Source organism: Mobula birostris, chromosome 7, assembly GCF_030028105.1.
Source record: "Mobula birostris isolate sMobBir1 chromosome 7, sMobBir1.hap1, whole genome shotgun sequence".
Classification (NCBI taxonomy): domain Eukaryota; kingdom Metazoa; phylum Chordata; class Chondrichthyes; order Myliobatiformes; family Myliobatidae; genus Mobula; species Mobula birostris.
In genome coordinates, this window is record NC_092376.1 from 123,210,398 (window position 1) to 123,272,997 (window position 62,600).

At 41.9% G+C, this 62,600-nt stretch overlaps 1 protein-coding gene across 4 annotated transcripts; it reads right to left on the reverse strand.

The window, feature by feature from the left end:
- Positions 1-30,670: 30,670 nt before the first annotated feature.
- LOC140200804 (vesicle transport protein SEC20-like) lies at positions 30,671-60,323 on the reverse strand. 4 transcript variants are annotated; one of them, XM_072264421.1, is made up of 8 exons: positions 60,235-60,320; positions 58,910-59,035; positions 56,637-56,730; positions 53,659-53,751; positions 49,849-49,940; positions 38,055-38,159; positions 33,490-33,608; positions 30,671-31,630 (listed from the first exon to the last, which is right to left on the reverse strand). In XM_072264421.1, the coding sequence occupies exons 3-8, from the start codon at positions 56,661-56,663 to the stop codon at positions 31,434-31,436; spliced, it is 633 nt and encodes a 210-aa protein (XP_072120522.1). In that variant the 5' UTR covers positions 56,664-56,730; positions 58,910-59,035; positions 60,235-60,320; the 3' UTR covers positions 30,671-31,433. The 4 variants fall into 4 exon arrangements, with proteins under 4 accessions (XP_072120522.1, XP_072120523.1, XP_072120521.1 ...); XM_072264422.1 differs by lacking the exon at positions 58,910-59,035 and having other exon boundaries at positions 60,235-60,322; XM_072264420.1 differs by lacking the exon at positions 56,637-56,730.
- Positions 60,324-62,600: the final 2,277 nt, after the last annotated feature.

Below are 62,600 nucleotides of genomic sequence, written 5' to 3' on the forward strand. Positions count from 1 at the left end.
TGCAGCAATATATCGTAACATAGAATTATTCAGCCAAGGGAATGCTTCAGGCTCTTATGGAGCATTGAGAAGGACATCTGAGGATGTAGAATTGCACAGGGCATCAGGAAGATAAACATGCTGTAAAGAGAGATTTTAAGCTGTAATGGAACTTATCTAACCTTTATCATTTTATTCTTTTCTTGACCACCAAATTCAGCCATCTCTATGGATTGGTTTAAAAGCATTAACAGATCTGTGGAAGTGAATTAATGAACTGACCTGAAGAACTAGAAAAGATACAATAGGTGAAGTAACTGAAGTAAACTATAGTATAGACTAATTCATTCCCTCACATTGTCAGTCAACAACTCCAGCAAGGCGTATCTCTCAAGCATCTGCAAACAGTGAAAACCTGACAAGATGACAAAGCCAAAAAGGTAGGAAACTCACATGTAGTTTGCCTGTTGCTCCAGGACTGGGAGAGACAAACTGAAACAAGGGCATAAACCCACAAAGCATTGTTGCAATACAACTATTCTTTCAAAATCAGACATTGATGTGTTATCAAAAACCATATTAACCTGCAAAAGATAATTAATCTACATTGACTTTTTACAATGAATACAATTGCCCCCCCGGCTATGCACTACTTCTGCGTGACAGAGAAGCAGACTGAAGATTCAATATTCAAGAATGACATAGGACGCAGCAACTTTGAATTCCCTTTAAGAAGAGTACTGGCACTGCCCAATATGGATTCATTAAATGTGTGTTAATTGAGACAGGTGGGTTTTATTTCACAAGTGCATAATAGTATCTACACCTAAAGTTACACCCAGAAGTGTTTCTATAACTGAACTTCATCATTGACAGTTATATATTTTCAAATGTTGGTGTAAATATAATTTAACTTACTGTTACTTTATTCTGGGTATGAAGAGGCAATACGTTGGTGTTGGAAACATAGAACATAGAGCAGGGCAGATCCTTTGGCTCACGATGTTGTGCCAACTCCAAGATCAATCTAAACCTCCCACATAGGCCTCAATTTTTTCTTTCATCCATGTGCCCATCTAAGAGTTTCTTAAATCTCCATAACATATCAGCCTCTACCACCACCTTGGCAATGTTTTCCACAAACTTACTGCACACTGTGTAATGAACCTACCTCAGCCACCCCTCTATACTTTCCTCCAATCACTTTAAAAATATGGTGCTTTTAAATAAGCTTCCCAATTTTTGTAGTGCCCTCTCTAATATTATCTCTAATTAGTCAACACAAAACAAACACTTGGTTGTTTATTCAATTGCTGTTTATGTGATTTTGCTTTTCAGCGCTTGCTTAGCTGTGTGGCAAGTATATTTCAAATGCACTTCTGTGGATGATAAATGTTATGTTTTCTAACACCAAAATATTAAACCAATTTAAAAAATGGAAACCCGGGAGAGCACGTATGTTTCACTTTTACTTTAGCAAGGCACATACATAGGGTATGGTGGTGTGATAATGTATGCTATTCATATACATTTACATATAACCCATAACGAAAGATGTAAACAACAAGGACTGCTTAATCAAACAATATATTTACAATACTACTCAAGTATTTTTGAAATACTAACCACACAATACTCCTTCCTGCTTAGCTATAAACTCCAACTCAATATAGAATGCATCTCAACTTTATATATATAGTGCGACGTTCTGGGTGGGTGGGGGGCGTGGCCGACAGCCTGAACCTGCATTGCTAATGACCAGTACTGTTTATTGTTCTTGTGTTAAAATGCTTTTGTGGAATTGTGGTGGGAGTTCCATTTCATTTATTGTTACATTTTAGCTTGAGTTATAGAGTTATTTGCTTGTGTATTTGTGGGTCACCCTGACTGTAACCGGGCTGTGTGATGATCACCTCCCCCGTCGGTGTGAGACTGGTTGGGTTCACTCTCCGGGCCATGGTGCCTGGTCTGTTTGTGTCTATCATAATAAAACTGTTCTTCGTCTGTCGTTATGGACCAAATGCTCACCGCAATATATACAATATACGTACTATATAATTCAGCTACTATATTGACATCCTCAGATGGTAAATTTTAAGTTCTCACATTCAGGCCTAAAGAGTTAGTTGCTGTGGAGGATTTCTTCATCTTGTGGGATAATATCTTTCCTGACATGGTGGGGAAGGTCTCTCCGCTTCTCACTCAAGCTCTGGACCCTCCTCCATGGCAGTTGTAGGAGTTGACTCTGGGACTACAGGAAGTAACTCCAACAGCTCTGGATAGCTTGTTCTGGACATGTTGGTATCCCGAACCGTGCATGGCAAACTGCTCGATCTGCTGATCTATCCCTGGCCAGCAGCCAAAGCTTTGAACCACTGCTTTCATTTTGACCACGCCTAGATGACAGATATGTAGCTCCTCCAACATTTCAGCACTCATCTTGGATGGTACAACAACTCTCAAATCGCCTGTATCAAGGGCAAGTTCACACTGTATCAAAGGCAAGTTCATCCAGCGCTGGTAAAAATGGGGGAACTGGGATTTCTGCTGCATATTCCAGCCATTTTGGGTTGCCATGTAGACCTGAGACAGTGTTTGGTTCTTTTCTGATTTCCTTTTGGATCATCTCTCCTATAATAGGGAGACTTTAGATTTGCATTAGGGAGAGTATGTTAAGAGCAGTGTCCTCTTTTGTAAATTTTGCAAGTGTTTCATTTTCCAAGAGCAAACAGGACAATCCACCAGCATTTTTATGATTAATTGTCGTCTTGAATTTGATGTTATAATTGTGTCCTCCAAGAAGCAGAGACCATCTCTGTATTCAGCCAGCTGCTGTTCGTGGAACATCCTTCTGTAGATTGAAAATGGACACTGTGGTTGATGATCAGTAACTCGGATAGACTCTCTCACATGCAGGTTCTGGTTGAAATGTTTTACACCCCAAATCAGACTCAAGGCCTCTCTGTCAATCTGTGTGTAATTTTTATCTACAGTGGGTTTAAGGGTTCGCACAACATTGTGGGCCGAATGGCCTGTACTGTGCTGTACTATTCTTTGTTCTATGTTCTATGTTTTATAAGGGAACGTGATGCCAAGGCTATAGGGTGTTCACATGTGACATAACTGCACCATTACCATAAGGCAAGGTGACATAGGCAAGCTTCGCTGGATAACGTGAATCATAATGTGTGAGTACACTGTCTGATGTCACCATTTCCTTTGCCTTTTGGTAAGCTACCTCACACTGTTTTGTCCATTGCTATTTCTTCCCGATCTATAGAAATTAGTTCAACTGGCACAGTAGCTAGGTTTGACAGGAAACTGTTATATTAATTGACAAATCCTAAAAGGACCGCAACTGTGACACAAAATTAGCCTTGGGGCATCTACCATTGGTTGAATTTTTTTTCAGCGCACTTGTGTAGTTCTTGTGTGTCAATGGTGTGACCACAGTAAGTGATGCTTGGTTTAAAGAATTCACACTTGTTGCTTCATGCTGGGAGCCCATGATCTTCTAAGCTTTTTAACACTGCCTTGAGATTTTGGATATGTTCCTTGTCATCCTTAGCAGTAACAATGATATAATCCAGGTAACACTGAGTGCCTGATATAACTTGCAGCCCCTGGTTAATAGTTTTCTGCAAGACTGCAGGTGCAGATCTACTCCAAAAGTAAGCCTAGTGATAAATTCCTTTGTGAGTGTTTATGGTGAGAAACACGTTGGACTCTTCTTCCATTTCCACTCTGTAGTTAGGCCTCAGCTAAGTCCACCTTGCTGAAGTATTTCCCTCCAGAAAGGTCTGCAAAGGTATCCTCTATCCTGGGCAGAGAGTACAGATCTACTCTCAGTACTGCATTGATGGTTGTTATGTTCTATAACTCCAAAACATTCAACTAAATGGAAGGAAATGACGGAAGTCTGAAATGTAAGTCTAACTTCATTTTTACTTTAAGTAAGGTGCATACGTATAACGTGGTAGCATCATGTGATGTATGCAATTCATGTATTTTTACATATAATCCATAATTTGAAGAAATAAAGAATGCTTAATCAACATATATATTTATAATATTATTCAAATATTATATATCAATATACACAACACTCCTCCCTGCTTAGCTATAAACTGCAACTCAATAGAGAATGCAGCTCAACTATATAAACGGTATACTACATAATACTTCTGTAATGCCCTGGCTCATATTTTTCACTGTTCTGCTGTATGTATTTCATTTTGTGCTGTTCTGTGCGAGCTGTTTCTTTTCAGCTTATGTTTGGGTTATTGTTGAAGGGATGAGGAGACGTGTCTGCCATCCAATTCAAATGGTTGAATTGAAGGGAGGTTTCTCTGGTGAGGGACACTAAGGTTGGGCTTGGGGGGTTTTTTTTGTTTGGTTCGAGAGAGATGAAGAGATGAAATACCGGAGAGAAGAGGTCGTAGGATTCAGCCCGGAGTGGGACCATGATTTGACGAAGCGCAGGGTGAGATCAATTGACCTGGGAAACCTTGAGCTCCAACTTGTGCACATTAGACTGTTTCATTAAACTGGCCCTTTTCTTTTTTGCTCTTTTCATTACTAACCTTGTCGTCAAATTAAGAATTATAAAGCTAAATCTATTAATTGTTTGCACTGTACTGTGCGTTATTTCATGGCACTCATTTGTAACAGGGTAATGAATCACTCAGCATCCACACACATAGGGGGTTTTTGGGGGGGCTCGCACGTCTCTCACGTTTGGCGGGGCCGGAGATTGTCTACCGTAGACTTACGCAGCTGAGGAAACCAGAGTGTTTCATTGTGGGGCGGGGGGGTGGAGCTCGTCTGGGATCGATTTCGTTGGATGCTGTGTGATGCATTGACCCAGTATTTAAATCTGTGCTAAACTATTGTCCGGTAAAGTGATTATGATACTTGGTTATGGATCTGCGGGGTTGAGCGGTGGTGCGAATCCACGGGGTTACTGGTAACCAATGTGTGTGCGTTGGGTGGGGTAGACTTTCGTATCCCTGATGAACTGTTAATTTGAATTTTAAGTACTGTTAAATCTATAGGAACATTTGCAATTGTGGAGCAGAAGTTTGATAAAATGGCAAGCAAAATCTTTGTTTTAGTTCAGACTAGCACTGACATAATGATGGTACTATTGGGGCCCCGGGAGAGGGGGTGCCATGGGCTGTCCATACTTTCTGGGAGGGGAGTGTAGGAGAATGGACTAAACCGCAAGCCGAGTCGCCCGGAGTGGGGGCGGAGACTTCAAAGACAGGTTGCTCTCATTTCTGCGGAGCGAGGGGAAGGAGTGGTCTGCTTTGGAATGTCTAATGAGTCCCTCAGTGAAGAGTGGGACCTCTGAGCTGGTATCAGCCCTTACCTCCCTGGCGAGAAATGGTAGAGGGTCCTAGCTATCGACAGCTGAGAATGTTCTCTGGGGGGAACCCCGCTCGCAAGGAGTATGAGACTTGGACGGAGCAGACCTCTCCGTTGTTAGATGAGTGGGAGTGCCAGATGACGTAAAACGACAGTGATTGGGCTGCTGACGTAGTGAGAGCCATAAAGGGGCAGAACCCCCTTTGCTACCTCTGCGGCCTACATGCAAGCACTAGAACAGGTGTTTGGTGTGACGGGAAGCCCGGTGGATCTCATGACAGGGTTTCAGAACATGTGTCAGGAGGAGGGAGAGAAGCTTCTGCCTACATTTTTCTGCTGGAGAGGCAGCTAAATTGCTTGCGGCATCGAGGGGCCATTCGGACGGCTGAGGCAGACCAGTTAAGAATGGACCAAATAGCGAAAGGCGCCTAGCCCCAACACCTGATCGCTGGGGTCTCCGACTGTCTTGTAAGACGCGGCCCCCTTCCCTCGTTTGTTGAGCTGATCAGAGAGGTACAAGAAGAGGAGAATGTGTCAGAGGTGCAGGGTACAGTCCTCAGTACCTGCGTTGAAATGACTATGGATAGACCACCCAGGGGAGTGGTGAAGGATATCATGGCAGAGTTGAGAACTGAGATGTCTCGGTTGTTATCAGCGGGTGTGCTCCCCCATACAATGGAGATGATAGGGAGGTGGACTACGCAGAGGGCTGCTAGTAACTGGGGCCCCGTGAGAAGGGGAGCAGCCGGTATTGTCTGTTATAACTGTGGTGAAGAGGGACACTGCAGGCGGGAGTGTGAACGACAGGAGAGTGAACCCCCGGGTACCTAAGCAGAGAGAGACTTCAGGAAACTTAGAAGAGACCCAGTGAGGGAATGGCCTGGTGTCTCAGGAGGGACACATTCCCAGTAATATATCAAGAAACGCCCTAAAGCAAAAAAACCCTATCCCTGAAGGCTTAGTGGGGCCAAGCTCCAGTGTATCATTACCTATAGGGGGTACTTATGCTAGAGCCATACTTGACACAGGGTCGCAGGTCACTTTGCTGTACTGTTCATCTTACCACCAGTATTTGACGCATTTACCTTTGACACCACTCAGTGTGCTAGAGATCTGGAGTCTTAGTGTGGGTGATTATCAGCATGATGGTTATTTGTCAGTGAAGCTGGAGTTTTCGGAGGCCGATGTGGGAGTGGCTGAGGTCCTTGATACATTAGCGCTAGTTTGTCCAGACCCCGTTGAGAAGGGCGGCATTTCAATTCTTGTGGGAACCAACACTCTTATTGTGAGGGGGCTAATGGGACCCTGCAAGGAGAAAGCTGGAGAGAGCTTTCTGAGAACATTGTCTGTTCACCTGGTGTTTTGAGCTGCTTTTGAGGAAGTGCGTGGCTGCATTGGGCCGGATGATGAATTTAGACGAGGGACTGTGTGGTTCACCCAGTCAAAACCAATCATGTTACACCCTGGGGAAGTAGCGAGAGTGACGGGAAACCCCAAATTTCCCAGAATGCCTGAGACTGAGGCCCTCTTGGTAGATGCTCCGGAAGACCACGAAGAGGAGCCGGGCGTGCCTGCTGGGGTACTGGTGAGGCCTGAACTGCAGAAGCACTCAGTTGTACAGGTGAACAGGATGGCAGTGATTGTCAGGACCGCTACAAAGAGGGAGGTCACCTTCAAGCAGGGGTTGCCCTGCACATCTCTTCCCATTGACCGTTATGTCTCGTGTCCCTGTGAGACAAGCCGGGGAGAAACTCTTCGAAAATGGGGAAGTTGACTGCTGAGTCATTCAACTTTGGGGACTCCCCAGTACCTCCAAGTTGGAAGAGGAGGTTGATAGAGAAGGTGATGAAGCTGGAAGGTGTCTTTTCCACTGACGAGTTTAATGTGGGTTGTCCAAGAGCACTCGCCACACTATCCGGGTGACTGACGATACCCCGTTCAGAGAAAGGTCGCGACGTCTGGCCCCTGCAGAGGTGGAAGGCATTTGGCAGCATTTGTGTAAGTTGAAGGAAGCTGGAATCATCACTAAGTCCAGAAGCCCCTATGAGGCCCCAATAGTAGTGGCCAGGAAGAAGAATGGGAAGGAACTGATGTGTGTGGACTATAGGACTCTGAACAGGCACACCATCCCCAACCAGTATATGGTCTCAAGGATCGAAGAAGCGCTGGCCTGTCTGAGTGGTGCAAAGTGGTTCAATGTGCTGGACTTGAGGAGTAGATATTACCAGATCCCCATGAGTGAGGCTGACAGAGAGAAGACGTATTTATATGTCCACTGGGATTCTTCCAGTTCAAAAGGCTGCCCCAGGGCATATTGGGAGCCCCTGCAACTTTCCAGCATGTCATGGAGAAAATGATGGGGATATGAACTTGCTTGAGGTATTGGTATATCTGGATGACCTCATAGTATTTGGATCCACCTTGGAAGAACATGAAGCAAGGCTACTGAAGGTGCTGGGCCACCTGAAAGCTGAAGGGTTAAAACTTTCCCTAGACAAGTGCCAGTTCTGCACGACGTCTGTCAACTACATTGGGTACATAGTCTCAGGAGTAGCTATGGCTCTGTCTAAGATAGAGGCAGTGACCACATGGCCAAGGCTCCAGACTGTAAGCACTTTGCACTCATTCCTTGGGTTCTGTGGGTAATATCGGAGGTTCGTGAAGGACTTCGTGAAAGTGCATCACCCTTTAAATCAGCTTCTGTGTGGTTACCCTCCCTTGGGGAAGAAAGGAAGGAGGACAAAAGGAGAGGAGGGTAAAGAGTATCTTAGCCCTTCTGAGCCTTTTGGACCGAGGTGGGATGTGAAATGTGAAGAGGCTTTTCAGTCACTGAAGGAGCTGCTGACACAGGTGCCTGTGCTGGCTTTTGCAGACCCTCGATTGCCATATGTACTGCAGATAGATGCCAGCAGAAAGGGTTTAGGGGGTGTCCTGTATGAGGATCAGGGCACAGGGTTAAGACCTGTTGTGTTTTTCAGCCAAAATTTGTCCCCCTCTGATAAAAACTATCCCACACACAAGTTGGAGTTCTTGGCATTGAAATGGGCTGTGGTGGATAAGTTGAGTGGCTACCTCTATGGTGCAAGTTTGAAGTGAGGACCCCTAAATTATTTCCTGACTTCAGCAAAATTGGATGCCACAGGTCATCGGTGGTTGGCAGCGTTGCCTTGCCTATAATTTCAGCCTGAAGTACTGGTCGGGAAGTAGGAACGTTGATGCTATGCTTTGTCCCAATGGGCGCATGAGGGGCTGGACAGGGACGGAGAGTGGGAGAGCGTTTCTGCCCTGGGAGTGAAAGCCATGTACTAGTTTTCCATCACGGTGAAGGCAGAGGGATGGCAAGGGCAGGATCAAGTGGTAGATCAATTGGGAGCTATTGATGGCGCCATTCCACAAGGTTATTGTAACTGACTGCTCTGAAGAGAAACCAGTTACCGGAATTGAGTCCTGGAGAGGTGGCAGCTGCTCAGTGAGATGACTCGGGCATCGGTACCATATGGTCAGCGGTCGAAAAGGGAAACATGGCCCAAGCGGACAGGATGAAACACGCTGTGGTGTCTCAATTACTGAGAGAATGGCCCAGACTAGAGTTGAGGAACCGGATTCTATACTGGGTCACATCACCTCCAGACCAGCCTCGACGTTCCCAGCTGGTTCTGCCTGAGAAGTATCGGCGGTTTGTGTTGAAGTCACTTCATGGTGTTTCTAGCCATTTGGGTGTTGAAAAGACCTATGGATTGCTCAGAGGTCGGTTCTACTGGCCCAGAATGAAACCAGAGGTTGAAAAGTACTGCAAGTCATGCATTCGATGTTATGGAGGAAGATGCTGCCTACGAGGGCCACTCTGTTGTCCCACTTGCAGAGTGCGGAGCCCCTTGACTTGGTGTGTATGGATTTCCTGTCAATAGAGGCATATGCCAGCAACATGGCAAATGTCTTAATCACTACAGATCATTACACCAGATACGCTCAAGCTTTCCCTACCAAGGACCAGAGGGCATCCATGGTGGCCAAAGTGTTACGGGAGAAGTATTTCATTTATTACGGCCTCCCCGGGGGGATACATAGTGATCAGGGACGGGATTTCAAGAGTAGGGTCATACATGGGTTACTGAGCATGCTTGGAATCGAGAAGTCGAAGACTACGCCTTATCACCCATAGGGTGATCCCCAGCCCGAGAAGTTCAATCGGACCTTGCTAAACATATTTGGAACCTTGAAGATCAGCAAGAAGAACAAGTGGAGTCAACATATTGGACATCTGGTCCACTGTTACAACTGTACACGAAATGAGACTACTGGGTACTCGCCATATTATCTGATGTTTGGGCACCAGGCGACCTTTGTTTTGGGACTGGCGAGGAAGACCTACCACCGAAGTCTTAACTGAAGTATGTGTCTGATATGAGAAGGGAGCTGAAAAAGGCTTATGAATTGGCTGAGGTTGCAGCTGCCAAGCAGAATCAAGGAAATAAGAGGAGGTATGATCAAAAGGTAAGGTTCTCCTAACTCATGCTGGGAGACCGAGTCCTCATAAAGAATTTGGGACTAACCTAGAAGCGTAAGTTGGCTGACCGCTGGGCAGCTACGCCCTATATAGTGGACAGTCAGGTGCCTAACATACTAGTTTTCTGGGTGAAACCATAGGATGGGAATGGTCCTGTCAAGATTTTCCATCAGAACCACCTTCTGCCTCTGGGACAACAGGTACATGTTGACCCAGAGCCTGACCTGCTCCCTACACCTAGTAAGAGGACTCAAAGGTGATGTGGGGAGACTGAGGGAGCACGAAAGATTAGACCAGCCCCCGCCCCTGAAGGGGATACGGATTCGGAGGATGAGGAAATGGAGGTGTGGCAAATGCTGCCTTTTGCTAGCTCCCCACTGATTGAGGAAGAGATTCCCAAACCTTCTCACGCCGAGGCGGGTGAAATTGGGGGGACTATCTGTGGACAGACTGGGTTTTAGCGGGACCATGAAGGGGATGAAGTGGATCTCAGTCAAGTGGCAGGGGGATCCGAGCTGCAGGAGGGCACTGGTGATAGACCAAGCGAGGCCTCACCATGTAGACCAGAAGTATCCCGAAGATTGTCTGAAACTCAAGAAGTAGCTGATGGGGTAGGGAGGTCTCAAAGAATCAGGAAACCCTCCAGATAGGCTGGCCTATGTAGCACCAGGGGAACAGAGTGCTATGCTGTCTCCTAGTGAGATATGTCACTACCCTTTACAAATGGATTGGAGGTGCTGGCATCACAAAATTCCTTTGAAAGTGGTGGTATTTGAGCTGATAAATTATTTCACTTCTTTTGCCCATTACACCACTGGCATTTAGGGCAGAAATGAAGGGCCTCCATCTCAGGCAGTGTTCAGGGCTTCCTTCATTATGTCAGTAGTTTCCTCTTGGTTTACTGTCAGTCATGCAAGTCCCAGGTGGAGACTCAGGAATACCAATGCACTCAGATGGAGAAGGAGTCTTCATTGCTGTTTCTGTAACAGTTTTGTTTGACCGGTCAGGGTTGTTATCCCTGAGCTGAACCCTCAAACCTGGAGGGTTGGTGGGCCATTCGTAGTCTGGCCTCTACCCTTTGAGCGGATTGGGATCGGTAACTCTACCAAGAATCAAAGTATAAAGCCCTGACTTCAGCCAGCGTTGCTGTCTGGGTCAGTGAGGCATGCAAACCTCCAAACCATGACAAGATTGTGGCCCTTTTGAAGGATACTATATAATACAACTACTATATAGACACCTGCAGCATAGTAAATTTTAAATTGTTCCATTCAAGCCTAAATATTTAATTGCTGTGGAGGATTTCTTACTCCTGTGGGATAACGTCTTTCCTGACAAGGGGAATCACTCTGCTTGAATTGGGTGGGTACCTCAGACTACTGAAATGAGAGGTTAAAGATGTCAGTAATCACTCCACTCAGGTGATGGGTGAAGAGGCAAAGTTTTTGAGCTGACATCAGGCTTATGTAGAAAGGTAGCAAGGAATAAAATGCTTAAAATACTCAACAGATCAGGCAGCATCTGTAGAAAGAGAAACAGGGTTAATGTTTCAGGTCTGACACCTCTGACAGAATGAGTAGTCAGCAGTGCACTACAATAGATAAGTCTGGAGGTAATAAAGGCAAGGCTGATGACTGAGCAGCAGAAGAGCCAAGGGATGCTGAAGTTGGTTGATATTATGGAGATAGATATGGAGGCTGACATTATGGAGATCGATATGGAGGTTGATATTATGGAGATAGATATGGAGGCTGACATTATGGAGATAGATATGGAGGTTGATATTATGGAGATAGATATGGAGGTTGATATTATGGAGATTGATATAGAGGTTTATATAAGGGAGAACGATATGGAGGTTGATATTATGGAGATTGATATGGAGGTTGATATTATGGAGATAGATATGGAGGTTGATATTATGGAGATCGATATGGAGGTTGATATTATGGAGATCGATATGAAGGTTGACATTATGGAGATAGATATGGAGGTTGATATTATGGAGATAGATATGGAGGTTGACATTATGGAGATGGATACGGAGGTTGATATGGAGATATGGAGGTTGATATTATGGAGATAGATATAGAGGTTGATATTATGGAGATCGATATGGAGGTTGATATTATGGAGATCGATATGGAGGTTGATATTATGGAGATCGATATAGAGGTTTATATAATGGAGATCGATATGGAGGTTGATATTATGGAGACTGATATGGAGGTTGATATTATGGAGATAGATATGGAGGTTGATATTATGGAGATCGATATGAAGGTTGACATTGTGGAGATCGATATGGAGGTTGATATTATGGAGATAGATATGGAGGTTGACATTATGGAGATCGATATGAAGGTTGACATTGTGGAGATCGATATGGAGGTTGATATTATGGAGATAGATATGGACACTGACATTATGGAGATCGATATGGAGGTTGATATTATGGAGATCGATATAGAGGTTTACATAATGGAGATCGATATGGAGGTTGATATTATGGAGATAGATATGGAGGTTGATATTATGGAGATCGATATGGAGGTTGATATTATGGAGATAGATATGGAGGTTGATATTATGGAGATAGATATGGAGGTTGACATTATGGAGATAGATATGGAGGTTGATATTATGGAGATAGATATGGAGGTTGACATTATGGAGATAGATATGGAGGTTGATATTATGGAGATCTCAGCGACACAGCGAGGTCAGGTACAATTTAAGCTTATGGACAGTCTGCTTCAGCTTCAGCCAGTTGCAATCTGTGGCTTGGGATTGTGATGGGCAATTCATTATTTTTTGCTTTTCTTAATATTTGATTGGGGGAAACTATTGATTATCCTGTACTGGATGTCAACCAGTCTGATAATTTATATAGAATGGAGATTTCTTCTCCATTCTTTAGCTGACAGAACATGGAGGCACCTTCACAAACCCCCACAGCCCCGAATGACCTTGTGGTTTCAGTCACTGAGGCCAATGTGAGAACACCCTTCAGGAGTGTGTACCAATGGAAAGCATCTGGCCCAGACACTGTACCTGGCTGGAGTGATTACTGACATCTTCAACCTCTCACTTCAGTAGTCTGAGGAACCTACCCGATTCAAGCTGGCTTCAATCATACCGGTGGCCAAGGAGAACGTGGTAACCTGCCTCAATGACTGTTGTCCAGTAGCACTTACATACACTGTGATGAATTGCTTTAAGAGGTTGGTCTTGGAACATATCAATCCTGCCTGAGGAATGACTTCAATTTTCCTATTGTCACAACAGGTCAACAGCAGCTGCCATTTCATTGTCTTTTCGCTCAGCTCTGGAACATCTGGTCTGCATCCCAGGGTGCTTAAGGAAGTAGCCCAAGAAATAGTGGATGCATTAGTGATAATTTTTCAAAACTCGTTAGATTCTGGACTAGTTCCTGAGGATTGGAGGGTGGCTAATGTAACTCCACTTTTTAAAAAAGGAGGGAGAGAGAAACCGGGGAATTATAGACCGGTTAGCCTAACGTCGGTGGTGGGGAAACTGCTGGAGTCAGTTATCAAGGATGTGATAAACAGCACATTTGGAAAGCGGTGAAATGATCGGACAAAGTCAGCATGGATTTGTGAAAGGAAAATCATGTCTGACGAATCTCATAGAATTTTTTGAGGATGTAACTAGTAGAGTGGATAGGGGAGAACCAGTGGATGTGGTATATTTGGATTTTTAGAAGGCTTTTGACAAGGTCCCACACAGGAGATTAGTGTGCAAACTTAAAGCACACGGTATTGGGGGTAAGGTATTGGTGTGGGTGGAGAGTTGGTTAGCAGACAGGAAGCAAAGAGTGGGAATAAACGGGACCTTTTCAGAATGGCAGGCGGTGACTAGTGGGGTACCGCAAGACTCAGTGCTGGGACCCCAGTTGTTTACAATATATATTAATGACTTGGATGAGGGAATTAAATGCAGCATCTCCAAGTTTGCGGATGACACGAAGCTGGGTGGCAGTGTTAGCTGTGAGGAGGATGCTAAGAGGATGCAGGGTGACTTGGATAGGTTGGGTGAGTGGGCAAATTCATGGCAGATGCAATTTAATGTGGATAAATGTGAAGTTATCCACTTTGGTGGCAAAAATAGGAAAACAGATTATTATCTGAATGGTGGCCGATTAGGAAAAGGGGAGGTGCAACGAGACCTGGGTGTCATTATACACCAGTCGTTGAAAGTGGGCATGCAGGTACAGCAGGCGGTGAAAAAGGCAAATGGTATGCTGGCATTTATAGCGAGAGGATTCGAGTACAGGAGCAGGGAGGTACTACTGCAGTTGTACAAGGCCTTGGTGAGACCACACCTGGAGGATTGTGTGCAGTTTTGGTCCCCTAATCTGAGGAAAGACATCCTTGCCATAGAGGGAGTACAAAGAAGGTTCACCAGATTGATTCCTGGGATGGCAGGACTTTCATATGAAGAAAGACTGGATGAACTGGGCTTGTACTCGTTGGAATTTAGAAGATTGAGGGGGGATCTGATTGAAACGTATAAGATCCTAAGGGGATTGGACAGGCTAGATGCAGGAAGATTGTTCCCGATGTTGGGGAAGTTCAGAACGAGGGGTCACAGTTTGAGGATAGAGGGGAAGCCTTTTAGGACCGAGATTAGGAAAAACTTCTTCACTCAGAGAGTGGTGAATCTGTGGAATTCTCTGCCACAGGAAACAGTTGAGGCCAGTTCATTGGCTATATTTAAGAGGGAGTTAGATATGGCCCTTGTGGCTACGGGGGTCAGGGGGTATGGAGGGAAGGCTGGGGCGGTGTTCTGAGTTGGATGATCAGCCATGATCATAATAAATGGCGGTGCAGGCTCCAAGGGCCGAATGTCCTACTCCTGCACCTATTTTCTATGTTTCTATGTTTCTATCTGGACAGTGAAGCTGCTTACATTTGGACACCCCTCTTCATTGAATACAGCTCTGAATTCAACACTATCATCGCCTCAAAACTAATCAATGAGCTCCAAGACTTAGGCCTCGATTCCTCCTCATGCAACTGGATCCTCAAATTCTTCACTTGCAAATCCCAGTCAGTTCAAATTGGCAACAACATCCCCTCCACAAGCACAGTTGCACCACAGGACTGTGTGCTTAGACTCCTGCTTCACTAGCTTCATACTTATGACTGTGAGGCTTAATACAGGACAAGTGCCATATTCAAGTTTGCTAATGACACTAGCGTTGTTGGCCAAATCAAAGGTGGTGATAAATCAGCATACAGGAGGGAGATTGAAAATATGCTTGACTGATGCCACAACAACATCCTCTCACTCAACATCAGCAAAACTAGGGAGCTGATTATTGACTATCGGTGAAGGTCCATGAGCCAGTCCTCATCAGAGAATCACAGGTGGAGATGGTCAGAAACATACAATTCCTCAGTGTTATCATTTCAGAGGATCTGCCCTGGGACCAGCTTGTAAGTGCCATTGCAAGGAAGTTTGTCCAGGTTTGGCATGTCATATACAATTTTGATAAACTTCTCAAGATGTCCAGTGGAGAGTATCCTGACTGGTTGCTTCGGAGCCTGGTATGGAAACACCAATGCCCATGAACAGAAAAGCCTACAAATGGTAGTGGGTGGAGCCCAGTCCATCACAGGAAAAGCCCCCCCCCCACCACCATTGAGAACATCTACGAGAAGCGCTGCCACAGAAAGCAACACCCATCAACAAGGACCCCCACCACCCAGACCATACTTTCTTGCTGCTGCCATCAGGTAGGGGGTCTAAGAGCCTAAGGTCCCACATCACCAGGTTCTGGAACAGTTATTACAATTCAACCATCAGGATCCTGAACCAACAAGGATAATTTCACTTATCTCAACACTGAACTAAGTCCATAACCTATGGACTCACTTTCAAGGACTCTACGGCTCTTTACAATATTATTTATTTATTTATTTGTCTTTTTACCTATTTATTTATGATTTTTGCACATAAACCAAAATATTATACTATAACTAAGTTAACAAAAAATAATTCAAAATGCATGTCGTAAAGTGCAGTGCAGGTGAACAGTAAAGAGTATACAGTACAGTAAATAGCTCACTGTCCTAACTACAAGGCCTCAGTGGTGGAAAGGTATTCATTTATCTCACAGCCTGAGGGAAGAAGCTGTTGGCCAGACTGGCAGTAGTAATCCTGATGCTTCTGTACCTCCTTCCTGACAGTAGTGGGTCAAAGAGATAGTGAATAACTTTAAAGACATAAAAATTTCCCCAATAACCTTTAAATATTTTTGTATACTTTAAAAAGTTAAAATTAAATATCTGTTCGAGCTTAGAAAATTTTTTGGAAAGATTAAAGAGAGGACTGAAAGAGAACTGGCATTTACATTGAAAAACCTTTTGAGTTTCTCCACTCCATTCAAACCAATGGAGAAACCGGGACACTGTCTCATCATCAGGAGTCCTGTTGAAGGGTCTTGGCCTGAAACTTCAACTGTTTATTCCTCTCCACAGATGCAACCTGACTTGCTGAGTTCCTCTAGCATTTTTCATGTGTTGCTCAAGATTTGCAGCATCTGCAGAAGCACTTGGGGTTAACATTTGGATGGAAACGTACCGTGGCCACCTGCTGTAGCTAATATTGTGAGTAAAAGGGGTGGAATATTAGCTCCCTCTCAGCCACAGCAGCTTTGTCAACTCTAGACAAGGTAAGTAAATGGAAAATGCAAATGGAATGAAAGTTCAGGCAATCTACTCTACTCCAGAGCAATTCTCTCAACCAATATCTCAATCAAAGTAACTATGCCAGTTAAAGCCATACAGAAGCATTATGGTAAACAAAGGAGATTCTGCAGATGCTGGAAATCCAGAGCAACACACACAAAATGCTGCAGGAATTCAGCAAGTCAAGCAGCATCTAAGGAAAGGAATAAAGAGTGGACGTTTCTGGCTGAGAACATTCATCGGGACTGTAGGCAGACTGACCTAGAAGAAGGCATGTAAAGGGAATAAAAAATTCATAAAACAGTCCATGGGTACAAACATTTTGGATGAGACTTTCTGAAGCTATGGTTTTTAACTGATTTTTTTCTGATAAACCTCTCTCTCATTCCTACCAACTAAAAATGTTCAAATCATGTACAAGTGAGAGCTTGATCCCGAGATTTATTCCAAATAATTTATAGTGCTCTTTAAAACCAATAAGGACAGCTAAGATTGTGTGTCTACAGACCCCAGCAGCTTTCATTTCTGAAATAAAATGGAACATTTTGCACATTTCCAGCTGTTTAGTACACAACTCACTCAAACTCTGCAGATTTTAGCTGTTTAAATTGCAATATCGCCTCCCGGTACGCTGAAATACCCCACATGATTTCTAGCACAAAACATGGCACTTCCTCGTATTTCCTGTTACAGTATTAGCTTGCAGAGCTGAATCTTTATAACAGAGCCACCTACTGGCTGAATTTGATCACTGCTCCATATGTTACAGCCTTGATTCTGCGGAGAAGTGTTAGCAGGATAGGGTAGCTAAAAGGTTTCCACATTCACACAAAAAGACAGCACACACTAGTTCCCTGCTCAACAGTCGACTGTGCATCCAATACGGCAAAAGCAGCTGGTTATCTTGCCTTTGCAATTCCACTCTGAACTCACAATGAAAATCTACATCGTGGAGAACAAGGAAAACTGGGTATTTCTCCTTTGGTTTGAATGGACCACAGAAACTCAAGAGTTTTTCAATGTAAAATGCCAGTTAGATTAGTTCTCTCTTTCAGTCCTCTCCTTAATCTTTCCAAAAACTCTTTTCTAAGCTCAAATAGGTTTTTAATTTTAACTTTTTAAAGTATGCAACATATTTTAAGTTTATTTGGGATATTATTTGATGTCCTTAAAGTTGTACACTGTTTTATTTTTTGTTAATTTTTAAAGATATGTGAACATTTCATGCTCTCTACTTAAAGCAGCTTCGATACTTGAGCACTTTTGACATTTTTGAGCCTGATCAAGAATGTAGATCAGCTGTAATAGAAGTTTTATTCTTCATTTTGTAGGAGAGGCTTCTGCACAAATATCCTTTCTTGCCCTTTCCTCTAACATTAGTGTCATTGATAGTGATTTGGCTGAGGTTATTCATTATTACTCTCTAGAGTCAAGACCATAAGACCATAAGATATAGGAGCAGAATTAGGCCATTTGGCCCATCAAGTCTGCTCTGCCATTTCATCATGGCTGATCCATTTTTCCTCTCAGCCTCAATCTCCTGCCTTCTCCCTGTATCCCTTCATGCCCTGACCAATTAATAATCTATCAGCCTCTGTCTTAAATATGCATAAAGACTTGGCCTCCACACCTACCTGTGACAAAGAATTACACAGACTCGCCACTCTCTGGCTAAAGAAATTCCTTCTCAACTCCATTCTAAAAGAACATCCCTCTATTCTGAAACTATGTCCTCTGGTCTTAGCCTCTCCCACCATAGGAAACATCTTCTCAACCACTCTATCAAGGCCTTTCACCATTTGATAGGTTTCAGTAAGATCACCCATCATTCTTCTAAATTCTAGTGAATACAAGCCCAGAGTCATCAAACGCTCTTCATATGACAAGCCATTCAATCCTGGAATCATTTCCGTGAACCTCCTTTGAACCCTTTCTAGATTCAGTACATCTTTTCTAAGATAACCGCTCACAATACTTCAAGTGAGGCCTCACCAGTGCTTTATAAAGTCTCAACATTACATCTTTAATTTTATATTCTAGTCCTCTTGAAATGAACGCTAACATCGGGGATGTATATATCCTGAGCCTTCTGAATTGCTTCCAGAAATTTCAACCATTGCTGCTCTGCTGAAATCCCTGCCAGTGTTCTTTTCCAATCATCTAGCCAACTCCTTTTTCATGCCTCTGGAATTCCCCTTACTCCACTGTAGTACTGATACATCTGGCTTTAGCTTCTCACACTCTTCTATAATTTCCCTGGAAATTTTCTTCCTCTTAGTTTTGATAACAGAGTTTCCCCTATACCCCTCTCCTACTTCTTAACTCTAATTATATGGATTTTATCCACAATTGCCATTCACTATTTCTTTCTTTCTTCCCCATCTCTTCTGAAAACCTTTAATAGTAGAGTAGAATAGAACTTTATTGTCATTGCTCATGATTGCAGTGCCACTCCAGTCTGTACAAGATATATTTATAATGCGTGTGTTATGGCTTAACTTAAAAAATAATTCCCATATTTACATGCAACAAGTGACTTTGATAGTCTATAACACTCAAAGGCCATTGGCAAGCCAGGGTGTAGCATTATTCATCCGCACAACAGCCCTCAGGAAGAAGTTGTTTTTCAGTCTTACTGTCTTGGCTAAGATGTTTCTGTATCTCTGACCAGATGGCAGAAGGTTGAACAGACAGTGTCCAGGATGTGATGGGTCTTTAATGAAGTTGCAAGTGTGCTTTAGAATGTCCCCAGGGCCCACAGTTGTGTCCCAGTGATGTACTGAGCAATCCCAATCATATTCAAGAAAATTAAAATGCCAGGAGTTGGTCTTTTTGAGCCATGTTTCATGCATCACCGCAACTTCATAATCCTACTTGGCTATTTGCACAAGCAAGTCACCCATCACATTCACCACACCCTCTGCATCGTACAGCACTGAGTACATTGGTATGGGGATTGTAGCAGTGGGGAGTTACTGAGATTGAGATCAGGCAGAAGGAAAGCTTGGAAAGAATTATGATTGATAGAGGCTATAATTAGATAATTGATGGGGTTGTGATGCTTTTTGCAGTACCCGAGGTTGGTCTATTTATTAAAAAGATCAAGGATCAAGAGTAAGGTTATTTTCCATATACATTCACATGTATTAGGAATTTGCTGTGGTGTCTTGGTGTGACAAGCAACAAAAAACAACAACATTCACTCTTTAAGATGGTGCCAGCAACCAACGCCACCAACAGCAACTTTCTGTAGACAGTTCAGAAAACTTCTTTTAAATATGCTTCTACTACTAACTGTATGCAATAGGAGCCTGTAATTTACATTTTGTTGAGGTGTTTTTGGGCCGCCTGAGCAATCCGGTGTTTTTGGTGTCTCAGGTGGAGGGGGAGCTCGGTGAGCTTGAGAGCAGAGAGCGTGGCCTAAAGTGTAACCCATGGTCGGCGCCATTACTCCTCGCCCATTAACTTGTTGAGCAAGAGTGAAATCGATGAGGACGACAGCAGAAGGTGAGCGGGTGTTCAGCACTGACTGCCTGGCGTTCACCAGTCTCCCGCTCCCTCTCGCAAACTGCTGCTGGAGGAAGTTGCAGGGGTCTTAGGTCCCACGCTGCAAGGTTTGACTGCCGGGGCTCGTGACTGTGGACTCATTTCTGGGCAACATTGCGGTCCAAGTTACATGTGTTTCTGGATTCTGCTTACTCTTTATTTTGCGATTTTGTGCCGTCTGATTTGGGCATGTCAGCGTGGAATGGGGTGTTCCGGCGCAGACCGTTTCTGCAGCCGGCTCTTAATGATCAACACAGCGCTAGACTGCACTGAACTGCAATAAACTGAACACTCTTGGACGGTTTTGAGGACTCTGTGATTTGACACTTAATATTCTCGGTGTTACTCGCTTGTTTTTTTGCCGTTTTTTGCACTTTGTTCTTTTCCTCTCTCGTTGGGGGGGGGGGGTTGAAGTTTTCTTTGACAAGGTTCACTGGTGTTTCTTTGTTTCATGGCTACTTGCAGGAGAACGAATCTCAGGGTTGTATACAGTACACGTAGGTCCTTTGATAATACATGTACTTTGAATCCTGAATCTTTGAACATTCAACAATTATAAAGAATTATATATAAATAAAAAAGCTAAGAAAATTAGGGATTAAAGAACAGAAATGGAATAAAATATGCATAAATAAATAAATACTAGCATGTGTTTACAGTGTAAACAACATTATAAAAGGTGGCTTAAAGTGCAGTGACGGGGGTAATAGATAGCGAGGGGCGGAGGGTCTAATCAGAATAGCAAAGAATTTGGCAAATAAAGCCGCCATCTTTGATCTTCAGCCTGTGGTTGAATTCAGTGAACTCTCCGAGGCATTCCATGTGAGGCTGATGGAATTGGCCTGCATAACCACCCGTTCCCATGGTTTTTATACAGTTGCTCTGCTCCCATCGACCCTTTGCACATCTGCCACCAATGCCTTAGAGGGTCACAAGGGTTCAGCACCTCCCATATTGTCCTGTGGGTGCCTTGGGATGTCACAATCCATTCTGTTGTCATTCCCTCCACTTGCTGCTGCCTCGGAGCTCCTCCCCATTAAACAATGTGGGCATTAGGTGGAGTGAACTACTTATGATATTGTGTCCCCTGCTGAACTCTGCAGCTAGTCAATACTGCAGTTAGCCGAAGTCATTTTCGATTCACAGGCAGCATAAAGTCTACATTTTGGCAACTGGTGTTGTGGATTATGTGCACTTTGGGATCTCTACACCTGCTTTTGGAGTAGTGGGTACTATTTTAGATTCCTAAATGCCACCGGGAAAACAGATAATTCCTTTAAGAATTTAAACAAAGAATCCAAAGAATTCTTCTCAAATGTAGAATTGGCAATACTCAAGACTTCTACACAAAGAATATATTGTTTTCAATTTAATACACTTTCTAGGATATGACTGCGCGCTATTGTTGCCAACTACAACAACAACTAATTATCCTACTAAATTTTCCCAAGGCCACTTGAAACATTTCACCGTCTGAGTGAAAGATTCTCACCACAATGGTGGAGAACATTGCGAATGGTTGCATCAACACCTGGCATGATGTGTAGGACCGAAAGAGGCTGCAGAAGATTGTAAACTCAGCCTGCTCCATTTACAGGCACAACCCCTTCCCACCAGGAGCTTGTGTCAAAGAAGGCAGCATCTATCGTTAAAGACTCTTACCATCCAGGACATGCCCTCTTCTCATCACCATTATCAGGGAGGAGGTACAGGAGCCTGAAGACCTACACTGGACATCTCAAGAATAGCTTCTTCCCTTCTGCCATTAGATTTCTAAATGGTCCATGTACTTTAGAACACTGCCTCAGTATTCCTTTTTTGCACTGTAACTTGTAGTGATTTTTATGTCTTGTGCTGTACTGCTTTGGCAAGACAGCACATTTCACACTATATGCCGCTGATAATAAACCTAGTTCTGATTCTTTGCTGTTTTTGCATCACTAATAAAACAGAAACGTGGGAAAGCGAACAAAATACTCTACACTAGGGGGCAGACTTGAGGTTACAAATCAGGACAGAACAGAACAAACATTGCTTCTCCAGAAGTGATCAATGCCATCTTTGGAATTCAAATTGAAATAAGTGTTCTACTCTTTCTTGGGCACCATCTGCCGCATTGTATTAAACAGTAATTTACTGTATAATAGTTTGATTAAGATAATTTTAAGATATGGTAAATTTGGCTGTGGTATCATAAGAGTAATTTGAATCATCTGCAGTTTAAGACACATTGACACTAGAAATTTCTTACAAAGATAAACATAATTTACAAGTAGCAGAGCAGTTGTGCTATAAATTATTACAGTTCTCTGGATTATTTCATTTCAGGTCAGTTAATTCAATAGGTACCCAACTCTAGATTAATATATATAGGAAAACTATACATTGCAGGAATGCTATTCTTAAATGATGATGTTACTGTTAAGTAATCTAAAGTATGCAATGTTGTTGAAAACTACAGTAGATAGTGTTATATATTTGCCACCTTCTGTATCAAAAAAAGGATTTCTGATAACCAGCAGTACTTTCTTATCTTAGAAGACATAGGGCCTCATGCCACCTTATCATCAGTGACGTCATTTGCATGAGATGTATTTCAACTCAGTTCTGAACAAACCTTGCATCAAGATAGTTTTTGAGAATTCTTAGAAAGTATGAATTCTACAGATAATGCTTGCAAATCTGCAGAGGTCCAGCATCAGTTCCAGTGAAGTAGTGGTGGGCTGAAAGCCGTAGAGCTGTAGTGCAATGGCAAGAAGTAGGAAGAAGTACTGCCAAGGAACTGTAGAGAACAGGCACCAGCAACAGCTACTGCTACATGAAATAGCTGCCAGCACAACTCTTGCATAGTCAGGATGTGAGGCAGCCACGGCTCATATCATGTGGTTTGTTCCTGTACAGTACGGCTCCTGTACTGCAGAGAGCAGCTGCAGTATAAATGAACAAAGTAATTCATTGGATTATTTGAGATATGGGTTCATTGAACAGCCATTGAAACAGTGGAAAAATACTACACGATGCTTTCACTTTTGGTGCTGCTGAGTTCTTAAGATAAGCTAACAGCTACTTGTCTCTATTTCGGAAAGCTAGTAACTTTCACCAGGACTCTATTGAGTATAATAAATATAATATTTATTGTAATTTATAGTTTTTATTAATATGTATTACAATGTACTGCTGCCAGATAACAACATATGCCAGTGAAGTTAAACCTGATTTTGATTCTATTGTAATTAAGCTACAAAACTTTGGCCTCTGTACCTCCCTCTGCAATTGGATCCTCGACTTCCAAACCATTAGACCACAATCTGTGCTGATTGGTAATATCTCCTCCTCACTGACGATCAACACTGGCGCACCTCAGGGGTGTGTGCTTAACCCACTGCTCTACTCCCTTATACCCATGACTGTGTGGCTAGTTATAGCTCAAATACCATCTATAAATTTGCTGATGACACAACCATTGTTGGTAGAATCTCAGATGGAGATAAGAGGGTGTACAGGAGCAAGATATACCAGTTGGTTGAGTGGTGTTGCAGCAACAATCTTGTACTCAAAGTCAGTAAGACCAAAGAGCTTATTGTGGACTTCAGGAAGGGTAAGATGAGGGAATATGAACCAATCCCCATAGAGGGATCAGAAGTTTCCTGATTCAGAAATAGCAAAAAACTATGCCTGCTCATCAATCAAGACAGCAGCTTTTGTGAACACGGCACATCAAGACAGAATTCAGAAGTCAGCTTCTCACAAAACACTTGTGAATCTGATGTCTTGCAAAATTAACAAATTCATTGACACAGACTGCTATGAGGTTGAGACTTCCCTGAAATGAGTTTTTGCAGGGTGGGATGTCTGTTTTTGATAGAAGCTTTTGGACTTGATTCTGTATTTTTCACACCATTGGAGGCATTTTTGCACTTTTAGCTGTTTTTTTGATAGAAACTTTTGGACTTGATACCGCATATTTTGCGCCACTGGAGGTCATCTTGGATACTATGCCTCGTGTGTATTACCGTGGATTCATGGACTCAGCGTGCGCAGTGGAAAATTTGGATAGTGCAATGGGAAACTGTGGTCGTGGAGGATTTCTACTTTCTTTGCTTAGCGAGATTGGAATTTTGTTTCTAAATAGAACTTTAAACTCCACATCACTGTCAGTGCTAGACTTGCATTTTGCCGAACACTGGACCACACCACTATTGGGTACAATCGCCAACCCAGTGGATCGGGTGAGTTCGTTCCATTCTACTATTAATGCTAATTGCATTAATAAGATGAACGTCATGCTTCTGACATCTAGACCAAAGACTTATGCGCTTTCTATACTCATTCTCGCAAATGACATTAATTTAAATCCAGGGCCACATTAGCCAAAATTCCCTCGTATGGTTTGTAACAAAGCTGCTAAGGATGGGCCACAAGCAACTGAGTGTGAAACTTGTAATTTTTGGTTTCATTGTGCATGCATTGAAATGAATGTACAGATCTATAAGATTTTGGTAGACCATCCATCCATCTTACTCCTGGACGTGAAACTGTGGTCTCGCCAACTTCGATTCTTCCCTCTTCACTATTGATAATACTGAAACTTATAATAGATTCGATTTACTTGCATCTCAGTCCTCAGATCATTCAGAGTCAGAGTCGGACTTAAATGTCCCCCCAGATATTGGATCCCCTACCAAGGCATCCACACCATACTTTAAAATTAAGGGGAAGAGTCGTAGATCTATAAAGATGTGCAACCAGCAGAAGTTTAAGACATTAAAAATTATAAACATGAATCGTCAGAGCTTGAGAGCAAAGAAAGCTAATTTTCAAGCCTTGATTGACGATGAAAACCCCGACATAATAGTTGGTACTGAGTCATGGCTCAACGACGACATTGCTTCGGGAGAAATTTTTCGCCCCTACTTCCAGGTTTTTAGGAAAGATGGGAAATCTAGCTCCCATGGTGGAGTGTTTATTGCAGTGAAAAATACTCAATACTTACTGAAGAAAATATCCTAGATTCAAATTGTGAAATAAAGTGGGTTAGTATTCATGTTAAAGGTCTAAAAGCGGTGTATGTTGGAGCATTCTATCGTCCTCCATCATCTGATGTTGATTATTTAAAGGAACTAGATTTGTCTCTTTCAAAAATCCCTCAACCAGCATCTATTTGGCTTCTTGGAGATTTTAATTTGCCTACTGTGGATTGGGACAGCAGTACTGTCTGCCAAGGGGGCAGCTATGTAGCAGTCAGTAAACTAATGCTCGATATTGTAGCTGATTTTAATTTGACACAAATTGTTAGACATCCAACTAGAGAAAGTAACATACTGGACTTATGTTTTGCGTCAAATCCAGCTTTAGTTGTGAAGTTGTGAATCACCACATCACTGCAGGGATTAGCGATCGTGATGTTGTTATAGTGAATGCAAAGCTTACTGCGAAATTAATTAAACCCCCCCCCCCAAAAGGAAACTATTTCTGTATAGGAAAGCAGATTTTCGTGGAATTGCAAAACTTGTTAGTGATTTCGACCAGTCACTACTAAGGAATGTTTAGCATCGGTCAGTATCAATACTCTTTGGTCTAACTTACAAGAGGTCCTTCAAGCAGCAATTGACATGTATGCCCCCTCTAAAATGGAGCTCTTCCAGGTTCAACTTACCATGGGTAAACCAGTCCACCCGGCGTGCGATACGTAGAAAGCAAAGACTATAATAAAGCTATGAAATCCGGTCATAGAGAAGACTGGCAAAAGTTTAAATTCTTGCGCCAACTTATTGATAGAAACATCAGGAAAGCTCACCATCAGTATGTTAATGAGGTAATAGGTGAGAGCTTAAGAGTGACACCACCAAACCCTTCTGGAGCTTTATTAAATTTACAAGGCAAGAAGTTTTTGGAATCCCTTCTCTCTCATCCGGGGGCCGTGTTGTATCTCTTGCTGCAGACAGAGCACAAGCACTTAACCAGCAGTTTTGCTCTGTGTTTACAAGGGAAAATTTGAATGAACTCCCCACTTTAGACTCCCATAATACCCCAGACTTGCCAGATCTCATTATAACTGTAACAGACGTTAAGAAGCTTCTCGAGGAATTACAGCCTAAGAAAGCACCGGGACCTGATCAAATACCAGCTATGATTCTAAAGAGCTGTGCTTCCAGCCTAGTTCCCGTTTTGCAAAAGATATTCCAGAAGTCTATTGATACTGGGACATTACCAGGCGATTGGTTGACAGCAAATGTCATTCTAATTTATAAGAACGGCGAGCATACAAACCCGGGAAATTACATCCGGAGTGCCCCAGGGGACTGTGTCGGGACCCTGACTTTTTCTCACTTACATCAACGACTTGCCAAATATAGTCAAGTCCAAAGTCAGACTTTTTGCAGATGACTGCATAATCTACCGTGAGATAAAAAACGACTAAGATGTTCAGCTGCTGCAAAACGATATTGATTCATTATGTCAATGGGAGTCTCAATGGCAAATGCCCTTCAACTCATCTAAATGTTATGCATATCAGTCACAAAGTTAAACCAATCAACACGACATATGACATGAAAGGACAAATTCTTGAAACAGTCACCCACCGCCCATATCTTGGAGTTGAAATTAGCAAAGATCTTAACTGGGCATGCCACATCAATCAGATTACAGCCAAAGCAGATAAAATGCTGGGTATCCTGAGAAGAAACCTCCACTCCTGTAGTAAATCCGTCAAGGACATGGCATATAAGACACTCGTCCGTCCAAGCTTGAGTATTGTATGGCCATATGGGATCCCCATCGAGCTAACAATAAGAAGTCCATCGAAAAAATCCAACGCTGTGCTGCTCGCTTTGCGCTAAATGATTACAGCAGGAAATCCAGTGTCACCAACATGCTCTCTAACCTTCAATGGGAACCACTTGAAAACCGACATATTAAACTACGGTTAATTTTCATTTTCAAAGAAGTTCACAACAACACTCCATCAAACATCCAAATTCGTCACAGGGTCAGTTCAACTCGACAGCAAACTGGACCTCACATAGTGGCAACTCCTTCATTCAATACCAGTACTCCCTCTGCCCAAGATCAACAAGAGAGTGGAATCTTCTGTCGCTAGCCCGGCGCAGTATTTCTGACATTAATATTTTAAAAGATAGACTCAATCAAATCGATGTAGGGGATCTAGTCAAAAAAGCTTACTTTACAATTTAACTCTCACGCCGTTCACACCGACTGCGCATTATAACAGCCGTGCGGCAGTGCTTGCGCAGTACCAAGCAGAAGCAGAAAAAAACAATGCTTTAGTTTACACAGCTCTCCACTTCCAAAAACAAATACATAAGCTGATTTATGTGCACTGCCACAAATAATAAATACTTCTCTACAATTTTTTCTTTTGTCTGAAACTTGGATGCCCTTTTTCAAAGTTCATCCAGCAATTTAAATAAGTAATGGTGATCTTTCAATTAGTAAGGAAATACTAATGAGGTTGTTCTTCAAGCTGGAATGTTAATAGGTTAATTTATTTACACTATGAAAGGTTTTGTCACAAAAGAGCCAGAAAACAACAGGTGATTGATAAGTTCATGGCCTAAGGCAGAAGGAGATGAGTTATTAACTTCAAACTTTCTGCATAATCACTCAAAGAGTTGAACTGCACGTGCATGTAACGAGAGCTGTATAACCCATCACCTTCCTTATCAATCACCCCTGCTGTGGACCACTTTCTGGAGGTCCAAGACGCCAACTTCTATAAAGAAGGGATCTGTATGCTCCATGACTGCTGGACTAAATGTGTAAATGTAGGAGGAGATTACGTTGAAAAATAAATGCGCTAGGTTTTCTAAAATTGACTCCTTCTACCTTAGGCCACAGACTTATCAATCACCTCTCGTACAGTGAAAATAAAAACTGCAGGACTATACAAAAAGAATGGGGGTGGTGAGAGGAGACTGATCGGATTTTTTTCTTCAAAGGTTTGACAGACATATTGAGCTGAATTATCTCCCCTGTGTTGCATTATATTTCCCAATTACACACTATCCTCGTTATTTGCATCTTCACAGTTACGCGAGGAATCTACGTCTACCAACTTCCTGCTATATGCGTCCAAGTCTCACGGCTATGCGAGGAGCACTGCTTTCCCGCCATTACAAGTCACATGCGCACACCTCACAGCCTCACCCGCCAGTCTCACGTTGGTTTTGGCAATGTGCGGATGTGAGACCTTGCGGTCTTAAACTGTTGTTCTTTTTACCCACGGTTCCTAAGCGTCCGATGTCAAGTTCTGGGCCATCACTTGAAAAAAGTTGGAAATTATAAACAAGGCGGCGTCAGCTGAAGGTAACACAGCTCTGGGACACTACTTCGGCCTGGGTGAATCCACGATCAGAAACATGAAGAAAAACGCTGAGAAAATAAAAAGTGCAGTGATTGATTCATCACAAGCGTCTTCAAAGATTGTTATCAAAGCGCGTAACCCGATTATCACCAAAGTGGAGAAAATGTTGAGTTTGTACATTGAGCATGACACAAAGAGGAAAACAACACTTAGTTCCGATCACCGTGTGAAAGCTTTACAAATTTATGGTCGCCTTTGTTCAGAGACTAGTGAGGAAGTGTCAAGTGATATTGTTAGCTTTAATGCAAGTAGGGGATGGTTTTCTAAGTTTGTTAATCGTCACAGGCTTTACAACTTAGCTGTGCGTGGTGAACAAGCCAGTGCTGACCACGAAGCTGCTGAACGCTACGTGCAGTTGCGGGTTATGATTGCTGAGTTAGGCATCAGAACGAAGCAGGTGTTTAATGCAGACGAGACTGGGCTTTTTTGGAAGCATATGCCGAAACGCACTTACACAAGTAAGAATGAAAAAACTGCGTCAGGTTTCAAGGCAGTAAAGGATAGACTGACTTTGCTTATATGCCGAAGGAGACTAAGATGAAGCCTCTCGTAGTTTACCATTCACTAAACCCCCATGCTCTTAAGGGTTTGAATAAGAATATGCTTCCTATCCACTGGGCAGCTAACAAGGAAGCATGGGTCACTGGTCAAATCTTTGAAGATTGGTGTTGCTAATCATTTTGCGGTTGAGGCTGAACACTACTACCGGGAACAGAATCTTGCCTTTAAAGTGCTTTTGTTGCTTGACAATGCACAACCAACATCTGGACAGCATTCATCCTAACACAACAGCGTGTTTCCTGCCACCAAACACATCACTGATTCAACCACTTGACCAAGGTGTGATATCCACATTCAAGGCGTATTTTTTACTGCGAACTGTCTCTCAGATGCTGCAAGCAACAGCCGATTTTGCAAATCCCAGGAGTTTACCAACAGTGAGGGAATGGTGGAAGTCCTTCAACATTAGACATGGCATCAGCAACATTGATGAATCCTGGAAAATTACCACGCTCTCAATGGAGCGTGGAAATCAATTTGGGCAGAGAGTGTGCACACCCTCAAGGGATTTCCTGCTTTCACTGCAGCTGTCCAGGACTGTGTGGCCCTGAGCCATAACATTGATGGGAAAGGATTCTCAGATCTCGAGACTGCGGACGTGGTAGAACTCCTGGGTTCTCATGATGAAGAATTAAGTGTGGATGACCTTCTGCGTTTAACGCAGACTGAAGGTGATAACGATGAAAAAGAAAGTGTCGAGTTGCAGATAAAGGATTTTACTGTGAAGCAACTGGCAGAATTTTTTAAGGTTGCCGAACACTTGGCACAAATGGTGATGGACATGGACCCAAGTTTAGACCGGAGTCAGCATTTCAGTCGTTCCCTGCAGTCAAGCCTTCTTCCCTACAAGCAAATTTATGCTGAAAAACAAAATGCTGTGAAGCAAACAACCCTCATGGTATGAAAATGTGAATAAATTACAGATAAAACATATTTAGGAAGCCTCCAGAACGCATCCCTATTTTGTCCATTTAAATAATTATTCACATTATGCGTCAACTTCGAGGAACATATCCCCGCATATAACCAGGGTAGGGTGTACATGAATGATTAATAGAGGGGACATATTAAAGTTCATAATTTCCAGACTAACAAGACGAAGCTCAGACAGCTTAAGTGCCAAAATTCTGAACCATGCGGTTCACCCACTCAAACCCATTGTCACTTGATGAGCACAGTACCATTACAATAAGTAGAAGTAGGTGAGTGGCTATTGCTGGAGGCAGTGTTATTGTTTCATTTTGACTTGTATTGAAAAATGAGGATTTTGAGCCTGGATAATCCGATTATATGTAGATCCAAGGATATGAGAGAAGCAAAAATGTAAATGAAAAAGGCAAAATTGCCCAGCTGCGGGGGGTCAAATTATAAATTGTTTTCACTCACCAAGATATTAAATGCAGAACAGATCATTTTCCAAAGCTTTAAGAAGGATTTGCAATTTTAACAAGTTGCAATATGATTTTTGAATTAGATACTCTAAAGTTTTTATGAACTAGCCAACAGGTCCCATATGTACAGGCAAAATAAAATTAATCACCTGTACAAATTTAATTATATTCAAAGAAATCTTTTTCAAATGATTAAATGTGCAAACATTCTCAATGACAGTAACTACATTTTTTATTGAATGATAGCCCCAAGGTCTGTAGTAAGTATTAACTTTTGACAATATTTATAGGGTATATTAATATATGAACCATAATGAAGGCAAATAATTGTTCCCATCAGGAACCATTAGTGTTTCTTTGCATGGATGATACATTGTTGAATGATACATTCTGTTTATAAAGTAGCTTTAATGAGTAGTCCTGGGGTAATATTTCAATGAATAAGTGCAGAGTACGTTTTTTTTAATTCAAGCAGATGTAGCTGCCCTGATTATATACATACACTTTGGATTGGATATGAACAAAACAATTGTTTTTACAAATGTTAATCTTTACATTGTTGCCACAGTATAAATAGTACCATATGTTCTGTTAGACAGCATTTCCCAGGTAAAGACATGAAAAGCACAGGGCTCCAGATAGCCAGGCTTGGCAGAAGTACAATATAGCCTATGTAGCATTCCAAAACTCAGTTCAACCAGAGTCAAAGAAATTAAACTTAAGACGCAGTGCTAAATGCACAGAAGCAAATAACAATCAAACTTGGAAACAATGCTTAACTTTGCAATGTCTATTTAACCTCCAATTTTGAATTTGATCAACATTTTAAAACATTATTTAGAAAGGTCTTTTAATCTGCTTCCATTTCAATTCAAATGCAAATACAGAACTTGTACTTTTTTATCTTCCTTAATACCTAGATAAATTTACAAAATTCTCAGTTTCAATGCCCATTTGATTTCTGCCTTTTTGTTCCAGTTTTATAAAAAAGGAAAAAGGCGTTTCTTTAAAATGTATACAACAGTAGCCAAAAACAAAGCCAGTGCAAGGAAAATCAGCAGTTTGTCAGTCATCTCTCTGCGATTATATTTTGTGATCAGCTTGCGACCCAGTTGAATTGTGCCTGTCATGTTTTTAAATTCTTCATTTGTATCTTGCACAGTTCTTGAGGATGTTGCTTCAATAAAAGAGAACATGCTAATTAAAGAGTAATATTAAATCAACAAAATGTAGCTCCAAAGTAAATGAAGCATCAATGTACAAGAAGCATCAAATACTGAGGTAACTATAAATCTTTTTTTAAAAATCAAGATGCACATTGCAACCAAAAGTGATAATCGGTTGTTCTCAGTTGAGAATGAAGAATAATTAACAAAACGATGTTAGGATATTAATCTGGTGCTTTATGACATGCTCAGGTTATTCAAAGCTCCTCACAATACATTAAATTCCTTTTGGCAGTACGTCCACTATGTATAAAATCGATCACCATCCACATTTCACATGCCCAAAGCCTTCAACTGTCAAATTATACCAGATTCTCAAAAAGCAGTAATAAGTAAACATTTAACTGTTTGTGAAATTTTAGGAAAATTAAGACAATCTATTGACCTGGGTAGGAAATGAGTTAGGAAGGAGACAAATAATAGTGACCTGTACCGGGTCCTAACCTTTTCATGGCTTCTTAGTCAAAAACCTTCGATAAAGGAACAGACAGCATGATGTCCAGGTCTGAGGCTGACGCACTAATTTAGACACAAAGTGATATAACTGAGTACAGAAAAAGTCTGATTGAACAAAAGTGTGGCAGATTGTCCTCAAAGTGGGAAGCACCAGTCCATCTGCCATTGGATACAAAAAAGATGGATCGGGGTATGAGAATTCAGGAAAATACACAATTCTTAGAAGAGTTGGCAGAGAGTGTCAATCTCCCTTGACCACAGAATCTAGATTTGGGCCATATCTACCCAAAACAAAAGATCTTCCAGGATTGAGACAAAGAGGAATTCTCCATGCAGAGAGTTACAAATCTCTGGAATTTTCTACTTTTGCTGTCTGCTGACCAATGACTGAATGGTGGAGTGGATGTAAGGGAGATGCAAGACCTACTCCTGTCACTTATTCCTCAGGTTTAATGTATATTGGCATCAAGGCATCACTTGCTGTTATAGGAGAAAATCAGCAGCATGTCCTTATGCTTTTAGGTAAGTTTAGAAATAATCACGATGATGAGGTAAAACTAGATGTGGAAACTGTTACCGTTTTTCTGCTGTTGTGAAGTACCAACAAATACGAAAAGGTAAAAGATTGATGCAGGGGCAGGGAGTAAGGAATCCCTACATCAATCTGCACATCTGCACTTAAGCAGACAGGTTACTCTAGAAATTGCTCATTCTATAATGACAGAAAATACTGACATATTTACCAAAAATACAGTAAAATAAGACCAATGTTACACGCCCAATTTAATCAATTGAAACCAAGTTCTGGCAATTTCACCTTCTTCTTGGAACTATTTTAATTGCTAGGTGTTCAGAATCCCTTTTCAATATTCAGTAACAGAGAGATAATAAATAAGTATATTCCTCCAAGAGGACCACAACCTTGTTGTAGGGTTTGGAGGCTTTCATGCCTCAGTGACTGGAGAGCTGTGTTGGCTGGACTCAGGGCATTATGCTTTAGCTCTTGATAGGGTCACCCATACCAAACAGGTCAAAGGGCAAAGGCCAGACCAAGAGTGGCCCACCTGTCCTCCAGGTTCAGAGGTTCATCTCAGGGCTAACAACCCTGACTGGTAAAACAAAATTGTCACAGAAACAGCAATGAAGAATCCTTCTACATCTGAGTGTGGTGACATTCCCGAGTCTGCAGCCGGGACTTGCATGGCTGACAGAAGTGAAAACTGAGAAGAAACCACTGACATGTTGAAGGAAGCCTTGAGCACCACCAAAGATTGAGGACCTGCATTGCTGCTCTAAACTCCAGCGGTGTAATGGGTAATAACTAAGTAATACGCATGTAAGTATTTCAACTTACCGAGTGTCTGCACTGATTCTTCGCTCTGCTGTACTTGTTGTGACATCATCCTGCTGATTGTCATCAAGCTCTCGGTAATGCTGCTGGCCGTCTGTACTAAGCCCTCCTTTGTCATCTTTCTGAAATCGAATAAAATTTAATTCATTTCAGCAGCAACAATTCTTCTGTTGCTTCTCCATTACTTGGTCATAGTAAAATAAATTACGTTAAAGTACTTTGAATAATTTGATTAGTTTCTAACTGGAATATATATATTTATATATATATATATATAAAATGTTGTAAAAAAAATGGAAATCTGACAAAAAGACTTTATTTTCCAGAAAATAGAGAACACTAAGATGAATAAATCTCAAGTGCACTCAAAATCTACAAGTCACTGGCAAATTTCCTTTTCACCTCCCAAAATATACTAAGATTTTTTCCTCAGCCATCACTTTTCAATACTCCTTAAATTTCAGCACAATATAATATGTGACGATGCTGCCATTGCACCTGTTTTCAAATATAATGGAAGTAGATGCTACCAACCTATAATATTTAGTTAAAACTGTTAAAGGATTACTGGTTTAAATATATTTAAAGTTTAATTCTTGAAGATATAGATTTTAACTTCAGTTGTGTTACAATTATATTCAGTGACCACTTTATTAGATACACATGTACACCCTCTTGTTAATCCAAATACCTAATCAACCAATCATGTGGCAGCAACCCAATGCACAAAAGCATGCAGGCATGGTCAAGAGGTTCAGTTGTTCACACCAGACAGCAGAATGGGAAGAAATGTGATCTAAGTGACCTTGACCATGGACTGATTGTTGGTGCCAGAAAGGATGGTTTCAGCATCTCAGAAACATCCGATCTCCTGTCATTTTCACATACAGCAACCTCTAGCATTTACAGAGAATAGTGTGAAAAACAAAAAAAAATCCAGTGAGTGGCAGTTCCATGGGCAAAGATGGCCTGTTTTTGAGAAAGGTCAAAGGAAAATGGCCAGATTGGTTCAAGCTGACAGGAAGGTGATAGTAACTCCAATAACCAGATATCTCAAGTGTTGTGTAGACCTGCATCACTGAATGCACAACATGTTGAATCTTGGAGTCGAGGAGCTCCAGCAGCAGAAGACCACACCACGTTCCACTCCGGTATCTAATAAAGTGGCTTCTGAGAGTATATGAGCAAAAAAAAAATTCAAAAGTGTAGGTCACAGCATATCACAGTAAAAGGGGAGGAAGTAAAGCAAACAGCACAATGCTGCAGAAGCTAAAAGTTAAAGTCTACAACAGATCACTATGTAACCTGTACTACTGGATGTGCAGCACAAGGCTGGGTTTTATGACAAGAGGCAAAAGCTAACCATCTTTACCTGTGTTACTAACTGTTGGTTCCTAACTGAAAGATTCAAGCAGGCAGCAATCAAGGACAGTTCAAAAAAATCACAATTGTAAACTAATGTCCAAATATTTTACTGGATGCCAAATAAAGACTGGAACAGTGATATAAAATTAAGGCAGAAACTAAGTTATTTAAGAGTAATAATATTTATTAACATCAAATCGATCATATTTTCAAATATTCCTCCAAGGGAACTATAATCGTTCATATTTTTTTAGGAACAGATTCAATGGATTCTGTTCAATTGTGCTATTGGTTAATCAGGGCAGCCACTTATTTGGGACAACTGTTAAAGAACAAAAACCAATCGAGAAAATAGCCGGGATTACCTTTGTTTATTTGGTACACTATGCCACTTAATTGAGACTGGAGACTGTTGCCAAACAGTTTCTAACTAGCATCAGTTGTGTGCACTGTGTGGCTGTTAGACACTATACTGTGCCTAAAGTCAGCTGTTTTAAAATAGTGTCGGTTACGTGTGTTTGTGTTCAAAAAGCAGTGATTTTTATCACTGATAGTTGGCAAGAAATAAGCAGTAAGACAATTCCGAACGGTTTTGCTCACTGTAGTTTCAAGCATTCAGGCCTGGAGATGCCAGAAACAGCCGGGAGTGAAAACGAAATTATTTCACCCCTTACACAAATAAGGAACTATGAAGAATTTGAAGCTATCAACAATCATCTCGAATGTTACAATGAAAACCTTATATGAAAGCAGTGTATTATCTATACTAGGTGCCTACGCTGATTTTGTTCATTTACAGTCAATCAACAGAACAAAGCAATGTACTCTGTATGAATTCCTCCATCAATAACTATTCAGAACTAATACATGATGTTATAGTACCCTAGCAGTATTGGTAGTGCTCTAATTTGTCCAGTACTTCATTTAAATACAAAATTTGTTAAGCAGTTTGTATTTTTTATATACCTTTTTACCTATTTTAATGAAACTTCAGCTATTTAAGGCAGCCACATAACTGGGCCAAAATGTACTGTTCCCAATGTGACCCAATTAACCAGAATCCACTGTATATTGTATAGCAGTAATTACAGATTAGTATTAAAAGGTCACCTCATAAAACATTTACTGTTTATTTTACAATGAGAACAGATTCTCAGCATTTTCGATTCTTGGCAGTTGTTTACTAACTTGTGGAATGTTTCTGGATAAATTTCAAAAATGCACCTGGTAGTAGAGGGTCAGGGAAAATAAATTTAACAAAAAGGATCTGATTTTTATGATGAAATAATAAACTGGCTTATCTACCACAGTTACAAGTAAAAAATCAAGCCAGTGTCACATGCCTAAATCAATTTAGGATTAAGTTTTGGCAATTTCTGCAAGGTCTCAGAATGATTTTGAGTAATGTGCTCAGAATCACTTTTCAATAGTCAATAACCAAAGAACTAATTACAGATGCAGAAAGCTGAAAAACAAAATTGTTGAAAATGCTCAAATTAATTTGTGTAGAAAATACAGTTAACATTTTAGAATGGTTGTCAAGATACGTTTCTGAAATTCAGAAACATTTGAAAGCTATTAAATGTTAATCACATTACTTAAATTTGAAAAAAGGTATTACATCAGTTACTAAAACTGTAATAAAAACAAAACTAAAGATGTTTAAACAATTTCAATTAAAATCAAATCTATAGATAGAAACACTTAACACCTCACACCATTCTCCAGTTGCAGTTTAAGAAGGCGCTACTGAAGGCGAGTGACAGCTTACTGGTAGTTCGAAAGGCAAGAAATTAGACTAAAACATTATTAATAACACCTTTTCTGAAGTAAATTATAATCAACTATTACTGCAAACAACAAAGAGGAGAGCGAAGGCGAAGCAAATTTGAGGGATGAGCCGTGTTGGTGCGTTGCAAAGTCAACACAGATAAGTTGGAATGAGCAATTGGGACAGGAGGAATCAAAGCAGAGGAGTCCTGATGCTCATCCAACTAACACGGGTGCACTGCTGGGTCGCTCTAAGTGCTGAGCTGATTTGGAGAGGTTGAGAACGACTTCGGGCTGGGCGGCGTGTTATAGACCCGGAGCATTTCACTGCGGCAGCTCCCAGGTCCTAATGCAAGGCACGATCTGTTGTTCAGACAATTTAACTGCCAGCCCAATTTAAATTCTTGCATCATGTTGTATGAGCACATTCCCCACTATAAGTACTGGAAGAAAGCCTGCATTCCACTGCTGGACTCCATAAGGTATTGAGTGTTGGGTGTACAGCTGAGAAGTCATTGCAGATAAATTCCAGGAAGTCTGAATCATCTGCATTCATGCGCGCTTGGGCTAGAGCAGGTACTTATGAGGGGAAATATAACCAGATCTACATTAAGTTTTGACATCTTTGCCAATCCTAATCAAATAATTTATTGCACAATATGTTCAAATTCATTTATTTATCACATGTACGTCGACACATACAGTGAAATGTATCTTTTGCATTCAAAACCAACACAACCTAAGGATGTGCTGGGAGCAGCCTGCAAGTGTCGGCACATTCTGGCGCCAATATAACATGGCCAAAATGTTCAGCCGAACAAAATCAACAAAACTGCAGCAGCGAAACAAACTCCTTTCCTCCCATCGATCCATTCACCCACTCACACACAGAGAAAATCCTCCAACTTCAGGACAGGCCACCTCTGAGCCTCCAGCCTCTACTGGATTCACAGACATCAGGCCTCGGCTTCCAATCGACCATCAGGCGTCAGTCTTCGGTACTGACCCCAGAACACACCATTGCCAGGACCCCAAACTCCAGGCCTTGAACTCTGGACTCACCAACTTGCATACCTGCCCACATAACCCTACGATCCTGTTAGTCCCACAGGGGCCTGTCCTGTCCTTTGTTGGAGAGAGCACCATCCCTCTTCCTTGATAGTCTTGGTTCACAGCACTTTGTCCATAAATGTCCTTCATTCGCATCTTGGCTGGCATGGAGCAGAAGCCTATATTCTGGCCTGACCTCCAACTCCCCACATCCTTGTCCCTAAACCCTAACCTGCCTCCTCACTCCCTTGTCTCCAAAACCATCCCTATGAACCTAAAAAATGACTAGGTCTCAACAGAGATCACAGCTTGGCACCATCTTGATCAAATTCTTAAGACATTTTTCCTGGCAGGAGATTGTATACATAAATAAACTCCATTACCGTTGTCGAACTGAAGAATCTCCACTTCGAAAGAGTTCATCCTTTTCTTTAATGTCTATGGCAAACTTGCAGGCCAGGTTTGCTTTTCGCCAAGCAGTTTGGTTGCTTTAAAAGAAGCACAGAAGCAACATGATTATACTATGTGGTGATGAACAATCAATTGCACCTTACTGCCAAAATTTATGGTCCACATGCAACCCTCCTTAAAATGTAAACTTTTAAAAAATATATTAATAGACCAGAAGCAGAAATGGATCCGAAAGAAAAGATGAAGCAAAACAGTGGAGAACCATTCTACTGGACTTCGGTTTTATGTCAGGTTCAGGAATAGAGAATAATTATAAATTCTTAGGCTCAGGTTGGGCCAGCTTAGTTCTGCATAATTTGTGTAAATAGTAGATATTAGACCTTTGCGCAATGGATTCATGCAGAGAAACATATCAACGACGTTTGTGTCGGGTGCCTCAGGGAAGTTTGATATCAAGGGGCTGATAAAATGTCTAATTTGCAAATATCAAGAAATGAGTGTTGGGTAGGTTAAACTTTGCAGACAGTTGTTCAAATGATGCAAAACAGTTGTCTATAAAAAGATCTTTAAAACGCCAGATGCCCTTTCTGTACCAATCTTGACATGTTGGATCATGTATAGAAGAGATGATTATATAGGACTTGAAAGAGAGAAGCCATGGAGACCACTATGCTTTCTGAACTGAGCCCATACTCTCAGGGTGTGCCTGATAACAGGATTAACAATTGGTTTAGGCGTAAGAAAAGGGAGTGTGGATCCTAGAAGTGTGGAGATGGAAGAATTCCTAATAGAGTTTAGCTCCATTGCCACCCATATTGGGCAGTCAGATTGGTTGTAAAAATGAGACCAAAAGATGACACAGTGTATGTTAACTGCCCAGTAATATAAGCAGAAATTGGGCAAAGCCATGCCCCCAATACTTTTAGATTTTTGAAGATGGACTTTGAATTATTCAGTCGGGGATGTTTCCCTTCCATAAGTAGGACAATATAACTGAGTCTAACGAGTCAAAGAAGGCTTTAGGAATGAAAGTTGGTATGAATTGAAAAAGGTATAAGAATTTAGGAAGGATGTTCATTTCAACAACATTAATTCCGCCCATCAGGGACATGGACAAGGGTGACCACTGTACTAGGCTCTGTTTTGTATGATTTAACAAATTAATGAAATTTTCTCCAAAAAGATACTTATGTTTCCTTGTTACTGTGAAACCGTTAGTCTTGCAAGACCATGGATGTGCGCCTGGAAAGTCTTCACTCTCCAGGGCGCAGGCCTGGGCAAGGTTGTATGGAAGTTGCCCATGCTGCAAGTCTCTCCTCTCCACGACACCAATGTTGTCCAAGGGAAGGGCATTAGGACCCATACAGCTTGGCACCAGTGTTGTCGCAGAGCAAAGTGTGATTAAATGCCTTGCTCAAGGACACAACACATTGCCTTGGCTGGGGCTCGAACTCATGACCTTCAGGTCGCTAGTCCAATGCCTTAACCACTTGGCCACGTGCCACAGCTCACACTGTGAAACCCAGGTAAGTAAACTGGTTGTTCACTGCCTTAAAAGGGAGGTTATGGAACTCTGACACTTGTGCTTCTCCATTTATCAGAAAAAGTTCACTCATGTAAATTAAGTTTGTATCCTGAAAACTAGCTAAGTTTGTTAAGGAGTGAGAACATGGGGGGTAAGGTAGTGATCGGGTTTGATATAAAAAGTAAAAGATTATCAGCATAAAGGGAGATTTTGTGCTCAACTCCCTCCCTCCAAATCCCCGTCAGGTCCACACAACTATGGAACGCAATCGCCAGTGGCTCTATGGCCAGATCGAAAAGTAAAGGGCTTAAAGGGCACCCTTGGCAGGTTCCACGTTTGAGGTTAAAAGGTTGGGATTGCTGAGAGTTGGTCAAAACAGAGGCAGTGGGATGCCAATATAACAGTTTAATCCACGTGATAAAACTTGGTCCAAAATCAAATTTTTCTAAAGCAGCAAAGAGGTAATTCCATTCCACACGGTCAAAAGCTTTCTCTGCGTCTAAGGAGATGACACATTCAGGGATCCCAACTGAAGGTGAATATAAAATATTTAATAGATGGCGAATATTAAAAAAGGGAGGCAGTTTTTAACAAAACCCGTTTGGTCTTCAGAAATAATTGAGGGTAGGATGTTCTCCAGTCTACAGGCCAGAACTTTAGCTAAGATTTTGACATCAACATTTAACAGAGAGATTGGCCTGTACGAGGAGCACTCTGTTTGGTCTTTGCCTCTCTTCACTAGAAGAATGATGCATGTCTCATTAAGTGATGCTGGCAGTTTACTTTGTTTAAATGAATTAGATAGAACCAAGGTTAGTTGAGGTAACAGCAGTGACAAAAATGATTTAAAGAATTCTACAGGGAATCCATCGGGTCCAGCAGATTTACCAGTCTGCTGTAACGAGATGGCTGAGGATATTTCCCCTAATGACATTAGCTCATTCGGTTTCATTCTGAGATCAGGAGAGAGCGTGGGGATATTTAAGCTGTTTAAAAAATTCTCGACCGAAATGTTATCATTTGGGGATTCAGAAGTGTAAAGTTGGGAGTAAAAATTCCTGAATGTGTCGTTAAGGAGGGGAGGAGATGATGGCGGTATGTCGCAGCACAAGCGGCTGCTCCGAAATGATATTTTATTTGTAAGTAGGTACTGTGCACAATTCTGATTTGATGGAGACAGACATTAGAAGCACGGAGGAACATCTGGAGAAACTTCTGAAATGCCCGCTTCGCTGCCGCTGCTACTGTGCAATCAAGAATCTCCGGAGGGGAAGGCCCCGAATCCTCCACTTTGCCTATTGCCTGTTGCCGGGGCTGGGGTCAAAGCGCTCGGCAGAGATAGTGCTCAGTGTCGGAGGGCTGGTTGGAGGCTCAAAGTTTTCGGACAGACTCAAGAGTCGGCTGTGGTCAGGTGCTTCCACGGTGCTGCATCGGCAAGTTTGCGGCGCTGGAAGTTCATGGCAGGGAGAGTTTTTCTTCCTCCTACCGTCTGCGTGATGATGGGACTTTTCGAGAGACTTTGAGACTTTTTTTTACCATGCCCATGGTCTGTTCTTTATCAAATTATGGTATTGTTTTGCACTGTTGTAACTATATGTTATAATTATGTGGTTTTTGTCAGTTTTTCAGTCTTGGTTTGTCTTGTGTTTCTATGATATCATTCTGGAGGAACATTGGGTCATTTCTTAATGCATGCATTACTAAATGACAATAAAAAAGGACTGCGTGTCCTCATAATCTAATCTAATCTAATTTCAGAATGATTTTAGGTGAAGCTTCTGTTCTCCATTCAAATTTTTGTGATGCATTGTTTGGCTTTGAGGCCCCTTAATTGATTGGCTAAAAACTTACCAGATTTGTCACCATGGATATAGAACTGGCTCTTGCTCTTCAAAAGTTGACGTTCAATTGGGCGAGTGGAAATAAGATCAAATTTAGTTTGGAGTTCCATTTGTTTTTTTTAAACAGCTCTGGATTTTTAATTTGAGCATATCGTTGGTCTATTTCTTTAATTTGATTGGCCAGATCTGGTCATTCTCTATGAGTTTTTCTTTTCATATTCGCAGTGTAGGAAATTATTTGACTCCTGAGGTATGCTTTCAAAGTATCCCAAACAACCAGGCTTGAGGTTTCAGGTGACATATTGGTATTAAGGAAAAAGATTATCTGGTCCTCCATAAATTTTACAAAATCATTATCTGACAATGAGGTCGAATTAAAATGCCAATACTTATTTATTTGAGGAAGGCCAGGAAGAAATATAGACAGGACAACCGGAGCATGGTCTGATATCACTGTGTTCTGATAAACACAGGAACGGACCAATGGAATCAGCTGATTATCAATTAGAAAGCAATCAATTCTAGAAAAGGTGTGATGGACGTGTGAGAAGAAAGCATATTCTCTCTTACTTGGGTGGAGAAAGCGCCATACATCAGAGATACCACAGTTGGAGAGGAAGGACTGAATTAATGAGGCAGATTTGCTTAGTACTCTGGGAATAGGAGACGATCGATCCAGCACTGGATCTAACCAACAGCTGAAGTCACCACATAGTATGAAAGAATATGAACTCAGATCAGGCAGCGCAGAAAAAAACGTTCAAAGAAGTCCACATCATCTGAGTTAGGAGCATATATGTTAGCCAACACTACCAATGTATTATATAATTTCCCCGAGACATTGACAAAACGGCCCTTTTTTTTCTGATATTGTATTGTGGAGCTCAAAGGGAACGTTTTGATTTATGAGAATTGAGACCCCCATGGCTTTAGCCTGAAAAGTGGAGTGGAAGTGCTACCCCGCCCATCGTGACATAAGACGGGAATTATCAGAACTGCGAATGTGCGTTTCTTGTAGAAATGCAATTGCTGTATTAAACTGAGATGTGAGAACACCTTCCTTCTTTTAACTGGATGATTCAGCCCTTTGACATTCCAGCTTACAAAATTTAATAGTCATAGTAGTCATAGTCATACTTTATTGATCCCGGGGGAAATTGGTTTTCGTTACAGTTGCACCATAAATAATAAATAGTAATAGAACCATAAATAGTTAAATAGTAATACGTAAATTATGCCAGTAAATTATGAAATAAGTCCAGGACCAGCCTGTTAGCTCAGGGTGTCTGACCCAACAAGGGAGGAGTTGTAAAGTTTGATGGCCACAGGCAGGAATGACTTCCTATGATGCTCTGTGCTGCATCTCGGTGGAATGAGTCTCTGGCTGAATGTACTCCTGTGCCCACCCAGTACACTATGAGGTGGATGGGAGACATTGACCAAGATGGCATGCAACTTAGACAGCATCCTCTTTTCAGACACCACCGTGAGAGAGTCCAGTTCCATCCCCACAACATCACTGGCCTTACGAATGAGTTTGTTGATTCTGTTGGTGTCTGCTACCCTCAGCCTGCTGCCCCAGCACACAACAGCAAACATGATAGCACTGGCCACCACAGACTCGTAGAACATCCTCAGCATCATCTGGCAGATGTTAAAGGACCTCAGTCTCCTCAGGAAACAGAGACGGCTCTGACCCTTCTTGTAGACAGCCTCAGTGTTCTTTGACCAGTCCAGTTTATTGTCAATTCGTAGCCCTTCGTAACGGACTAACCATTCTCCTTTAAAAGAGATACAGGTTGATATGCATAAGCGTTGTCAAGATTTCAGGTACAGGTTTCCCCCGCCATCCGAAGGTAGAGCGTTCCTAAGAAACGGTTCATAAGCAGGAATGTCGTAATGCGAAGAAGCAATTACCATTTATTTATATAGGAAAATTGTGTGAGCGTTCGAAGACCCAAAAATAACCTACCAAATCATGCCAAATAACACATAAAACCTAACAGTAACATATAGTAAAAGCAGTAATGATATGATGAATACACAGCCTATATAAAGTAGAAATACTTTTCCACAATCATTGCCTGCACTGTTGTCCGTAGCGAAAATCTCACGCAAGCGCCGTCGGCAAAAACACTCTCTCCAGTAACCTTTAAGCTATGAAGCTGCCAAATCATACCAAATAACACGTAAAAATACACAGCCTATATAAAGTAGAAATAAGTGATATTACACTGTACATACATTACGGGAATCGGGAAGACAGCGCCGAGCACATTGATGATGGTGTGTTAGACTAAGTCGTCAGAGTTTGGGTGGTGCAGTGGCCCCCACCCTCTGGGCAGCGATCCGATACTGACCCATGAAGCATGCAGCGGTGCAGCGGTAGCCGGGAGGCACACAGCACATCTTTAAGAAAAAAGCCGAAATAAACAAGCTAATTGATTAGGTGTCGCTCGGCACATAATTGTCGGCCCAGATCAGAGGCGATTGCCAATTGCATCGCCTCTGATCTGGGCCAACAATTACATGTCAGGTGGCACCTAATTAATTAGCTTGTTTATTTCGGCTTTTTTCTTAAAGGTGTGCTTGATGCCTCCCGGCTACCGCTGCATCCTCCGCGAGTCGGAATCTGTCCGCGGCCTGGGGGTGAGGGTGGTGGGATACTGAGGTGTCATCTCAGCCTCATCTGTTTCCATTAGGGCAGGTCATCTTCTCCTATGTCTGCCTGCCTCGATGTCAAAGGTCGAGGTTCATCGTCTGCTGTGGCTGATGTGGAAGGTTTGCTTGACTGCTGAGCCTTGCACATTTTTCTATCATACAGTTCTTTGTAAGCACTCAAACCATCCTGCAAATATCCCCTAAACCGATGTACCCTTTCAAAATTAAAGTCATACTTTATAATTGCAGTGAAAATCTCACGCAGTTGCTTCACATTCAGTTCGCTACTGTATTCGGTTTCGATTGTTATCCTTTCCTCTTCAAATTGCATCAGCTCTTCATCTATCAGTTCTTGGTCATGGGATGCCAAAACCTCTTCAACATCATCTTCCTCAACTTCCGCAAGCCAAACTCACTTTGTCCTTACTTCAATCACCACGATCGAAACGCGTAATTATGTCTTTTTTTATGCTAAGTGTAACACCCTTACGAGCTCTTTTAGGCTTTTCCGACACCTTAGAACTCATCTTGCAAACGGCTGCTCACAGGCACGTGTTTAAGCTAGAATGCCGTTCCGAATCTGGGGAGAGCGGCTGCTCAGGGCGCACACTGTCTTTTATCGCGCGCTGCTTTTTCCTCGTAACAGTGAAAACACCTTCTGTTAGCATAAACAGGTTACTAATGTAGGTCTTTCGTAACAGTGAGGTTTTGTAAAGCGAACGTTTGAAAAGCGGGGGGACACCTGTATCAGCTCTGAGGCAAAAATGTGAAATAAAGAGAAACAGGGCAGAAATAAATCCTGTATACCAACAGACATCCCTCCTTTCCCGGAAGTTCTGGGAGTCTCCCGCATAGTGATAGCGGCTCCCTGGCACCCACAAATTATATACAGTATCTCGGAAATTGATCTTTTTGAGAGCGAGCGAGTGACAGACATAGCGAGAGAGTGACAGAGAGAGCATCCTGGTTGGTCTCTCTTTGTGCTAAGTAGTCCTATCAGTTTTCTCTGTGGGCAAGCTTTACAGTCGACCTCTCTCTCTCTCTCTTTCATTGTCCATCAGTTCAGTTTAGTGTCCTGCAGTGCCATGGCAGAGTGTTCCAAAAAAAGAAAATATAAAACGCACTTCACCCAGACTACACTAAAGTGTACCCCTGCCTAATAGGGGTCAAAAATAATTACAGTGTTGCTCGCTGCACTGTTTGCAACAGTGACTTTTCTATTGCCCATGGTGGGTTAAATGACTGTAAAAGATATGTTAAGGTGAGTCCTGGATTAACCTTGAAGGACTGGTGCCAAACTACAAAAGTCTGCCAGTTGATGAGTTCTGGGGGAAGCTGTCGAAAGTAAAATCTGTGAGCACAGAGCAGTTGAGATTCAAAGAGCTCTGCCAGTTGATGAAGCTGCTTTTGGTGCTGCCAAACTCTAATTGTGATGTAGAAAGGGCACTCAGCATGGTGCGTCACATTAAGACAGAATTCAGAAGTCAGCTGTCTCACAAAACATTTGTGAATCTGATGTCTTGCAAAATTAACAAATTCATTGACACAGACTGCTATGAGGTTGAGACTTCCAGTTGACGCCTCCCAGAAATGAGGTTGAGACCTCCCTGAGATGAGTTTTTGCAGGGGAGGATGTCTGTAACAAGGACTTCTAAGGGTTCTTAAAACAGTACCGGCACTGGAGTACCCTCCCACCACCCCCCCAACCCACAACAAGACGGCTGCCAGAGAGCATAGCAGCAAGCTCTTAAGAACAAAAATCATCCAACAGTACATCTTCCTGTCATTCATAGCATCATCTTCTCCTCTGCTATTGTTATTTAAAGGAATCATTAAGGATTCAACACTCCTAAACTGACATTGTGCTTAGTGAAAGATAAAACAATTCCCCCAAAGTTTATTAAACATGGCTCTGAAAAATGAACCACAAAACAGAAATATAAACTGATATTTAAAAAAAAAATAAACAAACTTTACCCACTGCTCTTCCCATGAAAGGTTGCAGAGTTTACTAAATTGAAGGTAAAAGGAAATACGAGAGAGAGAGAGAGAGAGAGAGAGAGAGAGAGAGAGAGAGAGAGAGAGAGAGAGAGAGAGAGAGCAGTCTGAGTGAATATTATTCCAACTATCGTGGTAGTCAGTACCTAACCCGGCCAAGTCAGACCAGATCTCACTATCCAAGCACCGCTAACGCTACCTGGCAGACGGTATGGGAGAAAAGTATTTTATGAAGAATTCAGTCTAGTGGGAAGGCTGTTGATGCATTTCCGTGCTTTCTCTACCGAGTGTAGCCATCTCTTGTCACCGCTGGGAAGTGTGATACGGAGCCGTGCAGGGTACAGTAGAGAAGGCCCGAGTCCTCAGTTGTATAGCTCCATCATTACTTCTCTGTAGTCCGCTCGCAGGCTCAAAACTTCAGGAGAGTAGTCCTCCACAACCCGAATCTGCTGGCCACGGTATTCTAACTTCCCTCTCTGCTGGGCCTCTCTAACCAGGAGATCTTTAATCTAGTAGCGGTGCAGGCAAAGAATGACTGCGCACAGTCTCTGTCCTGGGGCTGGTTTAGCTGCTAGTGAACGGTGGGCTCTATCAATCTCTGGTGGGGATGGGAGCGTCTCCTTTCCAAACATCTCACAAAGCAGACTGGAAAAAAATTCCAGTAGGACGCCCCCCTTCAATAGATTCCGGCAGGCCCAGGATGCGTAGGTTCTGCCATCTGCTCCGGCCCTCCAGGTCAGTAACTTTAGCCATTAGCTTGATATTGTTTTCACGTAAGCTGGAGCAGATGTTTTCCAGCTCATTGACACGCTGGCTCAGGTCGTCCGTAGCGAGCTCGAGAGATAGTAGGCATTGGCCATGGTCTTCCACTTTGCATTGGATTTGGTCGAGCTTCGTTTCCAGTAGGCTGAAAAGGATTTAAATTCGGCCACTAACGCCTCACAATGTTGGTCTAGTAGCGTGGAGATAGCCTCTACTATCAAGCCAGCCACCAAATCGACTTTTTTCCCCGAATTTAGTACTCTTTGAGGTCATTGTGAAGCAAGCATAGTCGCAGGCAGGGGGAAGAGCAAAAAGTCCAACAGTTTGGTATGAGAAAAGGGGGAAGGAGGAGTGTGGAGATAAAAAGTAGGACGGAGCGCCCATTCTCTGTGACTACTCCATGTGGCGGCCAACCGGAAGTCCCCCTTGCATTTCAAGTGTTTTTCCAAGCCTGAGAGCTAAAACCAGACATCAAACCAGGCAAAAATTTTGTATATTTTTGATGTAGACTTGTGTACTTCATATACTGGCTGCTGAAAGTGGTTTTCATTTTCTCGTAAGGCTGAACATGTTTACTTCTGCTCATTTTGTGAATATATCACAGATTCTGGTAAATATAATGTTTGTTACTCTGTTCTTAAATCTCACCATTTCTCTTTCTTATATAACAAAGAAGTCATTAAATCTAAGCAACACACATAAAAGTTGCTGGTGAACGCAGCAGGCCAGGCAGCATCTCTAGGAAGAGGTGCAGTCGACGTTTCAGGCCGAGACCCTTCGTCAGGACTAACTAAAGGAAGAGTGAGTAAGGGATTTGAAAGTTGGAGTGGGAGGGGGAGATCCAAAATGATAGGAGAAGACAGGAGGGGGAGGGATGGAGCCAAGAGCTGGACAGGTGATAGGCAAAAGGGATACGAGAGGATCATGGGACAGGAGGTCCGGCAAGAAAGACAAGGAGGTGGGGGGGGGGACCCAGAGGATGGGCAAGGGGTATATTCAGAGGGACAGAGGGAGAAAAAGGAGAGTGAGAGAAAGAATGTGTGTATAAAAATAAGTAACAGATGGGGTACGAGGGGGAGGTGGGGCATTAGCGGAAGTTAGAGAAGTCGATGTTCATGCCATCAGGTTGGAGGCTACCCAGACGGAATATAAGGTGTTGTTCCTCCAACCTGAGTGTGGCTTCATCTTTACAGTAGAGGAGGCCGTGGATAGACATGTCAGAATGGGAATGGGATGCGGAATTAAAATGTGTGGCCACTGGGAGATCCTGCTTTCTCTGGCGGACAGAGCGTAGATGTTCAGCAAAGCGGTCTCCCAGTCTGCGTCGGGTCTCACCAATATATAAAAGGCCACATCGGGAGCACCAGAGTCATTAAATCTACTACACTTTCACTCTACTTTTGGAAAAATACAAACAGCCCCACAAAGACTATTAAGATTGTCATTCAAGAAAAGCACTGAATCATAGCTGTCATTTTTGAATGAGTTCATAGGGTCAATTCAATTCCTTGGAAGACAAGTCTACTTACTTTGAAGTCAGTTTTGTCACTTGAACCCTGTTTCTAAAAAATGCTGCTTGCACTGAAATAGACACAAATAACATCATTTGGAGCCTGCAGGTTCTTACAAGTCATGAGGAATAAAGCAAAACTTTCAAAAAGGATTTGTTTTCAGTGAGTTTATAAAAACTGACAAGAATTAATCCTAAAAGGTTAACTCGAATTCTTTAAAGTAGTCTCAGAAAAATAATTTTTCAAATGACAATGCTTTACATTAACTAGGTGATTATTGACAATCAACATATAAAGAGTTGACTGATTTATGAGAAGACCAGAATAAAAACTTGTTTGTTCCTCATCTATCATTCCTTTTTTATTAAGGATCAAGAATCAACTTTATTTTCCATATATATTAACACTTATTAGCAATTTGCTGTGATGTCTTGTGTGACATGCAACAAAAATCAATATTTAATACAGTAATATATTCAGAATCAGAAACTTAATTGCAAAAATATTATTTTTGATGTCAAGATACCATAAAGTACCCCAAAATCTGATAAGCCCAAGATTCCAAGCATGTTACAGGAAGAAGTTGTCAGAATTGTAATGTTTAAGTTACAAAATAGTACTTAAACATTTGAAACAGAAATTATCTAAAGGAAGAAAATGCATTTAAGGTTAGCAAAGTACCCATTACCAAGGAACGTTGTCTCAGAAAGGCAGAGCCCATTATCAAGGACCTCCAGCACTCATGCCCTTTTCTCACTGTTAGCATCAGGTAGGAGGTACAGAAGCCTGAAGACACACACTCAATGATTCAGGAACAGCTTCTTCCCCTCTGCCATCCAATTCCTAAATGGACATTGAACCCTTGGACACTGCTTTTTTTTAAAACATATAGTATTTCTGTTCTTCTGCGCGACTTTTATGTTCAATATATGTATATTGTATAAAGTATAATGAATAAGATTTACTTATTATTTTTTTTTCTTCTATATTATGTACTGCATTGAACTGCTGCTACCAAGTTAACAAATTTCACATCACATGCCGGTGATAATAAACCTGATTCTGATTCTGATTCTAACAAGCTGCAGCAATAGTGAAGCTGGCACAATATTAACCTGTGATATACAAATTGCATTTTAGCTACCAAGACAACTATGAGAGTTTAGTAAATTAGTGACAGACACTGAATTTATTGACATTTCTCAGCTTAGAAAAGCTGTGATCCAATACTGCTGTCTTTTTAAAAGCATCATCTAGTCGTGACATGGCAAACACATGTGAGATTTATCTAAACTTGCAGAGTGATAATGCTAACAATGGAAACAAGACAGATATCAATGATGAATTTGGCCCACTGCTTGTCTTTATTCAGACATTGAAGTTTTTTTCTGCAAGCCCAAGCAATGTGTGCATGCCACAAAAATTGCTGTGCTACAATTTTCAGATTTTCACCTTCAAAATCATTTACCTTAACATCTGTTTGTGATGATTCTCCACTTCAGCAAGCAACATCTGCTTATCAGATTCTTTGTCTTGTTCCTTAGCCATCTGTTCCAAATCCTTCAGAATAAATCAGGAAATCCTTAGTCATTTAGTCACAGAAACGTTGCGCGACACTGCCGGGTAATGGACTGTGAGATGACCCTTGGGACCAACATTAACTTCACTAATAATCAGCATCGATAAAAACTAAGATCTCAATATTAATAAAGACAAGTTGTCACAATGCAAGATATCTTCCTCACATTTACAGCTCTTGCTTTACTTCCAATCAAACTGGTGCTGCAGGAAAGCAGCATCTGTTGTGAAGGACCCCCAACATTAATAGTACGCTCTCTTCTTGCTGTTGTCATTAGAAACAAGGAACAGGAGCCTCAGGACTCACACCACCAGGTTCAGGAACTGTTATTACCCCTCAGCCATCAGGCTCTTGAACTAGAAGGGACAACTTCACTCATCTCATCACTGGACTGGCGCAAACCTACTGTATGGACTCATTTTCAGGGACTCTTCATCTCATGTTTTTGATGTTTATTGTTTATTTATTATTATTAATTTCTTTTTGTATTTTTCTTTGCACACTGGTTGTTTGTCCATCCTGCTGAGTGTTGTCATTCTATTGTGTTTCTTGTATTTACTGTAAATGTCTGCAAGAATGTGAATCTCAGGGTTGTAAATGGTGACATATGTACTTTGATAATAAATTTACTTTGAACTTTGAACTAGCTAGTCTGTGAACAAATCTTCCACTTTCTTTCTTTCTTTCTCTCTCTCACTCTCTCTTTTACCTTCTGCCTCTTTCCCTTGCTGGTCTGTCTGCTCACCATTCGCCCATTCCTCTTCTCAACTTGCTTTCTCTCCCCTGCTGTTCTGCTTCTTCTCTGTTCACCTGCTGCTCTCCACATGCTTTTCCCATTCCATGTCCTAGTTTTCTTTCATATGCCTCCACCCCCCGCATGTTTCTTTTTGCCTTTTCCAATTATCACTGTGCCAATCTGCCTACCACAGTGGGCTAATGGAGGAATAAGTTTTCAATTACCTCTCTAAAAAAGCAAAAGAAAATTTGCAGATGCTGGAAATCCAAGCAACAGACACAAAATGCTGGAGGAACTCAGCAGGCCAGGCAGCATCTATGGAAAAGAGTACAGTCGACATTTCGGGCTGAGACCCTTGATCAGAATTACCTCTCTAATGCAGGCATGAGGAGTAAAGTGTGAGATTAGGTACACATCAGTGGTTATGGGCCGGAATGAGCACAAGGTTAGGAAATTGAAAGTAAATCTGACCCTGAATTCCACTTTGAGAGCCGCACTGGGACATGTGTGAAATTGTACTGAGGTTTTAAGAGATTGCAAATTGAATGAAGACTCCTTTGTCGAAGCCTAGACTGGATGAATAATTGTTCCTCTAAGAAATTTGGAGAGCAGTGTGACTCCATGAGAAAGCTAGTTTAAAAGTCATTTCACTACATACATGTATATAACCATATAATGTATGAAAAGAGACAGCATTTCTCCGAACCATGGTGTAACAGTAGTACACATGATAACTTATGAAAGTAAGGGTAAAATCTACAGATGAATCATACATAAATAACAAACTAAAGTACATTAATATTAAATATTGCACTGGAACAGATTAACCAGTGACACTTCAAATACGATGCGGCAGGGAATTCAGAAGCTTAATGGCCTGGGGAAAGAAACTGTTTCCCATTCTGACTGTTCTTGTTTTTATACATACGAGTCTCCTGCCTGATGGTGGAAAGTCAAACAGGATGTTGGATGGATGGATGGATGGAATCCTTAATAATACTAAGGGCCCTGAGTACACAGCGCTCCTGATAAATGTCCCTGATGGATAGTTGTCATAAGGGGGGCGCTGGAGGCAGACCCACATGCAAGGCACAGGCACTGAAGTACAAGGAACAGGACTAGGTTAGTCAAGAAAGCAAGGGAAGTGGGGAAGAAAGAACACTGGACATGACACAGGCCCTGGACGAGACAAGGATACAGGACCTGGGCTAGGACTTGACTAGGATAGCGGAACCAGGACATGGAACTTAGAACTAGGAGCCTGGGCTTGGACTCCAAGCCAGAGACTGGACAAGGACCCGAAACCTGGGTCTTGACTTGGGCTCGGACCCCGGATCTAGGTGAAGATATGACGAGGCTTGGGTTCTTCGGTGCTAGGGTACTTTGAGGCTTGAGTATGGACTCCAAGTCAGTGACTGGGCAAGGACCCAGAACCTGGGACTTGACTCGGGCTCGGACTCCAGAACTAGGCAAGAACAAGACGTGGCTACAGGATGAGGAGAGGCAACAGGACTGGATATGAGACGCCTGGACAGGGTGAGGGAACCCCAGCACCAGGCTGGGCAAGCTACTCCTGGACTGTGTGAGACACATGGACAAGACAAGAACACAAAGCCGTGGCTTGGACAGGACAAGGTTCCTGGATCGGGGCTAGGACTGGACAAGACCCCGAAGCCTTGACGTGATGGAGGCAGAGACAGGAACATGGAACACAGAGCCATGACCCCTCCTTGGAAATAGGACATAGGGCTGGGACTCATACCAGAACACAAAGCCGGGAACCCTCCTTGGGTACAGGACATAGGGCCCGGACTCATTACACAGAATGCAGAATACAATGAGACAGTTCCCAACACAAGGTAGCGGCAGACGGCCGGACCTACCTAGCGAAGGTGTGGACACAGACGGTTTCCAACACTAGGTAGCGGCAAATGGTCAGACCTACCTAGTGAAGGCATGGACACAGAGACAGTTCAAAACAATGATAGACAGTTCCCTATCTTGCTCCGGCGATTGAACTAGACAGCAGTGCAGGCGAGGGTTACAGGCGAGGCAAGGCTTCAGACAAGGCGAAGCAAGGCTTCAGGCAAGGCAACAGAAGGAAGGGGAACATAAGGGATTCAGACATGGGGTATGGACAGGAACAATCCAGCAGCCAGAGGTTAAATCCTGAAGGTATTTATGAAGCCAGCCCAAACGACAATCAGCTGCCTCAACAGAAACTGGGGAAAACTGGAAAACCTGGAATATGGAACATGGACCAGACCATGAACCGGAATATAGATTTCACGGACCGGAACACGACAGTAGTAGGGAGATCCCGACGATCCTCTCAGCTGTTCTCACAGTACTTTATAGGGACTTCCGCTCCAATGCTCGGCTGCTCTCATACCAGATGGAGATGCAACTTGTCAGGATGCCCTCAGTGGTGCTCCTATAAAACACAGTTAAGATGGGGCGGGGGGGGGGGGGGTGAGGAAGCCTTGCTTGCCTCAGTCTTCTTAGGAAGTGGAAGCATGCTATGCTTTCTTGTTCAGGGTGGTGATATTTATTCAGGGAGCCTTAGTCTGATTAGTTCCAAAGATTGAAGGGTTGAATACTAGAAGTTTACTGACACTAACCTCAGGAGAGGTGGAATATACAGTAACTGGAATTGAAATGAAAACTAAAACTGAGCATCAATGAGAAACAAACTATAACTGTCTAACCACTGTTCACAGGTGTCAGTTTACATAATTCCAACTATACAAAGCAAGAGAATGCCTATGATGGGAACTAAAAGCAGCTCAATGAACACCAGATTTCAAAATTGTTCCTTATTCAGGGCAGTATCTAAATTGGTTGCCTTTCTTTTTTTAAGAAATATAATGTATTGACCGTGTGCTGGGTTAAATTGATGTTTGTAGTTTAGCTGGGACTATTATTTAACATTTATCTACTTAATCTTCCAAGAATTCACTCACCTGTATTCGAAGTCTGAGTTGGTGAAACATTTCTTTCACTTTGGCATTTAGTTCTGTGAGAAGACTCAAGGGCCCAGGGCTATCTCTGATATCCTGTAGATACAACAACAAGTGTTCTGTTCATTGGGTTTAAACACCAGACAGCCATATCCCATTACTAGGGATTCTTACCACTAACAGATTAAAATCAAACTATAATACTTCAGGATTATTTAATATCTTTGAATATTTAATGAAAAACTAAATTTGAAAATATGCCAAGTGCTAGCTATTAATATAAAAAACAATAATGTTGGAAATTTAGAGCAGACTAATGAGCAAGAGATAGACATTTAAACATTTCATTGAGAACAACAATATCAGCATAACTCATTCTTATTTAGAGATACAGCACAGTACAGGCTCTTCTGGCTCAATGAACCTACAGTGCCCAATTACACCTATTTGGCCTGCTAACCTGTGCATCTTTCAAATGTGGGAGGATACTGGAACAATCAGAGGAAACCCATGCAGTCATGCGAAGAACGTACAAATTCCTTACAATGATGGAATTGAACCCGAATCACTGGCGCTGTAATATCATTTTGCTGCTATGTCATCATGCCTCCAATTTTATTTATAAAATAAATCATCAGTTTATCATTGCTAAAATTTTATAATTTAACAAGAGAATTAAGAAGTTTCAACTGTCAGCAAGAAAGTTTCATTTTGAATCCCAAATTACATCTTAAATGAAAACTATAATCTAGCCAAATTAATTTAGATGGCAAAGTACAGCAATCTGGTACAAATCCTAATTGCTTAGAATTCAACAGGCATGACTACTTCAGTAACTTATGGAGAAGCTTGAATCCCCTGTAGCATAGTCTGACAACATTTAACAGCTGTTGGCAGGACAGGACTGAGTGATCATCTGTGCTGTTAAGAATATGGTACTGGCTATTTTACCCCACTCATTCTTTTGCTACGTACAAATGAAAAATAAATACAGTGAATTCCAGTTAGGCCATTGTTTAATTGTGGCAGCCACTTATTTGGGACAACTCTTAAAGAACAAAAACTAAATGAGAAAATTTTCAGGATTCCCTTCATTTATTTAGGACAATATGCCACTTAATTGGGGCAGGAGACTTACCGAACAGGTCCTAACTAGCATCAGTCGTGTGCAAATGTGTGCCCGTTAAGACACTACACCTTGCTTAGAGAGAAAAGTTTTTAAACACCATTAATGTGTTCAAAAAAGTGAATTTTGTGATTGATATTGCCAAGAAATAAGCAGCAAGAGAATTCTGAACTGTTTTGCTAGCTGCAGTTTCAAGCATGGCAGAAACAGCTGGGAGTGAAAATGAAACAATTTCACTACTTCAGCAAGTTAAGAACTACAAAAAAAATTTGAAGGTATCGACAATCATCTTGAATGTTACACTGAAAATGAAAATTTGGAGGATGCAATTGTCTATAGCATAGTATGATGGCAGTCCATTTTCTGCACTAGGTGTCTGCGCTGATTTTATTCTTTGCATACACTGGATGAATTCCTCTGTCGATAACTATTAGGAACTGATGCACAGTTTTATGGTACTGTTGTACTATTGGTAGTGTTTAAAACCATCTTTTAATACCTTAATCACGTCAAAACTAATCAGTAAACTCCAAGACCTGGGCTTGTACCCCCTTATGCAATTGGATCCTGGGTTTCTTCTCTTGCAAACTCCACTCAGCTGGATTGGCAAAAATAATTCCTCCACAGTTTGCATTAGCACAGGTGCACCACAGGGCTGTGTGCTTAGCCCCGTTCTACTCACTTTACACCTATGACTGTGTGGCTAAGCACAGCTCCAACACCATATACAAGTTCATTGATGACACCATGTTGTGGGCCGTATCAAAGGTGGTGATGAATCAGCATACAGGAGGGAGATTGAAAACTTGGCTGAGTGGTGTCATAGCAACAACCTCTCACTGTCAGCAAGACCAAGGAACTGATCATACAATTCAGGAGAAGGAGACCAGAGGTCAATGAGCCAGTACTCATCGGAGGGTCAGCAACTTTAAAGTCCTGGGTGTCACTATCTTAGAGGATCTGTCCTGGACCCATCACATAAATGCAATTGCAAAGAAAGCACGACAGTGCCTCTACTTCCTTAGAAGGCTACAGTGATTCAGCATGAGATCAGAAACCTTGACAAACTTCCATAGATGTATGGTGGAAAGTGTATTAACTGGCTGCATTATGACCTGGTATGGGAACACCAATGCCTTTAAGCGGAAAGTCCGACAAAAGGTAGTGGATTCAGCCCAGTACATCACGGGTAAAACCCTCCCAACCATTGAGCACATCTACATGAAACGTTGTCGTAAAAAAAGCAGCACCCATCATCAAAGATCCTCACCAGCCAGGCCATGCCCTTTTGTCACTGCTGCCTCAGGACTCACACCACCAGGTTCAAGAACAGTTACCAGCCCTCGACCATCAAAGAGGATAACCACACCCGTTCTATTTCTGGTGTTCCCACAACCAATGATCTCACTTTAAGGACTCCTTATCTTGTTATTTCATGCTTTTGTTACTTATTGCTATTTATTTATATTTGCATTTGCAGAGTTTGTTGTTCATTAGTCCAGTTTACAGTTACTGTTCTATAGACTTGCTGAGTATGCCTGCAGGAAAAAAAATCTGAGGGTTGTAAGTGGTGACATACTCTATATGTACTCTGATAATAAATTTTACTTTGAGCGTTGAACTCTAATTTATTCTGTATTTAATTTAAATACAGAATTTGTTACTCAGTTTGTCCTTTTAATAGCTTTTTAATCATTTCCAGAAACTTTGACTAAATGGGGCGCAATGTACTGGCCATGATTTGTCCCAATTACCCAGAACCCACTGTATATGAATAAACCATTCAACCTCTGTAATCCTTTCAACAAGAATGAAGCTGAGGGCTTCAGTGATTCCTAATCCTTCATACTCTTACCCAAAATAAAATCCTGTCAAATTCCATTTCGACGATTCCAAATGATCAAGTCGCCACTGTTATTCAGTGAGGAATCCAGATTTGCCTTTTTTTCCTGGGGAGGGAGGAAAGTGTTTCCTGATTTCACTACCAAATGATGGACCTCAAAAATTAAGGAGTGCACATTTCTTTCTGAATCTCTGACCATAAGAAATAGCTTCCACCAGCTCAGGTCCTCCATATTATCTCACATTTCTCAGTTTGATCATCCATCATCAGAAGATTTATACGCCTCTTCAGAATGTGAGTTTTGATACAATTCTGACAAAAGTATGCTACCTTGATTTTTTTATATTCTAGCCCTCTTGATGTAAACCCAAAACGTCTCAATGCTTCAGTATTTCAATTGTCTCAATACTGCACAGTAAGTCTATACACAAAGTGGAGCCAAAAAATTAAACACAAGAACATTAGAAAGCTTTTGACAAGAACAGGCCATTCAGCCCAGCAAAGCTTGTCGAATTCCTATTCACATAGTGTGTTGAAATAACTGTCGTGTTTAGATTTGGAAGTCTCTAAGGGACGCCTCTCCACTACACAACTAGGGAGTTTGTTCCATTTGTCCACAACTCACTGCGTAAAGAAATGCTTCCTGATGCAAGTCTGAAATCTCCCTTTAACCAGTCTCCACCTCTGGCCCTGTGTCTTCGATGATGGATTAATTTTGAAGAGGCAGATGGCATCCACTTTACTTATAACCTTAATGATTATTATATCTCCTCTCATTCTACATCCACTGAGGCTAAAAAGATCTAATTCTTTCAATCTTCTTTCATAGCCCATACCCTGCAGACCTGGAATGAGTTTTGTCGTCCTTCTCTGAACTCTCTCCAGTGCCTTCACATCCTTCACACAATATGGAGACCAAAACTGTACACAGTATTCAAGGTGAGGCCTCACAAGCGCATTATACAGCTTAAGGAGAATGTCTCTAGTCTTGAACTCCATTGAGAGCATTATACAGCTCAACATACTATTAGCCTTCCTAATCGCTTCTGTGCATTGTCTAGATGTTGATAGTGGTGAGTCTACCAGGACGCCCAAATCCTTCTCATACAGCACACTTGCTAACTGAAAACCCCCCACTGTATACTTATATCAAATATTTTCTACTTCCTATAGGTAAATCATTACATTTACATTCAATTTCATCTGCCATTTATCTGCCCACGTCTGTATTTTGTTTAGATCTGTTTTGATTCTGCTGCCTGAATGCTATCAGCCCATCCCCCTAATTTTATGTCATCAGCAAACTTTACTGGTTTATTTGTTATGTGCTTATCCAAATTATTAATGTAAATTAAAAAGAGCAGCGGCCCCAAAACCAATCCCTGCGGAACCCCACTTTTAACATCTTCTAGGTGTAAAAATAATCCTCTCACCATAACTCATTTTCTGTTTTTGAACCAATTCTGCACCCATTTGCACACCTTATCCTGAATCCCCGGCTCCTGTAATTTGATATTAATCTTTTGTGGGGCACCTTGTCAAAAGCCTTCTGAAAGTCCAAGTAAATAATATCAACCGCTCTATTGTTATCATAAATTTTAGTTGCCATTTCATAGAACTCCAGCATATTAGTAAAACATGATCTCCCCTTTCTGAACCTATTCTGCAGATGTGGGAAATCCAAAGCAACACACATAAAATGCTGGAGGAGCTCAGCAGGTCAGGCAGCATCTAAGGAGGGGAATAAACAGTCAATGTTTCAGACTGAGACCCTTCATCAGGACTGGAAAGGAAGGGAAGAAGTAAAAATAGGAAGGTGGGGAGAGAGGTAGGAGCACAAGCTAGCAGGTGAGGGGTGGGTGGGTGGAGTGAGGGGAATAAGATGAGAAGCTGGGAGGTGATAGGTGGAATAGATAAAGGACTGAAAAAGGAGGAATCCAATAGGAGAGGAGAGTGGATCAGGGGAGGAGGAAGGACACCAGGAGGTAATGGGCAGGTGAGGAGAAGGAAGGGGTAAGGGGGAGTAGGGAATGGAAAAAAGGGAGAGGGGGGAATATTATCAAGTGTTAGAGAAATCAGTGTTCATGCTGTAGGGTTGGAGGCTACCTAGAAAGAATGAGGTAGAGCTCCTCCAACCTGAGGGTAGTTTCGTCGTGCATTAGTGGAAGCCATGTCGGAGAAGTGGAATTGAAATAGATGGCCTCCAGGAAATCCTGCCTGTTGCGGCACATGGAGCGAAGGTGGTCAACAAAGCAGCCCACCAATCTACAGCAGGTTTCACTGACCAAAGGGCCCTTCCAGGTGAGGCAGCACGTTATCTGCGAGGCTGTTGGGGTCATCTACTGTATCCAGTGTGGCTTCCTCTATCGGTCAGACATTCGTCACTTAGAGTCAAGACCGCTTCATCTGGACTGAAAGAGGAGATGGGAGATAACAAGTATAAAAAGCGAAGGGAAGGAACAGAGCTTTCCACTTTTTAGCAGCATACAGACTGCAGGAGAAAATCAGCGAGTCAGACAGCAACTAATGAAGAGAAATGAACAGCTGACATTACAGTTCAGACAAAAGATATTCTAAAATATCAACTGTCCTTTTTCCTTCATAGATGCTGCATAATCCAGTGAGTTCCTCCAGTATCCCGTGTTGCTCATGATGCCAGTATTTGAAGTCTCTTGTGAGGATCTTTTTTATACTGACTATATCACTCTATCCTTCTGCCCACACAAAGGGCCTCGAACCGAAACACTGACTGTCCATTTCCCACCACAGATACTGCTTGACGTGCTGAGTCCCACCAGCATTATATCTTATCGCCCTAGCTGCTGACATTATCTACAAAAGAACAAAGATGCTCCTTCCTTATATACATTTATTTATTTAGCAATACAACGCAGAGTAGGCTCTTCCGGCCCTTCAAAGCACGCTGACCCAGCAGCCCCACAAACCCAAATATCCCTAACCTAATCACGGGACAATTTACAACGACCAATTAACCTAAACAGTATGCTTTTGTACTGTGGGAACAAACCGGCGCACCTGAGGAAAACCTAAGCACTCCACAGGGAGAAAATACAGACTTCTTACAGAACTGTGCCAGAATTAAACTCTGAGCTGTAATAACTTCACACTAACCGCTATACTACCATAGCGCCACACATGCACTGACTGTGCTCCCCCTCCCACCTGAACACTTTCTCTTTGCAGGTATACAGAATACCTGTTCTCTTCCCCACACCCTCTGCATGCGCTGTCTGCATCCATGTACCAATGTGTCCTATGTGCACATAAGCACACACTCACTCACTCACCACCTGTGTGCACACATACTTTCACACACCAATCCCAGCTCGGCGATTGTTTATTCATTTCCACAGATGCTGCCTGACCTGCTGTTCCTCCACATTTTGTGTTGCACCAGTGTGCACTGTGTATAAGGACACTCACTACCAGTAAACGCCATACAGAGCCTCATCTCCAGCCACACATTAGGACTCAAATCTGCACACACCCGTCACTCACTCTCCCCTTTGGTGTGCTTTGTTGGTCGTCCGATCTTGATTTGACTATTTAACGAGCGGAGAGCATCAAATGAAATGAGCTACATCTTCACCTGCACCAGTGCTTTAATCTGCAGATCATATTTAATAATTTCCTGCGCACAGATCTTGACGTGAACATCTCGAGCCGTGGCCATTTTTACCCAGGAACTACGGCGGCCGCCTGCCGGTTTGACGATGTACTGAAGAGCGCTTTATCCGAAATGGATTAACAGTGCATTTCAAACTCTGCATATGGCCCTGTTTTCATCAAAATGTTACATGTGTGTTCTCAGTTTCTGTACCTTGGTTCCAGTACTGTGGACTCTGATTTTAATCATGTTTTCTTTAAATTGGATACCTTCATTTAACATCTGAACTTTGCTATATTACATATAAGTGTCAATTAGTCATAGTCATAGTCATACTTTATTGATCCCGGGGGAAATTGGTTTTCGTTACAGTTGCACCATAAATAATTAAATAATAATAAAACCATAAATAGTTAAATAGTAATATGTAAATTATGCCAGGAAATAAGTCCAGGACCAGCCTATTGGCTCAGGGTGTCTGACCCTCCAAGGGAGGAGTTGTAAAGTTTGATGGCCGCAGGCAGGAATGACTTCCTATGACGCTCTGTGTTCCATCTCAGTGGAATGAGTCTCTGGCTGAATATACTCCTGTGCCCAACCAGTACATTATGTAGTGGAAGGGAGAGATTGTCCAAGATGGCATGCAACTTGGACAGCATCCTCTTTTCAGACACCACCGCCAAGAGAGTCCAGTTCCATCCCCACAACATCACTGGCCTTCCGAATGAGTTTGTTGATTCTGTTGGTGTCTGCTACCCTCAGCCTGCTGCCCCAGCACACAACAGCAAACATGATCGCACTGACCACCACTGACTCGTAGAACATCCTCAGCGGGCATCTTAAATCAATATGCTAGTAAACAATCATTCTCTTTAATTACAATATCCAAATAAAGGCCAAAATTCCAAACAGAGGATTTAATTATTAATGATACAATTTCAAAATATAATAATCTAAGTGTAAGAGATCTTAAACAGGCCTCTTAGCGAAACCATCAGTATATGTGACTATGAGGGGAGAAGACAAGGTTAGATCTCTGGATTTCAAAGTATGTACTTAGCATCCATTTCCATGAGGGGAGAAAATGTGTACTTAGTAGCGGAGCAGGAAATATATAAAATATTAGATATGAAAGTTAAAGGGAAATATTGAGTTTCAGAATACAAACGTATTTAAAATGTGAGGAATCACTAGGCATTGCTGGCCAGTGGTCTAGTGGCATGCGCACCAAACTTTGAGGTGGGTTCAAATCCATCCACGATAGGTTCAGCATTCAGCTAGCAACTCAGCTAGCAACTCAGCCTCATAAAAATAGACAAATACAAGGTTGCCACCCGATGCACAAGGCACAGAGAGGATCAACAAAAACAATCACTAGACCAGGGTAAAACATATCCTAAATGCTGAAGATAAATGAGAGAGCAAACGACAGAGGCGCTGGCCAGCATCTTCCAATCCTTTGTTATTACAAGTGTGATGCCAGAGGACTAAAAAGTATCTTGGGTAAAATAGTTGTTTAAATAATAATCTTATCTATTTTTCCCTTCTTAGGAGCAGATAGCTTAACATTAGTTGTGGGCAAATTATTGGAAAAATGCAGAGGCACAAAATAGTCAGGAGCAGTGAATTAGGAGCAGAAGTTTGCCATCCAAACATCATGGCTGATTTGTTTGTAACCTCAATTTAAGCATGTCTGTCTACCTGCAGGAACCTTTCACCTTCTTGCTTATCATAATCTATCCAACTCTGTCTTAAAAATATTTAAAAGACTGCTTCCAGGGGAAAAAAATCTTTCATTAGTTAGGGCAATGAATACAAGAGCAGGAAGATTATTCTCCAACTTTATGAAACCTTAGTCAGACCTCAGGTGAAGAACTGCGTGCACTTCTGGTCACCTATTTTTTTTCTTTTCAAATCTTTTTGTTATTATTGTACAAAAATAACACAAGTACATCGAAGTAAACAACTCTTACAATGTCTCAAGGAAAATAAACATTAAAGATTGAAAAATTTTGGTGATAATAAAAAAAACACTACTAAGCAGAAAAAGTGGAGGGGGGGAACCCCCCATTAGGTATGAGCCATGCCTCATACAAAAAGTTTCTAAAGATGAACATCAAAACCGCCAGCAAGAAAAAAAACACCAAAAATTTGCAATTAGATCATGGAGGAAATCTATCAATTAACTCAAATTATAATATTACAGGAAATATGTGATAGTAGCAGAGAACGTGCAGAGGCGATTCATCTGGACATTCCCTGGGTTGGAGCTTTTCAGTAATGAAGAGAGACTGGAAGCATTTTGGAAGGCACACATCCCGAAGAGAAAGAAGTATTCTAAAGGCAAG

What these genes read in the sequence shown, in the direction of transcription:
- LOC140200804 (XM_072264419.1), bottom strand. Translation starts at nt 60,318, where the DNA reads ATGGCCACGGCTCGAGATGTTCACGTCAAGATCTGTGCGCAGGAAATT. An exon ending in AACTCAGACTTCGAATACAG is followed by an intron (nt 49,941 to 53,658) that starts GTGAGTGAATTC and finishes TTTATTCTGAAG; the next exon opens with GATTTGGAACAGATGGCTAA. An exon ending in AGAATCAGTGCAGACACTCG is followed by an intron (nt 31,631 to 33,489) that starts GTAAGTTGAAAT and finishes CTTTTATTGAAG; the next exon opens with CAACATCCTCAAGAACTGTG.